Genomic DNA, 72,089 nt, shown 5'->3' with positions numbered 1-72,089 from the left:
CAAGCAGAATGCAATCTCACCTAAAGCAGTTATGGGTGGTTGCAGAACTAGGTTTCTGCAGCCAGAGGGATACTACACAGTGCTACTCGTGTGTTTTCTTATATTTTATATTGAACTATGAATTCGCATACATAAAAGACTTCATGTTTATGCTTTACTTCACATATTTGCGCTTATTACATAAACATATCAGAGAACAATATAACATGTATTATTTCACATAAATAAGTAAAAAGCATGTATATTAGTACATATGAACACATATTATGAATATAAATACGCAAGACTTCGCCAAAACTTCTTCCTCTTTATTAAGATAGATTTTTCAGTACATATAATTCCTTCGACCTACGCACCTAGCTGTAGGTGGTTTATGCACTCAGCTGCAGACTCTCCCAAGGCCTCCACACACTCAGTTGCAGAGCCTCTCCCCAAAACACAGACTAAAGACAAAAAGTATGATCAATTCATATATGTCTTTCCTTTTCGACAAATCATTATATCTCCTTATATATATTCCATTACTATAAAACCATGGTTCACATACTATGGATTCGATAAAACAATAAGCTAAAACCCCGATACACGTTACAAAATGAGGGCCTTTGACCCACCCCAAAGCCCCTAGACATTACGCGGTGAATAGAACTTTGTGAACTCCGTGCGCTCCCATCCTCAAAATGTGGAGTCTTTGACCAAAACTGGGCCCAGTTGGGCTACGCCCAACAAAAATCTAGGAAGGAAATCACACATGCAAATCGATACCTGTAAAGAATCCTATTGTAGTTGCTTGATCTATCTCTTCCTTGCTTGCTCCTTCCTTCCTCTTGCCTTCTTTGCCTATCTTGATCTAATACCAAAATGCTCCAAGAAAACTCTAACTGTCCAAGAGTGAGAGAGAGAGAGAGAGAATGATGCAGGGTTACCCCCGCCTACACCCACAGTATGCATATAAATGCATAAATACATTGTCCCAGGAATTTAACTCACAAAGGAGTCAAATCTTCAACCATCAAATGGTTAAGGCCTCTTTATTCGTTCCTTTATATCAGAACTCAATCACCCCGCCTAAGCCTCCTATCGGAATTTTATCAACCTTCAATCCTTCTTATAAGACCTTGATTAAAGCCTTTCATTAATCCTTCCTATCGGGACCTTTAAACCTTCATAACCCCTTTAATGTCGCATATATGTAACCTTCCCCTTTAATGCATTGGTTACATATGTTTTATCGCATGAAATACTCTATCGGCACTCTTTTCCTTTATACACCTTTTACAAAGGAAAACTATGCAAACATACTCTTTTCCACCTCTGTACGGCTTCTGCACATTTCCTGAGGCTACCTCTATCGCAATCGCTATCGGCTCTTCCGCAGGTCATACATACATGTATGCCTCACCACTTCTTCGACTCCGATATGCGACTATTGGAATAGTTAACATATGTTCTAGCCTTAAAAGGCTCAACACAACACTTTCATGAATACAAAGGAAAACCCCGCCCGAACCCTTTGTTTGGACTTCAAAAACAATTCACTCGGATCTATATATCCATCGGGTTCGCTCTTCGCTCCAACCCTTTCCGCAACTCTGATCTCCAAACCCTCTGATTGTCGATCAATGCTTTATCGCTATCGGCGCATCGGCATTCCAATAACCACTAGCCCTTAACTCCTCCGATTGTGAATTAGCGATCAAATCGCGACCGTCGATTTGGTTCGCGATCCGACGGTTGTGATTAACTCACGCGATCGCATTTTGCTCAACCTCAAGGCTAGACCCCTTCCACTTCCATGCGCCGATCCGATATCCTTACGGACCCAATATGGATATAGGCCACTCTTTATAGGATTTCAAGTCTGGATTTCAAATCTGACTATGTTTTATGCTGATTCTTAGTGTAAGTTGGGTTTTCCACTTGTGGGACTTAAACTGTGTAATAAACTCCTCGGATGCGATCTTTCACTTTGCTCCTCAGCAACATCATCTAGACTGTTGATCTTCCAAATCCAACGGCTGCTGAGCACTGACACTTTACTCCTTCGCTCCTCCTTTTTACTTAGTTTTTACGCTAAGTCTTTAGTTCTTCTGTGGTTTTTCTCTTCTTCAAAGGTTTTGGCCTTTCTGCTGTTTTACTGTGCGATTCCTCCTAAGCTTGACTTTAATCCCTCTAATGGATTCAACAACCCATTATGGTCCTCTGAATTGCTCTTCTCTTGCGTAGTTCTTCAAAACTCCGCCTTCTGCTTCCGCTGCTCAGCTACCTCTGAGCTTTACTCTTCTGCAAAATCTCACTTCGCTATTTCACCCCAGAGCTTCCCTCTATTTCCTCAATTGGATTCAAGGATCCATTCATGATTCCTCTTAATCATTCTGTTCCTCTGCGTCCTTCAGAATTCTGTCTGCAACCTGTTACAAAGCCTACGAATTCACAAGTAGTTCATTCATGAAATACTCTTCAACACACTGACATAGTCAGGAATAAACATCTATATATATAAATATAAATAGTCAATTACATATCCGAGACTCTGTGTCTTGCACAGGCCTGTTCTTCAATATCATGGCCTCCTTGTGCTCTGCCTGTAGGCTTACATTTATGCCAGAAAGTTCTGTTGAACTAATCTTGGTTCAACTCCTAAATCCTCTGAACGGAATCCTAAATCCTCTGTCCACTTATACTTCAATTAATTCCTAAAAGCTCTCTCTCGTCCCTTGAATCATGAAACTGTTTTAAGAGTCCTGATTGACTTCTAACTCTTGTCATTTATTCACCACTCATGTTCTCATTTATTTGAGAGCATTTACAACTTCCTCTCACTATCTAATTAATTTCTATTTTATGCACTCAAAAGCCTAATATTACATCAATTTATCACTTAGGAATCCAACTTCCTAAAAATACATGACCCCCTATGTCTACTTAATTACAATGATTTTCCTTGGGCTGAATGCTCCTGCATCAGACTCCCAAAGTAGAAAATATTCATGATCTCCTGATCATGTGTCTTCTGATCTTTGTCTTCTTGGATCCCATACTTTGTTTTGTAACTATCCAAATGCTTTGCTCCTTTGCTGTTGCTGTACTTCTGCTGTCTTTTGCTCCATCTTCTTCTTCTTGTCAATCAGGTTCAAACTCTGATTGATCATGCTTCCTGCTGCTACCATTTTCCTCCATTTGGACTGCTTCATCATCAGTTGCCACATCTCTTCAATCTCTGTCTCCAGTACATCTTTGGACTGGTCCATATTCTTGCTTCTTACTTCTTCCTCTTTCTCTTTGCTTCAGGTTGTTGTTGCTGTCCACTAGTTCTTCAATCTGCTATTCTTCTTCTTGTTCTGTTATTCTTGCTGCCTCCCTATCATCCTTACCCTCTTGCACTGGATCATGATTTTCCAACATTCTTTCCAACAATTGCATATCATTGTTCCATGGATTGAATTCATCCACAAAATCTTCTTCTTTCATCTTTATTTGGTTGCTCATCTGTGCCAAATCTCCTCCAGCATCTGCAACTAAACCTGCACTCACAAAACACTTGTTAAAATCAAAGACATAAGGCTTTTGTGCCTGATCTTCCTTTGGAAACAATTCAGTTTGTTGCTCTATTTCTTTCTCCTCTGTCAACACATTAGTATGCTATGTTGAATTTTGAAAAGAACTCATGAGACTGTCAACTAGTCTCTCTTCCACATCATCTTCTCTAATGATGTCTTCTTGTTTTTGTCCACCGTAGTGAACTCCTTCCTTTGCAGTGTCAATCTGTTGAACTTTCATATTGTTATAAACATATTTGGGCACTGCAACCCCAAATACATATGTCCATAAAACCAAGGGCTTCCAAGTCCCTAAAAGTGTTGTTTCATACCCTAAAGGAGCAAGGTCAGCTGATTACATCATCTCCCAGAAGTTCTCCATGAAAAAGTACTCAGAACTGGTAAAAAATGGACCATACTGACTGCTCAGTGCTAAGGGTGCGATGCATCTCACCTGCCACATGCAAAAAGTGTGATGCATACTGGAAAGCCCTTCTGTAGGGTGTGATGAGCGAGAGCAGACAAATGGTAGAAACAGTTTGCTAGGTGGAGACCCTGAGAATCTTCTAGAAGTTGCTCATTTGACACTTGTCTCTCTAAATTCGCCCAGGGATGAGTAAGAGATCATGAAATCTCCAAGTGGAACCAAGAACTATCAGAGAGATGACACTAATCAAAATCCCAGAAGCTGACTCACCCCCCTGCAAACATCTATATATGGATCCCTCATCCCAGAGATCCAAAGGCTGGAATCTTGTATTTTGTAAGGAAGTGTTGTTGGTTTCTTTGTGCAACATTGTATTGTTGGGTGATCTAAGCTTTTCATGAGGTGAAGAGGGCTTTCATGCTGGGAGGATGGCGTTGGGTCAGACCAATGGGTTGTAATCCTCTCTTCTACTACTTCTATCAATAAAGTTATTTGAGTTTTCCTCCATATTCTTGTATATCTTTGAATCTTGTATTGATATATGCATTTGTATGGTTAATATACATCTGATCCTATATTTTTATGGTTATAGATCTCTATTCTTTGATGGTATTATGCTGCTTTGACTCTACAGGTGCTCTTTGAAGCGGGACAAGTAAGGAAGGAGTGGCGAAGTTCTGTCAAAGGGGAAAGGAAACAAGCAAGGAGCCAAGTGAAAGACTGAGGTTGGTACTCTCTGCTTCTTTCTCATCTATCTCTCATAAAGGAAAACACAAGTGACTTTAGTTTGTTTGTTTCTAAGATAGCTACCCATCTTAGTGGGACTAGCAGCTCTGAATGGACACTAGTTTTCCCGATAACAAAATGGCGACTCCGCTGGGGAGCGAATAGTTTGATTGCTTGTTTATATTTGTTTGCTTTATAAACTACGGAGCCTGAAGTTAAGCCAGCTAGCCTTTGAACTGCATTTGCTATGCAAGTGCAAAGTAGATCAATGTTGCTTTAGTCCATCTCCAGGTTTTGTTTATAAACTAAACAACTGACTTGCAAACATCCTAAGTGCCCTGGTGGTAGCTCAAGTAACCTCATTAGATCAACCCCTATACTTTGTGTTTATTGCCTATCATTAGCTCAACCTAAATCCCTGAACTAAGCTGTAAACTGTGACCAAATACCAAGTGAAAGTCTTGTCCCTGGATCATCGCACTGTCTCCTTTTGACATTCTAGATGCATCGCACCTCCCGTGTGCAGTAGGTGGGATGCATCCCTGTTTCCCTGTGTTACAGGTGCGATGATAAGATAATATTGTTTCTGCCTCCAGATTTTGGTTTTTCTTCATTGTCTTCAGCTTTATTTAGGAGTTTCACTGTCTGTGATTAGTATACCACTGTTGAAACTCCCTTCCTTTGCATTATTCAGCCTCCATTGTACAAAGAATTGTGAATGTTTTTATGTATTTTTCGCCATTTACAGTTCTCCTTTACAAAAAAGTAGCTTAATCGAACTGTCGTCTTTTGATTTGAAAGTGTCGCAAGTGTCGTTTTCAGTCAAAGAAAAGAATCCTACTATTTTGATGGTCGATTACACTGTTACTCTTGTATTTGATTTGAATTAATAGTATTTCAAGTGTCGAAAGTAGTTTTCAAATTGAAGTTGAAAGTGTCGCTCTTAGCCTTCCTTTCGTTTTTTAAATTCGAAATCGCAAAGAGTCGTCTTAGCCTTCCTTTTGTTTTTTGAATTCAAAATTGCAAAGTAGTCTTCCTTTCATTTTTTGAATTCGAAATCGCAAAGTGTCATCTTAGTCTTCCTTTCGTTTTTTGAATTTGAAATCGCAAAGTGTCATCTTGTCTTCCTTTCGTCTTTTGAAGAGAAAATTGTTAGTATTGTCGCTTTGAGAGAAAATATAGTTCAGATTTGTACTTAGCATTCTTTTTGTCACTCACGCATTAAGAAAGCGGACAACAAATACATGCATATGCATTTGCGTTTAGACTGCTTGTTGATTTTGATTTAGGACAGTGCATCTAGTGTGTGCTCTTTGCTCTATGTTGAAAGAATTTCGCTTCTCTTTCCTTAGTAGCTAGGATTTTCATTGTGAAAAGAAGAGTAAACGATTGTTTATCATCTTAGATTGCATATTTAGGAATTGTATATCTACATCACGCGATGAACCTTAAAGGAAAAACTCTTAAGAAATATCAACTGTAAGATAAATTTAATGAACATAAAAACGCTTTGGAACCTAATGCACAACATTTAGAAGTCTAGGCTAGAGACGTATTCCGGCATCGTAAAGCCTGGTAACTATCGCTTTCATCGTATGTTGGGTGATTCCTCCTCTTTGAGACGACAAGTGCTAGTACGGACTTGTGCTCCCACGTACCATCGAGTATATATTGGGAGACCACAATAGGCTATATCCTTTATCCTTAGGAAGCCATGTCTACTGCCCTATTGATCGCAATGCATTGAACACAACATTCGTGAAGATTGACTATCGTACTGTAAAAAGTATTCTGCAGTTTTGCGATTGGTTTGGTAATCCCTCTATCTAGATTTCCGGAGTAGTCTCTTTCATTCCTTTTCAGACTCCTTAAAGGAAAAGGTCCATCTGAGCACTTGTCACTTCAGGCTCATTAAAAATCGAAGGCGACTAGAGTCATCTTTAGCTTTTTCTCGACTCTTAAAAATTGAAAAAGCAAGTTGTGTCAAAGCGTCATAAAATTTATTTTATTCGGAATAACATCACTATTCCCTCGTTGATCTTAGGTTGAGAAAATGGAGTCCACCAATCAAGGATTTCCCCTTAAGGGAAATCCTAGTCCTTTCTCCTCTTGGGGAGATGTTGGTGCACCTCATATGGCCACATTGTCCCTTCCAGGACTGACAATTGGCCTGCCAGTATGGCTCTTCTTGACCTTTGTCGTTCAAAGCACCGTGATTCTTGAGCAATCAAACCAGCAACTAGATGATACTAAAGTTACCCCCCAATCTTCTACTTCATTTGTTTCTCCCTCTCCTTCTTCTTCTTCACTTGGTGAAGCTAGTAAAACTAAAAACCAAGTAACTGAGAAGAAGAAGAAAGGGAAGGAGAAGAAGAAGAAGAAACCAACGACAAAAGGGGGAAACCAAGCATCGTCTAGTGAAAATCCACACACTGCACCATCCAAACCTAAATCTCCATGTGTCATTTTCAAAGGGGACCACTATCATCGAGATTGTCCTTGCATCCTACAGATCTTAAGGGATTGGTCTCCCCGCTTGCACAATCCGGTGTCGCCAACCTCTGACGATCATGTTGAGAGTACATCGTTGACTAGTGAAAACGAAGTCAATGGACAAAAAGGAAGATCTAAAATTCCTTGTAGATTGTACGAAGGGGATCATGCCATCCACAGTTGTCCCTTCCTAGATGAAGCTAAAAGAGTCTTGGATAACTGTCCTGCTTCACCGCTACGGCTTCCTCCTGGATACAAGAAACTCTTGCCGAGTCCATCACTAGTTGAAAATCCGACTAACACACCTTTGTGGTCAGTCGAAGCATCTATCATTGAAGATAAACCCTCTGAGTCCACACCGGACCAAAGTCAACAGGTCGAGACGACAGTTGACCCAGTCTTGTCTTCAGAAGGTCTACCTTCAGATGATACAGTCACCAAAGAGAATGAGAATGACACCGTTCAAATTATTTTCATAAACACAGACTCCGATGAACATGGGGGAAATCTACCCGTTCCTTTACCGCAGGAAGGAAGTTCGTCGGAGATGTATCTGGCTGTTTATTTGGTCCCACCTCCAAGCAACCTAGTCGTTTCCTTCGATTGGAATCTACTAGGTAGACCCCGTCTACCATCTAATGTACCATTCTGAATCATAGTACAAGCTTACAGAATGGTCATGGTCAGTACTATCATAGATGAAGGGGCTTCTGTGAGTATCCTTTCCTCAACTACTTGGAAAGTGCTTGGTTCGCCATCGCTTCTGCCTGAGATGCGAAATTTGACAGGCTTCGACAAAGGAACCAGTCGACCGTTAGGGATCCTTCCAAATTTGCCTATAACTTTGAGAAGGAAAACCGTTTATATGAACGTAATGGTAGTCCAAGGACCTTTAGATTACAATCTACTCCTTAGACGTGACTGCATTTATAACATAGGAGCTATTGTTTCCTCATTCTTTCGAGTGATGTGTTTTTCGCATGAAGGCAGAATGGTCCAGCTCGTAGACCAACTTTCATTCCTCGGTTCACACATAGCTAATAGTCAAGTGCCATCCCTAACTGGTCTTTTTGTGCAAGGAATGTCTCATCAATCTCCAGTCAATCCACCTGATGAACGCGAGTGATTCGGTGATTGTGACTGAAACCCAGGGGGCATGCACCCTGGTCTGCTTCGGCAGGAAAACTTCAGGTATAGGGTAGGTTTCCGCGGAGGATATATGACTAGTCTGACACACCCGTCCGTTTAGGAAAATGGGATTAGACTGGAATAAGATACCTCTGTCAGAAGGTATGCCTTTCCCAACAGAGCAAGTGTTTTGTCTGCAAATTGAAGGGTAACCTGGAAACTCTACTTCGCTATACCTGGGGGCATGCAAACCTTTTGTACGCAAGTGAAAAGTGACCAGCGTAACTCTAACCCCATAGTTTTGCTGACTTCAACTGCTTAAGTTAGGTGATTGGTCTGATCGACCATTCACCTTTGCAGGGGCCAAATGGCACCAACAAAGTAAAGGAAGAGTTTTCCTACCTAACCCCAGTAGTTAATTAACCCCTAGGACAGTAGTTGGTCGTTCCTAGCTTGCATGCAAAAGGCTCCGGAGCAAAGTTTCGAATGGGGCAAGCTCCCTAAAAAATGAACCTATCGATGAGACATCCTTATTATACGACTGGCACGAGCAGTTTTACACGAAGTTCAAGCTCGTTAAAAAATAAACCTAGCAATGAGCATATGTTCCACCAGAGTTTAAGCTCATTAAAAAATGAACCCACCTTCGGTAAATAACCATTGCGATCGCATAATTATCAACTTTTAAACCTTGGTCGTGTTCTTACCATCACCTCCACTCTTTTTTAGCCGATCATACGCCTCCATTTGATTGTTTACCCCTTTTGAGGAACAGCTGCGACGAGTGATCCTATTAGCCACTTTCTCTACACTGTCGTGATTGAAAAAGTTCCAAACCTTATCTGGAACCAGCTGCTATCCAAAAACATCACTCGTTCCTCAAAAAACGAGTCTCCTTTAAGATCTTTTCATCTGCCTCATAAAATATGAAAAGATTGCTGAGCAATTGGCCTCTCCAGCTCGTCAAAGCAATTGGAAGTGTCATCCCTCCTCTAGGTTTTAATCTTTTTGGGCCTGAGGGATTATTGCACAAAAAGATCGAGCGTTTGTCTTGTTCGGCTCGTTAAAACTATCGAAAAGTCATCCCTTTGGCATTGTTTTATACTTTTTCGGACTTAAGGGATTATATTACGAAAAAGGAATATTGGAGTTTCCTTTCCGTCTCTTTTCAGACTCTCTAAAATTGAAAAGGACTGAGTTATCCTTGTCGTTAAACTCGTTAAAACAATAGCGACAAACTTGTCCATGCAGACAAGAGCGAGTCTCACTGTCGCTAGGCTCGTTAAAACATAGCGACAGGTTTGCCCGAAGGGCAAATTATAGAACAAGCATATGTTATCCTCCTCAATCTTGACAAAAATAAAGAGGTACTGGTCAGAAATGACTGGGGAAAATTGGGAAAAAAACTTGAAGAAACTTTATTGGTAGCAGGTCGCTCTTGAACATGACACTTTCACTCCATCGCCATGATCGAGTCTGGTTAGGTTATTCTGTTCACCGGTCATATCACCATTGGTCCACCGTACCATCCACTTTTGGGGTTAACGCTACCAATCCATTTCAATGTCGCCGATATGTTCAAGAGAAGTCGCTCAGAGAATTCACCAACCCAGCTAGTGTCTCATCCATTGCAATACCTTCACGCGTCATTCTTTCATGATCGCCACCCTGAACCTTGTATCATCAGATTGTTTTCACCTCCACAAAATCATTTGCTCCATTTCGTGTCGTAGATGTGGGATTCATGAAGGCCCTCCTACAACGGGTCACTTCTTGTCGACATCAACTCATTATCCAAGAAGTCGACTTAGGAACAACCCTTTCAGTACTTTGAAGCTTGCATGCCTCAATGGCAAGTTTCTCACTTCTGGCAACAGGTTTACATCAATGGCCTTCGACCGAAAGATTTGCATGGTGTTCGACATCGACTCATGTATTCACACCACGTGAATTGTATTGTAGTACGTTGAGGGTCATCATCATCATCGGTGATTCCTCTCGCGCCTGTTAACAGCTTACGTCATTGGCTGGTAATCAGGCGATGTCTTTCCATGTTCGACATCAGAACATCTTTTCACATGGAACAACTTGTACTTCGGGCGAAGATTAAATGAGTTTTGAAGACCCCAAATCTAGTTTCATCCATCCGGGCTGCGATATATTCAAGAAAATAAAGACATCAAATGTACATCATTGTTGCGCAGATAATCATCCAAACCAAAGGATGATGGCTCCACCAAAATCGTCAGTCTACCACACAAACGGTTGTCTGTCCTATGTACATGAAAATGAATTTATAAAGCTGAGCATGGGAATGCCTGCCTCAACTAGATCATGAAAAAATTATGAAGATAATGTATTGTATTGTATCTTATTACAGGTCACATTCCAATTCGAAAAACCTCGGATCCTCATGATAAAGCATTTCACCCGACATAAAAAAGATTGACGACCTCATGCTTTAGGGGGTAACTGTTATAGACATATTTGGGCACTGTAACCCCAAACACATATTTACATAAAACCAAGGGCTTCCAAGTCCCTAAAAGTGTTGTTTCATACCCTAAAGGAGCAAGGTCAGCTTATTACATTGTCTCCCATAAGTTCTCCATGAAAAACTACTCAGAACTGGTCAAAACTAGACCATACAGATTGCTCAGTGCTAAGGGTGCGATGCATCTCACCTGCCACATGCAAAAAGTGTGATGCATACTGGAAAGCCCTTGTGTAGGGTGCGATAAGCAAGAGCAGACAAATGGCAGAAACAGTTTGCTAGGTGGTGACCCTGAGAATCTTCTAGAAGCTGCTCATTTGACACTTGCCTCTCTGAATTCGCCTAGGGATGAGTAAGAGATCATGAAATCTCCAAGTGGAACCAAGAACTATCAGAGAGATGACACTAATCAAAATCCCAGAAGCTGACTCACCCCCCTGCAAACATCTATATATGGATCCCTCATCCTAGAGATCCAAAGGCTGGAATCTTGTATTTTGTAAGGAAGTGTTGTTGGTTTCTCTGTGCAACATTGTATTGTTGGGTGATCTAAGCTTTTCATGAGGTGAAGAGGGCTTTCATGCTGGGAGGATGGCGCTGGGTCAGACCAATGGGTTGTAATCCTCTCTTCTACTACTTCTATCAATAAAGCTATTTGAGTTTTCCTCCATATTCTTGTATATCTTTGAATCTTGTATTGATATATGCATTTGTATGGTTAATATACATCTGATCCTATATTGTTTATGGTTATAGATCTCTATGCTTTGATGGTATTATGTTGCTTTGACTCTACAGGTGCTCTTTGAAGCGGGACAAGTAAGGAAGGAGTGGCGAAGTTCTGTCAAAGGGGAAAGGAAACAAGCAAGGAGCCAAGCAAAAGACTGAGGTTGGTACTCTCTGCTTCTTTCTCATCTATCTCTCATAAAGGAAAACACAAGTGACTTTAGTTTGTTTGTTTCTAAGATAGCTACCGGTCTTAGTGGGACTAGTAGCTCTGAATGGACACTAGTTTTCCCGATAACACATATCCACCTCCTTTTTCTTATGATTGTCATTTATGACAATGTTTTTGTTTTCCTTTTTCAACAATCTCTCTTGAACATCTATTCTCTATTTTTCCAACTCCCTTCTTTGAGAATCTAATTTTCTATATAACTCAATAATTTCAATTGCAGTAGCATTTGGAAATTTCACATAATTTTCCATACCTTCCTTTGTTATTGATAAATAATCAGATGTCCTTTTTTCCTTTGCTAAGTCTTTTGCATAGACTTCTTCTTCCTTAACATCTTTCAGTAGATGTCCTTCTCTTTTTTTGACTACCTCAACAGCTTCCATGGCTATTTCCACTGTGCCTATCATCATGGTGAATTGATGATCCTTTACTATGTTTTCAGCTAACATAGTCTCTTCTTCAAGTTTGCCTTTAATCTCTTGTTGTTTACCTTCTCCAAGAGCTACCCTTGTCTCACCATCTACATTAATATTCTCCTGCATTTGTTCTTCATCAAATCATTAATCAAACTCATTTGATTACCTTTCTGAGACAATATTCCTTCATTCTTCATTAGAGTAAGATCCTAATTCCTCATCTCTATGACAGCTTCTATAGACTCATCCATAAGCTTTTTCTTCTGTATGCAGCCAAATTCTTCTTCTTCTGAGAAGTTTTCTTTGTCACCTTCTACTTCTAGATCATCATCTACTATGAAGATATCTTCAAAAGGTTTTTTTTCTCTTGCAATACCTGCCATCATACACAAACTATCAGTTTTAAGAACATAAGACCCTGTGGTCTCACTGGATGCTTCAACCATCATATCTCCTTGTTGTTCCAAGTTCTCTTTATGACTCAGAAATTCTTCGGTAGTCTCCTCTTCAATCTCTTCAAGCCCTTCACTTGGTTGCTTGATATCTTTCTCCAACTATATATGAGACCTATCTATCTCATCTTCTTCCAGAACAGAATTTAGATTCTGCTTGTCTTCTTCCTTATTTATGACAATATCAACAAATTGTCTTTATTTACATGTTTCACCTGCAAACATACACAAATTGTCAGATTTAAAACCATGTGATCCTTTGGCCTCACTCGAAGTTTCAGTCTTCAAGTCTTCATCTTCACTCTCTCCCAGAATTTCTCCCTATTCTGGTTCACAAGTGGACTCTTCCATTTCTAACTCAACTTCCTTGAGTTTTTCCATCAGCCACCTTACTTGATTTTTCTGTAGCCTTCTTTGCAACTTATGCCAATTCATTGGCTTCTTCCTCAAGACCCAACCTAGTCTCTGGCTTTCTTCTAATATCCTCCTTAATGCATCGAGTTGTTCTTTTAACTCTACAATCTCTTTGTCAATTTCCTCTTGACTCATCCTCTTGCCATCTGCTTTGGCATTCTTCTTCTCATATCTTCTATTGTGGCTTCTCTTTGAACCTCTGCTATGACTATCAGTAGTCATATTCTTCTCCTCTTCCTTCATGAGCTCCTCACTCATCTGTAATAAGCCTCTGCAACAGCTAGTCCTCCTCGCTACAATCTTACCTCACTAAGCTCTCCTCACTCAGTCTTTTGGTAAACACGGTCCTCTGTCTGGAACCTCTCCTTGAGCAACACCTTTGCTCCTTCTAGGCTTCTGCAATCTCTCACTCTCTCTCTTGATAACACTTCAGCTGTCCTCTTTGTCCAATCTCTAGTTGGATTTTTGTCAGGTTCACTGCCACTTTTCTTCAGAGTGTTTTCCTTACTCTGTCTTCAAGAACACATCTGGTTTTCCCCTCACGGCTTCTCTTGCTGTCACCTGTGCATTAGTATAAAAACACACATTCTCAATTTAAAACAGAACATATTACCTCACCTTCAAGATCTCAGCATGATCTTGTTTCACCATTCCACATGTACTTTGAATGGATTTCCTCTGTCTCTTGCATCTGCAAGTTTTGCTACACAACACCTCTGTGTGCCTTCCTTTTGTCAGATAAGAATTTGATCCTTCCTTGCATGCATAAACACATTAACACATAACTCTACTTTTAATTCTTTCACATAGAATTTCTCTGTTCTATTTAACCCCAACGGTTTTAATTACAACCTGGCTCTGATACCAAATGATGTAGGGTTACCCCTGCCTACACCCACAGTATGCATATAAATGCATAAATACATTGTTCCAAGAATTTAACTCACAAAGGAGTCAAATCTTTAACCATAAAATGGTTAAGGCCTCTTTATCCATTCCTTTATATCGGAACTCAATCACCCCGCCTAAACCTCATACCGGAACCTTATCAACCCTCGAGCCTTCTTATAAGACTTTGATTAAAGCCTTTCATTATTCCTTCCTATTAGGACCTTTAAACCTTCATAACCCCTTTAATGCCACATATATGTAACCTTCCCCTTTAATGCATTGGTTACATATGTTTTATCGCATGAAATACTCTATCGACACTCTTTTCCTTTATACACCTTTTACAAAATAAAAATACATAAACATACCCTTTTCTGCCTCTGTACAACTTCTGCACATTTCCTAAGGCTACCTCTATCGCAATCGCTATCGGCTCTTCCGCAGGTCATACATACATGTATGCCTCACCAATTCTCCGACTCTGATATGCGACTATCAGAATAGTTAACATATGTTCTAGCCTTAAAAGGCTCGACACAACACTTTCACGAATACAAAGGAAAACCCCGCCCGAACCCTTTGTTTGGACTTCAAAAACAATTCACCCGGATCTATATATCCGTCGGGTCCGCTCTTCGCTCCAACCCTTTCCGCAGCTTCGATCTCCGAACCCTCCGATCGCTGATCAGCGCTTTATCGCTATCGGCGCATCGACATTCCAATAACCACTAGCCTTTAACTCCTCCGATTATGAATTAGCGATCAAATCGCGACCGTCAATCTGGTTCACGATCCGACGGTTGTGATTAACTCGCGCGATCACATTTCGCTCAACCTCAAGGCCAGACCCCTTCCACTTCCATGCCCCGATCCGATATCCTTAGGGACCCGATATGGATATAGGCCACTCTTTATAGGATTTCAAGTCCGACTATGTTTTATGTCGATTCTTAGTGTAAGTTGGGTTTTCCACTTGTGGGACTTAAACTGTGTAATAAACTCCTCTAATGCGATCTTTCGCTTTGCTCCTCAACAACATCATCTGGACCGTTGATCTTCCAAATCCAACAGTTGTTGAGCACTGTCACTTTACTCCTTCACTTCTCCTTTTTACTTAGTTTTTACGCTAAGTCTTCAGTTCTTCTGTGGTTTTGCTCTTCTTCAAAGGTTTCGACCTTTCTGCTGTTTTACTGTGCGATTCCTCCTGAGCTTGACTTTAATCCCTCTAATGGATTCAACGACCCATTATGGTCCTCCGAATCACTCTTCTCTTGCGTAGTTCTTTAGAACTCCACCTTCTGCTTCCGCTGCTCAGCTACCTCTGAGCTTTACTCTTCTGTGAAATCTCACTTCGCTATTTCACCCCAGAGCTTCCCTCTGTTTCCTCAATTGGATTCAAGGATCCATTCATGATTCCTCTGAATCATTCTGTTCCTTTGCATCCTTCAGAATTCTGTCTGCAACCTGTTACAGAGCCTACAAATTCACAAGTAGTTCATTCATGAAATACTCTTCAACACACTGACATAGTCAGGAATAAACATATATATATATATATATAAATAGTCAATTACATATCCGAGACTCTATGTCTCGCACAGGCCTGTTCTTCAATATCGTGGCCTTCTTGTGCTCTGCCCGTAGGCTTACATTTATGCCAGAAAGTTCTGTTGAACTAATCCTGGTTCGACTCCTAAATCCTCTGAACTGACTCCTAAATCCTCTGTCCACTTCTACTTCAATTAATTCCTAAAAGCTCTCTCTCGTCCCTCGAATCATGAAACTGTTTTAAGAGTCTTGATTGACTTCTAACTCTTGTCATTTATTCACCACTCATGTTCTCATTTATTTGAGAGCATTTACAACTTCCTCTCACTATCTAATTAATTTCTATTTTATGCACTCAAAAGCCTAATATTACATCAATTTATCACTTAGGAATCCAACTTCCTAAAAATACATGACCCCCTATGTCTACTTAATTACAATGATTTTCCTTGGACTGAATGCTCTTGCATCAGAGAATAATGAGAGAGCTCCAAAACTAAACTGACAACAGTCCATGAACTGATCCTCATAAGCCTTTTTATTAATGAGGCCTCTATTTTCTTCGTTTTCCATTATTTTCCTTCATTTTCCTCCTCACATGCAACCTGTGACCTTTCACCTTTTTTTTCTCCTAATTTCCATTATTTTCATAAATAAATGTGCCAAAAATGCCATTTTGTCTTTCCAAAGCCTTAGCCATTGCCTTTGCCATTTTCCTTTAGCCATAATAACCGAAATTAACACCCACTGGGATGTTTTTCCCACCATTCAGCTTAGAATACATGTCCCATGACCGTGGCCTTATATATTTTAACATGGATTTTTTAACCAGGGTTGTTACAAATTTGAGGCATCATATGACATTTTTTTGGGGGTAAAACTTTTCCACTTAAGTGTTGCAAATTTTTAAGCTATTATACAAACATAGACCTTTCCAACGATGCAATAATTTTGGATTTTAAACATTAGTGGTTTATATTTTCTGAGTTAGTAACCGGATAACCCACAGTAATACCCATAATCTATCAACGTTTCAAATCCCAACAGGGATCCATCATCAGGACTCCCTGTTGGGATTTGAAACGTTGACAGATTATGGGTATTATTGTGGGTTCTCCGGTTACTAACTCAGAAGATGCAATAATTTCCTTAATCGAAGTTCGTATGCAAAAGTTATGCTAATTGAAATTTAACCTTCCTGCTTTGAACAACATAATAAGAGAGGATGCTATGTTAGCCCCAATTATTCATGGAAAAAGGGCTAGCCACATGATCACGATGAAGAAGTTGTTAGGAGAATCCATATTGTAACTCTAGTTAAGAGTTGAAGGAGTCAAATGTAACCATTGTTAGGCTATCCGGTTGTGTTATGACCAGACCACTAGGAGGAAAGGGGTTTCCACTATATTAGAGTGCATTTCGTTCCATAGGCTATCCGGTTGTGTTATGACCAAACCACTAGGAGGAAAGGGGTTTCCACTATATTAGAGTGCATTTCGTTCCATAGATTAGTACAATAGCCAAGAGTGGATATGAACAAAGAAACATAGAGGATTTGTGCATTGTAGTAGCCCACGAGCCGTAGGCCTCACTTGTTTGTACTGACATCCATTTTCCATTTAGAGGAAGAGAGTAGAGCAACCTCACCTTCCAATTGGATCATTTCCTGAAAGGGTTTCCCAGGGTATATCTTGTGTTCTTATGGTTGTGATTAATCATATTTTTGCTTGTTTTATATTTTCCAAATTTTACATATTGCATGCATGAAAATGTAACTTAATAAATCTAGAAGTTTAAGGAAAAATAATTTGAATATTATAGATTCCATATTTTTAAGTACAATTTTATTAGATCTATTGTGATAAATTGTCTAGTGGAATATCCATGACAATTTATAGATCAGGGGACGGGCCTTGTTATGGGTTAAGTTGGTTCATTAAGGGATAATCCAAAATATGATGATCTAATCTTAGACATCAAAAACACATGTAAGGGAGGTCAATATACTGCATTGCATGGTATACACTTTTATCACCGAGCTTGATGTAGATAAATTTAGAGCATTTGCCAAATTGAATTTGATTTTCACCATGTGTTGGAGCCTAGGGTTAAAGGACTTACTTGACTAAAGACAAATCAACTTAATCCCTATTTGGGTTGCTATGTGTTCTAGAATGGCTATAGTTATAATGGGGGCCTAGAGAATTGCACCAATATTGGATAGTTCAATTGAGCACCCTTACTTATAAAGAAGCCTTCTAACAAGGAAGAAAATACAACTAGAGCATGTCATAAAACCTCCATGACATAGAAATTTTGGACAAATGGGGAAAAGAAAAAAGCATTTGGTAAGGCTTTGGGTTTGTAGGTCAATAATGAGGCTTCCAACCTTTTCCCACCTAATTATGTATAACAACTTATAGAGTGACACTCACTATATAATACCCTAGCAAAATTTCTTCTTTATATGCTTTGTATGCAAAATAATAATGATCAACAAGATATCAACAATAATCTTAGGTCAGGGCAAAGTATCTCATGATAAACCTTAGGTACAAATGTTTGGGGTGCCTTGGGTGGTAACATTTTTGTTGTCATTCTCAACCTTGGCATTAAATACAATGACTATTGCATAGGGTCAAGATAGTCATGAAGTTAACTACAATGACCATGGCATGATCAAGGGTTGGGAGAACCATCATAAGCCTCCCAACAATGTTATGACGTGGGCCGTGAGACTTAATATGAGAAAAGGACATCAAATCCCAAACCTCACACCACATCCAAAACCCTTGCTTCAATGGATATCTAGATATTAAAGCTAATTCAACCAATCATAAATATCATTATGCTTTTTATAATCAACAACAATCACATTAAGATACTTATGTTATACACAACAAATACCAATTATAAGGTTTTTGGAAAAAATAATAATTTAGAAAATTCATATTTAACTCAAAATATCACCCACCTCTTGTATCTTAGTGCTTTTATTTACCCTTTTAACAATCCATTTATAAGTGTAAAAACAACTCTCTTTCTCGTTGAAATTCTCCCCCAAATTCCCAATAGAATTTTTGTGGAAAAACTCCATTTTAAACCTAACACTTTTAAGCCTATTTTAAATCTCGCTCAATTCACCAAAATATTTTAAAAAGACAAAAAAGAGAAATAAAAATTTACTAAAAACAATTTTTATTTTTATTTTTAATTTTTTTAATCAACTTATTCTCATTTTATTTATTAACCTAATTCAATAAATAAAAAAAATTAGTAATTGAAATTCAAACCTAACACAAATAAACCTTGATTTAATTGATTTAATGATTTAATAATTGAGATGCAGTTCTTATTACACCGATAACCCAAATTCAAACCCAACTTGCATATACACATAAACCTTTGATTTAATAATTTAATAATCGAGATGGAGTTTCTATAGACCATGTTAACATTAATTCAAAAAAAATTACGAATTTACAATTAAATAATAATTATAATGCGAATAAAGATGTGATATGACAGTTTACTTAAAGTCTTACGAACAATTATTTCCCACCGAAGCACAAAGACTCTGATCCCTTGGATACGGAATCCAACGGCGAAGATGGCCCCAGCAGATGACCGTTAATGCCGCAGCAAATTCAAATGCAAAGGAAGGTAATCCCTTCGGTTTCTCGCCTCTGTTTCTCATCATTGTGATGTTCAAACATTCAGATTTCAATTCGATCGAAAATCCTCAGATCGTCATCAGAGCGCTGTGATTCACTATTATTCCTGCAGAAACTGGTGCAATCGGAGATCCTGAGGTTTGATCCCGGTTCGTGGATTGGGCACAGCTTGCCCCATCTGGGCATGATCAGAGTTAGGGTTTTATGAAGTGTTGAGAGGGGTTTCCTGAAATATGCAGGACGGATACGGGCCTTTCAGGAGTTCATTGGTGTTCAGGAGCCCTGAGGTTAACAATGGAGGTTTTGGGCGCGGGATGAATCCAAGTTTGAGGTCGAGGTCGCCTCGGGCGAGTTCTGTCTATAAAATGACTAAGGAAAATGGCTGCTCTGCAATTAGGTGGAAGAAAGGGGAGCTTATTGGCTCTGGGGCTTACGGGAGGGTTTATATGGGCATGAATTTGGACTCTGGGGAGCTTTTGGCCGTCAAGCAGGTGAGTTTTAGATAATTTTGCAAAGGGATTTTATTGGCAGGACATAGTTTTTGGCAGAGTTATTGGGCTTTTGTTTGAAAACCCCATCATTGAATTGAGTTTTTGATGGGTTTTGGTGAGAACCTGGTTTTTAATTGCGGTTTTAAAGGTTTAGGGCGATTCCAACTCTCATTTGGGTTAAATTCATTTTTTGGGGTAAAACCCTATCACGCAGGTCTTGATTGCGGCCAACAATGGATCAAAGGAGAAGGCTCAGGTAAGTAAGCGCAATTATCCTCTGTTTTGGTGCCCTGCATACATCTAGCAAAGAGAAAATGGTGGTTGAAAGGTCAGGATTTTGTGCAGAAAGAAATACATTTTATAGTAATGGCAAGGCAACAGCCAAAATTCTGTAGTTGAATTTGGGTGTCTGTGTATACCCATTGAACTTGTGTAATTTGTTTTTGATTTTGGGCTGGTAAAGTTCAATGTCCAAAAATAATTCTGCTTATTGGGCTACCACATTCTCACTGGCCTGGGAAGCCCGCAGCCTTTTTATCACTACTGATTGGCCTGTGTGGCTTTGTGGGAGTAAGTGATATGTATTCCTTGATGGGTTGTTGCTTGACGTATCCTTCCTCCATGCATGGTGCAAGTCAGCGCCTCTTATAATGTCAGATTTCGTAGCATAGTGATTACATGGCTCATGAAACTATTTACTACTTATTTGCACCAAATTGGGCTCTCTATGGACTTTATATGTGGAATTGACACTCTCTGCAAATTGGACTTGTGTATTTGCAATTGTCATCTTCGACAAATCAAGTTAGTGGTTGCTGGTTGTGGATAACAAATAGGCAAAATTCACTTTAAAAGCTGCTTACAGACTGTTTCTTTGAATTGTTATATTCGTTGGATTGCTGAGCATGAAAGTGCCATTTTGGACTAACATTTACTGATGGGCAACGTGTTAGGGCGATTCACAACTTTGCCCTTGCAGCTTGAATTAAAGATCGCTGATCCTAGAACAATAAATCCCCCAAAAGAGTTCGATCATATCCAATTTGGTAATGGATTTCAATATGCAATTCCAATTGTTATTGTGTTTAACACCGTTACTCCTTAGCTTATGTTCCTGGTGGATTGGATCCATCTTTTCTGTCAGATTCAGACTGTTTTACAACGACTGGAAAATTATAGGAACCAAGAGGTTGGAAATCTAATTTTTTTCTTCATCTATTGCTTTCCTGCTTTGGCAGATACCGTTCACTTTATACGTCAGTCATCTGTCATAGGCAAAATCATTTTGAGCCACCATATTAATTTTACATTGAATTATATTCTGTGTTCAATTTTTGCATAGGCTGTCATTATTTCGACTCCATTCATTTGTCCATCATATATGCCATGTAGTCTTATGTACATAGCAGTTGTGACTTGGGGATTAGATTGAGGACTTGGTCCCATTAGCAGGCTTGGCTGCAGTCGTGTTGGGATTTAGCATCCCAAGCAACTGAAAGTCTAAAAGAAGACGTTGGGGAGGGAGCCTGACTCTTGTAAGCATGTATCTTTACTGATTAGGACACTTCTTAGCAGCTTGAATAAAATGGAGCTAGCTTTTAGATGCTTTAGTCAAATCTTTTGTAAACTGTGGAAGATCCATATATAGTTATAATTTCTTACATGTACAACATTTCCTATAAATTTTTGGGAATTTGAAATGCCTTTCACCAATAGCCATGAACAATTACTCAGTAGTTCCTGCTAAAAGAAATCAATAAGTTCTGATTCTTATGATTATGATATCAGTAATAAAATATTAAGCAGAAGTAGCCAAAATTCTTGTTTCTGTATTTTATTTCTTGCCTTGGTTCCTACTTTAATTCTTATATGTTCATCCCTGAGATAGTGAGATGTCCAATGCTATTATTAAGTGTTTGATTTCAACAAAATTAAACTGTTATTAATTAGAAAAGTTCCACTTGACGTTACTGGATAAAATTTGTTTTGTCAATGGTTTTAGCTGTGTATGTTGTATCCCTGTATCGGATGTCTATGATTTTCTCCTGTTAAGCAAACAATTGTGGTCAGTGGGGATGGATGTAATTCCACGAGTAGTGATCAGTAACTTGTTAAGGCCACCCATAATTGCTCTTGCAAACATTCCATGTCAATGGTTTCTTGCTTCTTGTTTACTGTAATTCACCTGCTGTTTGTGTTCCTTTAGAGTATGTTGTATTGGAACAGTAAGTAATCTGTTACTGTTAGACATGAGGTCTATCTGTTGCATTGTGATGTAAGGATGTTGCTTAAACTTGTAATTAATACGAGGATATAATCCGTATTTTAGGCCCATATCAGAGAGCTCGAGGAGGAGGTTAAATTGCTTCGCAACTTATCCCATCCGAACATAGTGGTATGAGGTCTCCTGAAATTTTTATTATTCAATTTTTTAAGTATATCACTTTTTGTTATTGTTTTTGTGATGCCTCTTGACACTGTTCTTGCAGCGATATCTAGGAACAGCTAGAGAAGAAGAAGCTTTGAATATCCTTCTGGAATTTGTTCCTGGTGGATCTATTTCATCTCTTCTTGGCAAATTTGGTTCTTTCACAGAACCGGTGAGAGTGTGTATCTGGGAAGCATATCTTTTAATTGGAAGCATTGTTTACTCCTGATATTTTACTCATTTAAATATTTTGATTAGGTTATTAGAATGTACACAAAACAACTTCTCCAGGGGCTCGAGTATCTCCATAAGAATGGTATCATGCATAGAGATATCAAGGTAATTCATTCAGTGCTCAGTCATTTCAATTTTGATACTCATAAACTGAAACATGTAAGTGAAATAGTTCTTTCGACAGCACCTAGATTAGCATTCTATCTTGACTGTGAGTTTAGTGCCTGATGGGTAATTATTCTATAAGAGGGAACTTGGGAGTGGCAAGGGTTTATTGGACATCATTTGCTTACCCGAATTGCCACTCATTGTTTGCTTGCTTGGGTTGATTTTTTGTATGATTTTAGCTTTTGGCCATCTTTGTATACAGTGGAATATGATAATTATAAAATGAAACTCTTGATTTTTGTGGATGCTGTGTGATGATATGATACTGGCAAAATTTACTCTTGTTTAAGACATACAACAATATTTAAGGCGAAGTGATTTGAATTTCATAAATGTGACAATGTAGAGTGATAACATGGTTTTTGAGTTGCAGGGGGCAAATATTCTTGTGGACAACAAGGGCTGTATTAAGTTAGCAGACTTTGGTGCATCCAAGCAAGTGGTTGAGCTGGTATTGAACCACATAAAACTTCTTTATGCCCAATTTTCTGCCCTTGCATTAGTTATGAATTTTATTGACATTGCTTCTCAATGTGCAGGCAACGGTTTCTGAGGCAAAGTCAATGAAGGGGACACCATATTGGATGGCACCTGAAGTCATTCGTCAAACTGGACATGGCTTGTATGTCTTGTATCTCCTTTACAGTATGACATAGGCTTTTGATATGGTTTTTTATAATTTTTTGGGTAAATCTCCAAGTGAAAATAAGACTTAGTAATCTGTTTTCATGGATAATAGTGTCAGAGTCAAGTCATGTATGTCAGTTGAATGGCTTCTTTTTATGTAATTGATGCTAGATTTTGTTTTTTTCAAATAGGGTAATAACACATAAAGTAAGATTACTATTTAGCACAATTTTGAGAAAACCTTAACCCTAACCCTAGATACCTAGAATTTAGTGAGAAAAGATTGATCAGCACCTCCTAGACTATTGCCTTGATCTAAATGGGCAATGGAGTTTCTAGGGCAGAATTGAATGAAGATGACCTTGATGAAGAGGGTGAGAGGGCAATAGCCTCTTGTTACAAACCCTAATGGCTTACTTAGATGGGAGTTTTCAAGTTTAGGAGATGCACACATCAAAGATCTCTCTTATTAAAGGAAAACGATTTTTCATAGCATAAGGAATCAATATTTCAAGATAAATGTTGCAATTTAAACATGGCACATGTAAAAACCTTAATTCACACGAGATAGCATGCAAAGTTTAAAAGATGCACAATAAAATTAGAAAGTTTCTACAAGAATCTCTTCAATCTATCCCAAAGAAACTTGCTTAGGCAAAAACCCTTATCCAAAGACACAATATGCACCATGAAATCACGTTGCGTTGAAGTAGAAGAGAAGACAAAAGCTAGTGCGCACTACTAGAGAAGAAGAAGTGTGATGAATGATGATGATGAAAATGGGAAGTGATTGCCCTCTATTTATGTGAGGGTAACCAAGTCACTTTTTATAATTTTACAAGCAAAGCCCAAAAATAGGTTTACTTGAGTGTTCAACTAGGTCAAAGGTCACAAGATGGCCTTGAAATAACATCAAAACATAACAAAATGCCAAAAATAACCCACAATTGTGGGAGAAAAATCTAAAATAATCTTGGCCATGATGTCATCCTCCAAAATGTTGATTTTTCAAGAGCAATAGATATAAATGCTAATTTCCATATTGATAATTACTTCTAATGATGTAGATATTCTTTTAGCACTTCCAATTTATCATTAGGCAATTACACTTAAGAAATTCAACTATATGGCATAAATGCATAAGGACAGTAGAGATCACAATGCACAAAGAGAACACAAGATTTACCCTGGGAAAACCCACTTGAAAGAAATTTTTCAGTTCAAAAAGAGATACACCTAATATTGCTAGTCAACTATGAGGTCAAATTCACCATCAATGCTATGGTCAAACTTGGTCAAACAACACTTTTGTCAAGTCAATCTTCTGCTGTCCAACTTCGGTCCTCTGCGATCTTTCTAGGCCGAATTTCGGCCTCCCAGAATGTGTTCTAGAAACTCACCCCTATTGCCCAGAATATTTTGCGCAAAATTTTAGCCATATTGCCCAAAAGTTCGATATGTTGCCCAGAAGCTGCCCAAAAAAGTCACGCATGCAAAGTCAAGGAGATAAAGAGAGATGCTCGAGATGAATTTGTCCTACTTCATCCTTCTTCTTTGCTAGGATGCCCAAAATATCTCTTATCTTTTGTGAGGTTGAATGGTGCCTTGTGGAGGAGGTTGAGCGCTCTATATATAGTGTTCGATCTATTCGAATTGTTGTCTCTTCACTGGGGCCAACTTGACTTGAAGGAGGGCCAACTTGACAAAATTGGAGCCAAAAGTTCAGAATTCAAATTTCGAAATTTTCTCTTTTGATATTGACATGAACATGCCTTACATTAATTCTTTCAAGGGCTAAACAAAGAAAATGACATGAAGAACATGTCTTACAATTTCATTATATATTTCAAGGGCTAAAATATAAATTATGAAATTGACCATAGCTACACAATTCAACAAAAAATAGGCAATAATGCATCAGGTAAGTGAGGCAATGGTCCAATAGTGCTCCTCACTCCAAGAAAATCTCAAAGTGCATGTGTGCATCTCCAAAAGGCACCTCCTCCACCATGACATCATCTAAAAGGAGGCCTACTTCACACTTCCCATGCATGTTGGGTTGATGTGGCAACTCATAGGGCAAGAATTGGAAGTAAAGAGGAATGTGCTAGCCCACTCAAGTCATGTTAGTGAGAACCATCCTCATTTGGAGGGCCAACTTGACGAAATTGGAGCCAAAAGTTCAGAATTCAAATTTCGAAATTTTCTCTTTTGATATTGACATGAACATGCCTTACATTAATTCTTTCAAGGGCTAAACAAAGAAAATGACATGAAGAACATGTCTTACAATTTCATTATATATTTCAAGGGCTAAAATATAAATTATGAAATTGACCATAGCTACACAATTCAACAAAAAATAGGCAATAATGCATCAGGTAAGTGAGGCAATGGTCCAATAGTGCTCCTCACTCCAAGAAAATCTCAAAGTGCATGTGTGCATCTCCAAAAAGGCACCTCCTCCACCATGACATCATCTAAAAGGAGGCCTACTTCACACTTCCCATGCATGTTGGGTTGATGTGGCAACTCATAGGGCAAGAATTGGAAGTAAAGAGGAATGTGCTAGCCCACCCAAGTCATGTTAGTGAGAACCATCCTCATTTGGGCTTCAAAACATGGCATCGTCCATTGAACAGGGTTAAGGTTAGCTTGGGGCGCCCTGGGTCCATATGGGCACATCATCAAGTAGTCCATCGCATGAGCTTTAAAGCTCAACATTTTAGCATTTGGAGGCTCATCAAGAGGTGTAGAAGCATGTGGAAGCTGCTCAAGGCCCAACAATCATCTTTGGAGGGGCGATGTTGGGGCCACAAAATCATGCAGGCTCTCAAAATGGGGCAAAAAATCCCTTAGAAGGTGCTAAAGAGGAGTCAAGCTATCCCACAAAGGTTCTCTGCTACATATGTGCTACCACTTGAACAAAACCTCCGAAGATCAAGTGAGGTCAACTTAATTAGGAACATAAAACCATTAAAGCATTCATATTGAACCATATCTAATGCTAGGGGCAGTGAAATACTTCACACTTGACAAACCTTCAAATGTGTAACTAGATCAGGACCTGTAAACATGTTACCTCACTTATGATAGGGGATGATTAGGTAAAAAACCCTATGATGTGTTTCTAGCCCCCAAGGGGAATGATATGTTCCAAGCTGACTCATCAATCCATAGGTGTCTGTGATATGGTAGTCATGGAGTGGGAGAGACTTCAAGGAAGATGCCACTGCCATGAGACTAGCTAATGGGGGTAAGGCCCTTAGGAATTTTTGACATCTAGCACTTGGGGTTTTGTTTCTCTCATTCTGTCAATGAATTGGACAAAATGCATGCAACATTTTGACAAGTCTTGTCATCGTTGTGGCATCTAGAAGCCCCACGTGCCATTTGACCAAATTTTACCTCTTGGTTTTGCATCGTGCCTTCACTGTTTGGAAAAAATTCAATGTGGCATGTCATCTCCTCATTATTCTAAGCACTTCATGACCAAATTGACCTTTTGAATTTTGGGACCCCTTGCATTGGGAAATGTAAACTGCCTCAGGAAATGTGAAACTATTGATTTTGTGACACTTCCACGTTGAGAACTATGTGAGGAGTATTGCACCAAAGCCAAGGCCACAGTTAGACTTTATGACTGATAATGATGTGGTAAGATTTGGGTTGGATAGACCCATACATTGGTGATTGCCCTACATAACCAAGGTTCCTCTAAATAAACCATGAGCCCCCCCGAGATCCACCCACAATCTCGTGATCCTACACAAGACAAAGACACGAAGGAGACTTAGCCCAAAAGGATAGACCCTGGCCAACCATCACAAGGCCTAGGATACCTAAATACAAAGTATCACATGGTTTTTACAAATATTTTGACTTGTGACTTTGGGCTTACAACGGTGATGAATGCAATATGAAAATATACGTACCCCTGCTGACATGAGGGGTTACAAGTTTTCATCAAATGATCCTTCTCATTTGGATAAGCATATGAGAAGGCATTTAATTTGAATTTTAGAAGATGGTACTTAATTGTTTTAGTATCCCTGATCTCATGTGAATGGTGCACTTAGGAGTCATGGAGATAAATAATGGTTCTATGTTCAATGTTTTGAAGTCCTTCCACAAGTTCTATGGTTTTTCATAGGTTGGATGGTATTGGAGCTTGTACCACTGTTGACATTCCAATTCACTGTTTGATCCATCTATAAAAATATGTGTGCAATAAAATTTATAAAACCATGTATGTATATGATAAATTTTATAAAATATTAATTTCCACATCTATTGGAAACTACATGATACATCTAAATCTGGTCTAAATCTGGGGAATACCTAGGCGGGTGTGTCGTGGAGTTGATCCTTAGTGGTAAATGTTGATTAACTTCCTCTCTTGAGTCTCAAGTCCTCATCAAATGATCCTTCTCATTTTGAAGTCCTTTCCATTCGACAAGTTCTATGGTTTTTGTCTAGGTTGAATGGTATTGGAGCTTGTACCGCTATTGGGACCTTGTTTTGGTACTGGTATGATGGTTTCTAAGGCTTGCTCACATCCTAGTTCACTATTTGATCCATCTGTTAGAATATGTATGCAATAAAATTAATAAAACCATGTATGTATATGATAAATTGTATAAAAATATTAATTTTTTTCATAATATTATGTATAACACTTCAAGCCTATGCATAATTTTAATGTTTCCCTACACTTTCCTTCATTTATATTATTGTTCTCACTCAATCCATTGCATTAGGTACATCTATAGAGAAGATACAATTACATTTTATAAATTTAATCTCAAATTTCAAAGAATCAAGATCAAGATTCTAACTATAAAATTGAGGTATCCATGCATAGGAATCTAAACAACTACCAAGGCCCTTTATATATAAATTTGATGTTCAATTTCATATATAACACATGTTTTATAATATACATGCAAGCAAGATGTCAAACACTAAGTTCAAAGTATTTTATTTTCTAGTATGTAGACACAGCCTAGGGCCTAAACTACTACTAGGTAAGACAAGGGCTAGGATTAATACAAGCTAATAGGATGTTTCCCCTCTACCCTAACATGGTAGTTGGTTCTAAAGGCCTACTTGAGGATCCATCCATCTGTGTGCTATGACCCTTCTCAATAAAATAGTGCCAACCCCTACTATTAGAGGTGGTGCAATCCCTAGTTTACTCAAGTTCTCCTCTTCTTAGGGTTGACTAGAAGTGGGGCTTCCATCAAAAGTTTAGCTTGATCCCACAGAAACACTCTCTCAAATCTTCCTCAAATGCAACCTCCTTTGGGTTATCCCTTCCTGTTAATTTTAGATAACAATGCTATGTTCTATGCTTTAGAGCAATTTAATTCAATTTTTCTTATTAGCCAAATATCAATTTCTAGATTAGCAATCACATTAACATTGATAGTAAATGCAAATAGAACATAAACAAGAAGCAGAAGACAAGCCAAGACAAGAGGACACAATATTTGGTGGATGCCAAGGAAAAACCCCAGTGTGGGGAAAACCCTTTGATCAAACCTTCTTATTGTTCTTCAAAAGTTCAACAGAGAGAGAGAGTACATACAAAATTTACATGCCCAATCACTCTCAAAACAATCCAGCCAAACAACACTCAACAGGATGCCCTTGCCAGAAAGTCAATGCTGGTCAAACCAGCAGAAAATCTCTTCCAAATGAGCTCGGCCAAACCCAGTCAACTCAACCTCCAAAGATAGTCAAAGTCAACCCAAAATAGTTCGAAAATCTCAGTCAAATTTGGTCAACACAGATTCAACATTGCGGTCAAAGATTCTACCGTCAACGTAGGTCAACCTGCCCCAATTGCCTCGGTTTTCGTGCCATGAGATGCGACCTCAAGAGATCAGAATAATTGCCTGAAAATCGCTGTCAAAATAGGTGAGTTGACCCTCGGTCAATGCCCCTGCAAATAGCCCAAAGTAGTCTTGCGATTTCTGCCTGAAATTTTCGGTCAACCCAAGTCATTGTGAGAAGAAGAAGAGCTGCTCCTTTGCTGTACGAACCAATGAGGAGAGGAGAGAAAAAGATGCGTTGAGTGATGATGTCCAAATGAGGAGAATGTCTCTTATTTATACAATTCGATGAGGGGTGGAGACACATCTATTGGGGCTACATGAGCCTACATTAGACTTCTGGCCGACCTTGACAATTTGCACATGTGTGAGAATTAAATTCAAAATCTCACTTCTGCTCATCCAAACAAGATGATCTTTAGATCAATCTTGCACCTCTCGGAAAGAGGAATCCAATAAAAATATCATCTCCATCATATGAGCTGTCCAAGGTGGAGTTTGGCCCTAGTTGCCAATTTTAACACTTCCTCTCAACTAGGGAGAAATCCACCTGCCAAATAATCTGTCAATTTGTACCATATCTGTCATCCTTGCTCTGCTCTGCTGAACCATGAAGAAATAATGAAGAAGAAATGATTGAGAATGAGTCACAAGACCTTGCCACTCTCCATTGACCTGAAGTCGGTCTCAATTGATCCCAGATCAATATCAAACATCGTAGCATAGGGAGTATGACAGTACACGATGCGTCCATCGGTAGTGCTATGGTCCCTATCCTCATTTCCCAACTTGTTGGCTAGATGAGAGGTACTTCCCATGAATCCCAGACTGCATGGGTAGGATGTGTCGGTAGGAGAAGGTGAGCCACTCATTTTGCTCATATGCCATAAGAGAAGGTGAACCACTCATCCTATGCATATATCAACCATCATGGGGTATCACAGGGGAAGGTGAACCACTCACCCTGTACACAACGCACCAATAAGGGAAGGTGAACCACTCACCCTATGGTCGCTCATAGCTCCAAGAAGTACCCCAAGCCTCCCGGAGCTCGCCGAACTCAATATCCAACTCAAACGAGACCCTTAGAAGAGGGTCTTTCCAGGACTCCAAGTCTCCCATGGAAGGTTAAGAATTTGACCTTCCCCAGGGGCTTTTTAAGAATATCTACGACCTGTTCATCTGTCTCAGTGTGATGGAGCCTTATTGCTCCGTGTTGTACCATATCCCGGATAAAGTGGTACCTAATATCAATATGCTTGGAACGATCATGGAACATGGGATTCTCAGAAAGATGAATCCCACTTTAATTGTCGCAGAAGATCACAGTGGTATCCAACACATGCCCAAACAGCTCACTAAAGAGCTTCCTCAACCAAACAACTTCACAAGTGGCCATACTTGCAGCAATTTAAAGCAACCGATTTTTGCTTCCTGCTCATCCAGGACATCGAAGCACAACCTAGTGAGAAGCAACATCCCGATGTGCTCTTACGATCCACCACACTGCCATCTCAGTCAGCGTCAGAATAACCATGGAGCCTCAAATCCTCGACAATGTATCTCAGTCCATAGGTGATTGCGCCTCGGAGATATCTCAAGATATTCTTGGCAGCAATCCAATGTATGGGATGAGGCTCGACCATAAATTGACTTAATTTATTCACTGCAAAGCATATGTTCGGACGGGAGTTCACCAAGAACATCAGGGCCCTTACGAGTTGACAATACTCAGAAGGATTTCCCAAATCGGGCCCAACAACACTTCCACATTATGTCTTGAAGTTGAGTTCCATCGATCTAGTCATAGACTTACAATCCACTATCCCACATCTTTCAAGTAGCTTCACAATGTATTTTCCTTGAGAAGGGAAAATCTCCTCTGGCTTTTGCTAGACCTCCAAGCCTAGGAAGTAGTGCATCAATCCTAGGTTCTTCATCTCGAATTTAGAAGCCAACTCCCTCTTGCATTGATAAATCAGAGGGTTTACTCTTGTCAGAAAGAGATCGCCCACATGAATTACCAAGATGAGAGGTCTATCATTTTCAACCTTGAAGTAAAGGTTCGGATCAACTTCACTTCTTGTAAAACCCAGCTTCATCAGATAATTGTCGATCCTCTCATACCAAGCCCGGGGAGCTTGCTTCAACCCATAGAAGGCTTTCTTCAACCTGCATACATGTCTCTCTCGATCTTGAACTTTGAACCCCATAGGTTGCTCCACATAGACTTCCTCGTTAAGTAAGCCCATGCAAGAAGGTAGTCTTGACATCCATTTAATGTAAATTTCATCCTTGAGAGGCAATAAGGGCAATGATCGAACAGATGGTGGTATATCGGGCAACTGGTGCAAATATCTCATCATAGTCCACACCTTCCTTTTGAGAGAAGCCTCAAGCAACAAACCTGGCCTTGAACTTTTTGGCACTTCCATCAACGCCATGCTTGATCATGTAGAGCCATTTCAAGGTGACAACATATTTGTCCTTGGGTCTAGGGACCACATCCCAGACATCATTCTTCATAATTGACTCATACTTTTCGTTCATAGCATCCTTCTAAACTTGGTGATTCACAGCTTCTTCGAATGTGCAAGGCTCAGTTTGAACAATGGTGCTCATGGCAGATAAGTACCCTTGGTACCTATTCGACTTCTTACTTTGCTGAAATGTCCTCCTTCGGCATCTTCGAGAGTGGAGGGGCAAATGGGCACCAAATTCAGAAATTCCACTTGGGTTGGAAAGTAGACAGGCAGGGCTTTCCAACAAGCACACTTGGGCTCAATTTGGACTTCAGGAAGTGCCTCAAACTCAGCCTCAAAGTGGCGCGACGCACAGAGAAATTGGCGCGGCGCACAAAGGATTTTTGCTCAATTTTTCACCTTCCAGCTCAGAAATTCGGCCAGTTTGACTAGTTTTGCTTTGTGATGTAATTTTTGATCTATCTTGATGTAATTGGATAAACATGATGTAATTTTGGCACTTATTTACTTGTTCTAGAGGATTCATTCACTAAAAAGTGAAAATTTAATGAATGAATCAGTTTCCTACCTTATAGAGGCAAGTTGTTTTGATTGCCTAGATTTTAGTGCTTTGTTTAGAATTGGTTGAAACAACTCCTAGAATGATGAGCTCGACCCCTAGAGGCAAGGAAATAGGTTTGGCTTGCCTATATTATGTAATTTCTAAGTCATTTTCAGGGTTGGACACTTGGGATTGCTTTGGCATATCATTGTACATTCTATCTCTGCATTTTTGGTTAAGGAAAGACTAGGGTTTTGCAGCACTGTTTGGGATCCATGTGGCTTTATGTTTTGATGGTGTGCTTCTTTAAGTAATTGTAAGTTCATTAGTGTTATGTGTATCATTTTCCTCTCTTTTCTTCTGAATTTGAACAAATGAGTGATTAAAGTGGAATCCATTAACTGTTATGCTCTGCTTTTGAATTTGTTTAAATTTCCATGTTTTCATCTGTTTAGTAGAATTCTTGAAACCTCTTGCTCTCCTAGCTCCTCACCAGTCTGATCTATTCATTCACTCAATTTAAAGCATCAAAACGATTGCCTTCCTTGCCCCAATCAGAACTCTGCAGAAACTGTACCTCATCCCCGAGCCCAATTTGCCTTTCTCTGTTTCCAACACAAAACCCCCAAAAACTCAAATCAAACCCCTGTACTTCATACCTAGCCTAAAATTAGCTTTTATTTCAGTCATCTCGAGCCCCATTGCTTGTCTTTTGTCAAGATCGACCCGGAGAGAGCCCTCTCCTGTCCTCGTAGCGCTAGCTACGAGGTTGATCGTGGTTTGATGTGGACCTAGAACCTTGTCTTTTCAGCCTAAGACAAATCTAGGCTCTAACAGGCACATGAAAAAAACACGGGGCTACAAAAAATTCTAAAATGAGAACATCATGTTTCTTACCGGTGAAAACTTCTTCGGGAGTTTTGGAGTTCAATGCTTGATGAGGGCATCTATTTTGAACATACACGGCAGTGTTGGCAGCTTCTCCCCATAGGAACTTCGGAAGGCCTTGATCATGAAGCATGGCACGAGTGACTTCTATAATGGAACGATTCTTCCTTTCAGCAACACCATTTTGCTCTAGAGTATATGCGGTAGTAGTCTCCCTCTTAATGCCAACTTCTCTACAATAGTCATTGAACTCATTTGATTCATATCCATTATCGGTCCTCAATATTTTGATCTTCTTCCTTGTTTGATTTTCAACCAAGGCTTTAAAAGAATGGAACCATTTGAACACTTCGTCCTTCTTCTTCAAGAAATAAATCCTGCTTTCGTGCGTCTTCTTCTTTGTCCTTCTTTGAAATAGGAAGGTCCCTAACCTTCCCAAAGGTAGCATCTTCATCAAAGGTGACATCATGACTTATTTCCACTTCTCTTTGACCAGGCACATAGATTCTATATGCATTGGAAGTTTCAATGTAGCCCACAAATGTTCCTTTCTTCCCAGATGCATCCAATTTGCGTCTCTTTTCTTTTGGCACATGAAAAAACACGGGGCTACAAAAAATTCTAAAATGAGAACATCATGTTTCTTACCGGTGAAAACTTCTTCGGGAGTTTTGGAGTTCAATGCTTGATGAGGGCATCTATTTTGAACATACACGGCAGTGTTGGCAGCTTCTCCCTATAGGAACTTCGGAAGGCCTTGATCATGAATCATGGCACGAGTGACTTCTATAATGGAACGATTCTTCCTTTCAACAACACCATTTTGATTTTCAACCAAGGCTTTAAAAGAATGGAACCATTTGAACACTTCGTCCTTCTTGTTAGTGTCAGCCTTTGCAGCCTTCCTCCAGTGATCAAACATGCTCTTACAAAGTGATTTTAAGGTGTCAAGGTCAAATTTTGTCATTTCAGTGAGTCTTCAAGCAAAATTTGGTCACTAGGTATTAGGTCTAGGGTTTGCTTTTACTCCTTCCAAAGTTGTCCAAATGTCGGTCCATGTCACCATTCAGATGAGTGTGCCATCATTTAGAGGGTTTTCATCATCATGTCAAGTTCCATTGGGTCATTTTACACCTTGTTCATGCTTCAGTTGCACCTAGGTAAAGTCCATTTCCCTCTCCTAGGGTTTTGGAGGTAATTTCTCTTGGATGGCGAAATCATCAACAAAACTTGTACCCTGATGTTCATACACCTTCCCCTATCCTACACAGAGATCCCCAAAATTCCTCATTTTCACACAAACCCTAGTTTCTTGCTACAACTTGGCAATTTTCTAGGCTAGGCCTGTGTTTTGCCCTTTTGGACCCCTTCCCCTCACTCAATCTCTGAAATTCCACTTTCCCTTACTTCCTAACATCCCTCCCTACTTCCCAAAATTTTCTTAAGAATTTAGAAGCCCCTTATCCCCTTCATTTCGACAAATCCCCTTTTCCACACATCGGAGTAGGTTTTACTCAAATGATGTTTCTGAGCAAGAAAATATGAATTTTGGAAAACTGAGAGAGGTTTTTGTCCACAATAGGCCAAGGAAAAAAAAACCTCCTTCACTTTTTACACAAGTGTCATGGTTTTAGAGAAAAGTCAAAAATACAGTCGCCTTGGGAGAATTGATGCACCTCTGAAGTGACCTTTGGAAAATCAAGTTTTCTCCTAGCTTGGTTGGCCAAATGACTTTCTTGATGAGTCAAATGATAACTAGACACAAAGATATTTCCAATGAGCTATCATGAGCTCAATTTCGAGTTGAGGAAGACCTTCAAAAGTTGACTGCAACATCACTCTGCCTTGAGGCAGTCTCATTCTACACATTTTGACTAGTCTTGGGAGATTTGACTTTTGACAGGGCAAATGAACTCCAAATTGAAAAATTCCAGTTGGGTTGGAAAGTAGACTCAAAGACCTTTCCAACGAGCTATCCTGAACCCAATTTGGACACCGGGAAGGCCTCCAATAGTCATCTGCAAAAAGGCGCGGCACACTCAGGGGTCCGTACCTGTTACAAAGAAAAGGTGCAGTCAGGTCCGCAAGATACATGACCATTAGGTGCGGAACCGCAGGTAATGTGAAGAAAAAGTGCGGACATAGACATTTTTGAGAAAAAACAGGCTTTTTTGCCCAATGCGCCGCACCACTTGGTGCGCGCTTATGATTGGGACATCTTCTGGAGGAAAACTTGATATTTTTGGATTTGTCATGAAAAGTTATGCATGCTCAGGAATGGCCGAGAGATTTCATCAAGTTCTGGGTTGCCTAAAGGGTCAAAAACACCCTAAAAATGACCTCACTGCCCCTATTTTGACACATAGGAAGCAGTCTTGGGAGATTGAAGTTTTGGAGGGGCAAATGGGCACCAAATTCAGAAATTCCACTTGGGTTGGAAAGTAGACAAGCAGGGCTTTCCAACAAGCACACTTGGGCTCAATTTGGACTTTAGGAAGTGCCTCAAACTCAGCCTCAAAGTGGCGTGATGCACAGAGGATTTTTGCTCAATTTTTCACCTTCCAGCTCAAAAATTCGGCCAGTTTGACTAGTTTTGCTTTGTGATGTAATTTTTGATCTATCTTGATGTAATTGGATAAACATGATGTAATTTTGGCACTTATTTACTTGTTCTAGAGGATTCATTCACTAAAAAGTGAAAATTTAATGAATGAATCAGTTTCCTACCTTATAGAGGCAAGTTGTTTTGATTGCCTAGATTTTAATGTTTTGTTTAGAATTGGTTGAAACAACTCCTAGAATGATGAGCTCGACCCCTAGAGGCAAGGAAATAGGTTTGGCTTGCCTATAATATGTAATTTCTAAGTCATTTTCAGGGTTGGACACTTGGGATTGCTTTGGCATATCATTGTACATTCTATCTCTGCATTTTTGGCTAAGGAAAGACTAGGGTTTTGCAGCACTGTTTGGGATCCATGTGGCTTTATGTTTTGATGGTGTGCTTCTCTAAGTAATTGTAAGCTCATTAGTGTTATGTGTATCATTTTCCTCTCTTTTCTTCTGAATTTGGACAAATGAGTGATTAAGGTGGAATCCATTAACTGTTATGCTCTGCCTTTGAATTTGTTTAAATTTCCATGTTTTCATCTGTTTAAGGAGAATTCTTGAGACCTCTTGCTCTCCTTAGCTCCTCACCAGTCCGATCTATTCATTCACTCAATTTAAAGCATCAAAATGATGGCCTTCCTTGCCCCAATTAGAACTCTGCAGAAATTGTGCCTCATCCCCGAGCCCAATTTGCCTTTCCCTGTTTCCAACACAAAACCCCCAAAAACTCAAATCAAACCCCTGTACTTCATACCTAGCCTAAAATTAGCTTTTATTTCAGTCATCTCGAGCCCCATTGCTTGCCTTTTGTTGAGATCGACCCGGAGAGAGTCCTCTCCTATCTTCGTAGGGCTAGCTACGAGGCTAAGCGTGGTTTGATGTGGACCTAGAACCTTGTCTTTTCAGCCTGAGACAAATCTAGACTCTAACAGGCACATGAAAAAACACGGGGCTACAAAAAATTCTAAAATGAGAAACATCATGTTTCTTATCGGTGAAAACTTCTTCGGGAGTTTTGGAGTTCAATGCTTGATGAGGGCATCTATTTTGAACATACATGGCAGTGTTGGCAGCTTCTCCCCATAAGAACTTCGGAAGGCCTTGATTATGAAGCATGGCACGAGTGACTTCTATAATGGAACGATTCTTCCTTTCAGTAACACCATTTTGCCCAAGAGTATATGCGGTAGTAGTCTCCTTCTTAATGCCAACTTCTCTACAATAGTCATTGAACTCATTTGATTCATATCCATTATCGGTCCTCAATATTTTGATCTTCTTCCCTGTTTGATTTTCAACCAAGGCTTTAAAAGAATGGAACCATTTGAACACTTCGTCTTTCTTCTTCAAGAAATAAATCCAAGTTTTGCGAGAGAAGTGATCCACAAAAATAGCATAATACAAATAGCCTCCCAAAGATGTCACGGGCAACATACCAAATAGATCAGAATGAACCAATTGCAAAAGGTCAGTAGTCTTGCTATCACTTGAGGGGAATGGTCCCCTTGTTTGTTTTCCTTTGGCACAACCTTGACAATCACCTTCATGTTCTACTTTAAATTCGGGCATACCTGTCATCATCTTCCTTGCTTCGGGTAGAGCCGTATAATGAAGATGAGAAAACTTTTGGTGCCATAATTCGGATAGAAGAGATGTGCCACGACCCACAAAACATAGCTCCCAGTGGACTTCCTCCAACTTGATATAGGTTGTCAACCCTGAATCCAAGAGTGAATGTTTCTTTGAAATTTATTTTCCAAACACGTACCTCTCCATCAATGAATGCCACCTTGTCCTTTCTTTATGTCCTTCAACTTGTTCTTGAGAAAGAGGACTTGGTTTGAATTGCTAACTTTAAACATGCTAACCAACTTCTCATACATCTCCTTAGATGTGCCCAGATCGGAGATGTAAGCAACTAAATGCTTGTGAACAAAATCCTGATGTTCTTCTTAGCTTTGACTTCACCTTTCTTGTACTTTGTTTTAGTGGCAACTGGTGCATTTGAAGGAGTTTCAACAATCTCTCCCAGCACATAGTCTAGAGCATCTTGCTCTTCCAAAGTCAAGTCAAGAGACATCTTCCATGCATGATAATCAGACTTATCATTGAGCTTGTCATCAGATTTGAAGTAAGATGAGGAGGCCATTGAATCTTGTCCTTGTCCAACAAATCTTAGTGATTTCTTTTCTCACTCTTGCTTGGGCTTTGTCTTCACCTCACCTCTGATACCATGTTAATTTTAGATAACAATGGTATGTTCTATGCTTTAGAGCAATTTACTTCAATTTTTCTTATTAGCCCAATATCAATTTCCAGATTAGCAATCACATTAACATTGATAGTAAATGTAGATAGAACATAAACAATAAGCAAAAGACAAGCCAAGGCAAGAGGACACAATATTTGGCGGATGCTAGGGAAAAACCCCAATGTGGGGAAAACCCTTTGATCAAATCTTCTTATTATTCTTCAAAAGTTCAGTAGAGAGAGAGAGAACATACAAAATTTACTTGCCCAATCACTGTCAAAACAGTCTGGCCAAACAATAGTCAACAGGATGCCCTAACCAGAAAGTCAACGCTGGCCAACAGAAAATCTCCTCCAAATGAGCTCGGTCAAACCCAGTCAACTCGGCCTCCAAAGACAGTAAAATTCAACTCAAAACAGTATGAAAATCTCGGTAAAATTTGGTCAATGCAGAGTCAACACTATAGTCAAAGATTCTGTGGTAAACACAGGTCAACTTCCTCCAATTGCCTCAGTTTTTGTGCTAGGAGATCCAGCCTCAAGAGATCCAGCCTCAAGAGATCGGAATAACTGCTTGAAAACCGCTGTCAAAATAGGTGAGTTGACCCTTGGTCAACACTGGTCAATGCCCCTGCAAATAGCTGAAAACAGTCCTGCGATTGGTCAACCCAAGTCAACGTGAGAAGAAGAAGAGCTGCTCCTTTGCTGTACGAACCAATGAGGAGAGGAGAGAGAAAGATGTGTTGAGTGATGATGTCCAAATGAGGAGAATGTCTCTCTTATTTATACAATTCGATGAGGGGTGGAGACACATCTATTGGGGCTACATGAGCCTACATTAGACTTCTGGCCGACCTTGACAATTTGCACGTGTGAGAATTAAATTCAAAATCTCACTTCTGCTCATCCAAACAAGATGATCTTTAGATCAATCTTGCACCTCTTGGAAAGAGGAATCCAATAAAAATATCATCTCCATCATATGAGCTGTCCATGGTGGAGTTTGGTCCTAGTTGCCAATTTTAACACTTCCCGACCTTCTTTGATGAAAGAATTTTATACCCATCCAATCTTATACCCTAAGGAATAGGAACCTAAACTAGCGAGTGTTTTGATATGCAAGTTTCTTGCAATTTGTCCATTGACACATCCAATGCTTTTACAGAAGATAGACACTTCTCCTTATCAATACCCCAATTATCGCTTTCCAAGGAACCTTTGGACTAACTTCATGCATTTGTCCACAAACCCTTTGATCTAAACCTTCCATTAGGGAAAATTTTAAGGATGAAAATTTATTTTAAAGTTTAGAAACCTTGGTGAATCTCACTAGTACATAATATGCAATTTGTAAAATGTTTGGCAATGTTTTTATACAAATATTCAAATTTCTAATAATTTTATATAGCCTCTATATAAAATTTTGGCGATTTTTAAGGTAAAAACGTTTTATGCTATAAAATTTGGGCGAATAACTTTTAGAAAATATGGAAATTAACGATTTTTTTTTTTGAAAAAGCACGGAAAATTAGGCCACTTGCAAATATTAGCCCCTTAAATTTTCCCTTCTTTCCATCACACCATTTCTATACTTCCTTTGCCATTCTTTACCGTGGACGTTCATTGAGCAGTCATTAGATGAATGCCCAGTGCAATCTCAATTTCAATCTCAATATCCTTTGCCATTCTTTGTTGACATCCAACTCAACTAAATTTTACTTATAGTGCGCACAGGGGATGTTTGGAATTGCTCATCAACATCTAAGAAGCTCTCCAATGATCAATCTATTATCTATGGCCTTGAAAGCATCAACAGATCATGGGCAGTTAGACCTAGATTGAGTGTTTTGTAACCCTTTTATTCTTGGTTCAAACTATGGCATCCTTTTTTCAAGATCAATGTGACTGTACTCTAATACCATTTCAACTGTAAAACCAAAATAGTGTCCTCTTTGGATTTAAAGTGGAAAATTAACCAACCTTTTATTAATGTGTGGAAACTGGGTGAGTATCCTAGCATCTTGGTCTAGGATCCCTCTCTATCATAATGGTAGGTTTTTCTACTAGATGAACTGTCCATAGAAATGATTCATTAGAGTTTCGCTTGTTATCCCCACAACCCGCTCCATTGTGACGTCCACCCCAAATATCAATTCAGGTTTACCTTTTAGTAGCTTAATGGACCTCTTGCCCTTCTCTCCAGCTTTCAACTCTTTCTTGCTCCTTACCACCCTTTATTCCTTCATTGGTTATCCAATTCTCCCTGTCTCCTAGACTCTTGACAGCTTCAGGGGACCTCTAGACCTGGTTATCTTCCTTTGAATGATGGAATCCCCATAACTCCTAAGCATAACTGCTTGGACAAAGGTGCTCTACATTGAAAATGGTGAAATTTTCACTACTCATATCGAAATGTCCTCCAAGTTTTTTCAATTCGATGAATTAGGTGATTTTTAATGAGCTTTCAATATTTTCTTGTCCTTCTGTCATGTGAAGTTACAGCCTCCAAATTGTCTGAGGATGCCAAAAATTGGAAGGAATGGTTAGAGTTGGCCAAAGGAGCCCCCACATCATTGTTTTGGAGCTGTCCTTGGTGTCTTCAACTTCCTGACTAGGTGTCGTTGCTCCATTAACGAAAATAGTAGCCCCTTTTGTAGGATCTATAGGGTAGTCAAGGTCCTCTTCCTTTGGTTTTGTGCTCCAAGCCTCTTTCTTCTCCGTTCTTGATCCTAGCCCCACTTTTGTTCTTTTTGATGACTCTTTCTTGCTTTTTTGCCTAGTCATAATTCCTATTTTATGATTTATTATGTTAGATGTAATGATGTATATGTTATTGGTGCATTGTTATGTATAATATTTCCTCCAGATACATTTCCCTGCTTCCGCGTTCCTCTAACTCAGAAACTTGATGGAACATTGTTTTAGATATTGAATATAATACAACTTACATTTCATCTTGACAATCTAATGTTATTTGGAAAATGATTATACCAGTGAAAGTTGGATTCCTAAGCCATGACATGATTCGATTGTCAGAGGAACTTAGAAGAGGAGCAAGACACAATAATCCAGCCTATATGCACTATATCAAATACCATTAATATATATTGAATTAAACATGGGAAACACTTCATTGAAAATTCCAAACAGAACTAATTGATGAGCAATTTGTATTTTAAACTCCTTACATTCTCTATTTGAAATTATTTGTAACTAGGTTTTAAACCTTAGCATAGTTTAGAAACAGATTTGAGTTTGTCACTTGATACATCTAGCCTCAGGAGTGTTTTGGATTTTATTTTAGCAAGTTCTCTTTTAAAAGACATAATTTAATTTATACTTTGTTTATGTTTCCCAGTTTGTGTGTTTAAATTTTTATCCCTAGTCTTATCCTAGTTCGACTAGACTTAATGAACTGACTATATTTTACAGATTATGAAATTCCTTTATTGCTTAGATAGAACTATAATACCATGTTCTTCAAAGAGGCTTGGACTACTTTCAAGTTCATAAACACTCTTTATTAGTTATTATTGATCAGAATTATATATGAATGGAAAAGTTATGATTTGCCTTTCCATAGGCTTTATTGGAGAATACGATAATATAATATTCATTTTATTTTCCTTTGAAATAATGCGTTTTAACATCATAGTTTTGACTTAAATATACCCCCATTTCCTCTGTTTAAAAATATTCTATAATCCTTTGCTGAAATGATTTCTTTGAAAAAGTGATGGGTAATGTCTGACCAAGTTTTTAATCATTGCTTAGGTCTGCGGATATATGGAGTGTTGGTTGTACTGTTATTGAAATGGCAACAGGCAAACCTCCATGGAGCCAGCAATTTCAAGAGGTTTTTCATAAACTCTTTTTCTCATAGTTGTTTATTGTGCTCGTTTGTTTCTTCTAGATGGAATATAGAAGAAAGAAAAGCATGACAAATTGTTTCAATCGCTGAAATATTATTGGAAATGGGTTTGAGTTGCTGTAATGCTAATTTGTCAAAAAGTTGCATGCAACCTTATGTTTTGTTCAATTTTTTCTTTCTAGATTCAGGATCAAATTTAGTTACATTTATGCTTTAGATATTATATACTTAGAACTCATCTTACAATTTGTACCTTAGTTTACCTTATATATCATATGCCATTGTTTTTTTCGGGTTGGATTCTATATTCTACAATTCCATTTGCTAGTTTATGTATTCTTTTGTCATTTAGAATAAGATTGTGTTTTTTCCTTCTGAATACTTTATTCTGCACCTTGCTTATTTTTTATTTTTGGTATTCTAAGTTCTTATATGTTGGCATGGGTTGTGACTCATATTGCAGGTGGCTGCATTATTTCATATTGGAACAACAAAGTCACACCCACCAATTCCGGATCATATCTCACCAGAGGCAAAAGATTTTCTACTGAAATGTTTGAAGAAGTACGTACAGTGAAATATATAGTTGGTCAAATAATGTATATTAACCTATGTTGCATGAGTTTCTGGAACGTGGGAACGTTGAGAACTTGGGTACGGGTGTCGGGAATGGCTAGAGGTTTCCCCAAAATTTACAGGAAACGGCTAATCGGGAACAGTAATATTATATAATAAAAAAAATTAAAAATATAAAAATAAAAAATATATAATTATATAATAATCAAAATTAATATTAAATCAAAATATTCAAATATTAAAATCAATTTAAATATATAATCTCTCTTATATATAAATATATTCTCTTGGTGTCTCTCTTCCTGAGTCTCTCCCTTTTATATATATAAAATATTAAAATGTCAAGTTCATTATCAGTTCTCTGACACATGACCAGTATTTGAAACAATATGCCTTAAAAGTACAAAGGAACAATTTTACCTATGTTTCTCTAGTAATTCTTATGAGAAAAAGTAAAGCGACTCTAATGGTTAAGCATTGACTGCCACATACAATATGCACACAATCTTCTGCGATACATATACATGAACAAAATAATAAATACTCATCAGCATGACGTCCCAGATATTGCCCTTACATTGACGTGTCGCATGCGTCCTTAACCCATCAAGAGATTGCTCCATTTTCTCAATTAAGGATATCGGTGTTAAGGATGTCTTTGGCCTTTCTTCCTGCGAAGGTTTCAACAAAGCCTCATGTTTTGTGGGCAGTTCAACATATTTGTCTACATGCTTTGTATTCCCCAACCCCAGGGAACGCGGGAACTCCAAAAAAACAGTCTTCAAAGCTCCCGGAACTTTCCCAAGCTCCCATTGCAGCTCCCACAGAAAAGGGAACGTTCCCATACAGTTCCAAAGCTTCCGGGAGCGCAGGAACCACTGGAACGAGTTTTCCACCTCTAGGGAGCGGTTCTTGTGTAACAGAGATATTAACAGACAAATAAATGAGTCAGTTGAAATCTTTAACTTGCCTAAAATGTGCTTTTGAACATGGTGATTCCCCAACCCCAGGGAACGCGGGAACTCCAAAAACAGTCTTCAAAGCTCCCGGAACTTTCCCAAGCTCCCATTGCAGCTCCCACAGAAAAGGGAACGTTCCCATACAGTTCCAAAGCTTCTGGGAGCGCAGGAACCACTGGAACGGGTTTCCCACCTCTAGGGAGCGGTTCCTGTGTAACAGAGATATTAACAGACAAATAAATGAGTCAGTTGAAATCTTTAACTTGCCTAAAATGTGCTTTTGAACATGGTGCTAGCTCTTGAACTTCAATAGAACCTATATTACTTCTTACTGTACGCTCAACCTTTAGATATTACTGAATGTTTTCAACTCTGCTTATTTCCTGCATTTGATGCTATTGTAGAGTGCGCCTATCCACTACACATTGCATTATTCATTAATCATTGACATAAAAGGCAAGTTGGAATTCTGTGCAAGGCAGTCTATACTAGCCAATTAGATTCGGCATTGTTGACGTTTGAGATGGCTATATTGACAGTCATTATAACTGGTATGCACGTGTAGTACATAACAGAAAGATGATTTGAGCTAATGACGGGGTTTGGCAATTAATAGGAGTGTATCTTGCATACCAATTTTATAACAATTTTAACTTACCTTGATTGAAAACTTTTTGGAGTCAAAATTTTCTTGACTTTTGAAAAATTCCTACCATATTTGAAATTTTGAATCTATATCTGAATATGGATTTGTATCTATATAAATGATAAATTTCATTGATGCTGCCACAGTTTATATATCCTTCTCATGGTAATCACTAGTCATCACTTTATTATATAGTGCTCAAGTTGGTTATGGTAGTTCCACTATGTAACCAGTAACGTTGAAACCTCAATGTTACATTGGTCACATATCTAACATATAAAACGACACAAGTACTAACGGATCCTAACAATACTCTAACGAGTGTTTTCAATAATCTATTGTGTCAACTTAACATCTTCTGATATTAGGTGTTTCAAAGATGTGAAGATTGTAGCAGACTATAGAAGATTGTAGCAGACTATAGAAGTGATAAGTAGTTTTTTGTTAATTTCTAAATACCAGGTCTGATCTATTTCACACATCGATTTCTTAATAACCAAAAATTTATTTCAGCAGTAAATTATTTTTTTTAGCTGCTAAAAATAAACACACTGGTATTTTAACTTTTCATTGTAAATTTGCAGTGGAAAATGCTCAAAAAATTCGGTTACAAACTGCACATGATTTTGCCCAATCAAAGCTTTCTTCGCATTAATTTATCTAGAAAATTTTGGGGCCTTGACCCATAGAGAAAATACACAGAAATTACAGCAATTGTTTGAACCTGGAAACGGCCCACTTGTTTTTTGGCCTAGAGAAAAATTGACCTTTGGAAATCAGTTAGTTGCTTGAAGAATGACTTGGCCTTGGCAAATTCTTGGCCTGTGCTTGCAAGTCTCGGCCTCTCCTCACTGCTGGAACTCAGCCTCCACTCTCACAGTTTTGGCCTACTCAGATTTTTGGCGCCCCCCCTCCAAGTCTCGGCCCTCACTCAGATTTTCGGCCAACACAATTTTTCTATTTGGAAAAACTGGCTGCACACTTTTCACTCTCTTCAGTCTTTAGCAAACTTGCAATATCACTCATGCAAGTCTCTTGCTTAATGTCGCACTGTTGTATCTTCATCCTCTCCTTTAGGTTCCCTTCAGAATTTCTCATTGAGCCAAATCCCTAATCTCCAAAGTGATGGTGGCCCCCCACCTTCTTCAAAAGTATCCCCTTTTTTCTGAATTCTCTTTTTCCAAGTCACTAGTATATGTGTTATGAAGATCAAGGGCATAGAAAGGAAAATCGCTTGTTGAACTTCTGCGTTCATTTGGAGGAGGGTGGGTGGTTTCTTGAATTGTTCTGATACTCTTGTTTTTCACCTGTTTCTTGAATGTTCATGGGAAAACAAGGAGATTCTTTTTCATCTCTACAAGTAGGAATATATTCTTTGTAGGAGATTCACCATTGTTTTCTTCTTGAAGTGAGACGGTAAACCTTGTAGTGGGATTTTCTTTGTTGCTGAGTAAATGAGCCATTGTAAGCTCCTATGTGGTTCTATCAAGCTCTCTTCACTGATTTCTTCATTTAGGGAATGGTGACAAACGATTTCTTGGTTTTCTTCTTCTACGATTTTTCCCATTTATTGGACCCTTCTCAATCAAGCCATCCATTCATCATCTTTCTCTGAATGATGTGATAACAATTCAAGAGAAGGAGGGAATGTTGAGCATCTTCATGAAAATCTTCATCTTCACCTACAAAATCATTTTTCAACTCGAATAGCATTTGTTGTGTTGCGATTTGACCTTGAGCCATCGTATTTAGGATCTTTTGATATTCCTTCATCTGTCGTGTCACAAGGGTGATGGGATTTGGAATAGCCTCTACAATTACTTTTTCTTTGAACTTTTGCACACAAGGCTCCACATGCTTTTCATTGACATGACAGGAAATTGAGTGCATCCTCTTTCCACTTTGTTTCTGTAATAAGATCGCTGGAAAGATGCTCACCAAACTGTGATAACCAAGTCGTTAATCTTTTCTTGCTTTCTCCCTTGTATATCAATGAAGAGTCAAGACATAAATGTCATCAACCTCCTCATACTCATATCCACTGTTCCTGAACACTTATGATACATTGCGAGAATGATTTTATTTGTTTGGGTAAAAAACTGCAATACCATTTCCAGGCTTCATATCTTTGCATTGATAACACAAAAACTTTCATTAATTCATCCTTAAAGACAATGTTAGTATCTACGATAAAATTCATAAATATATTCTAAGAAATCCAGAGCTGACCATGGATTTCCATTAAACATAAGGAACTTGCATATACAAATCAATTATGGGTAAATGTGGATATCTCAAAATGCATGATGAATTCAAAGGAATATACATGGTCATCCTTTAAACTGGAATTTGGCGAGCTGACCATGGATTTCCATTAAACATAAGGAACTTGCATATACAAATCAATTATGGGAAAATGTGGATATCTCAAAATGCATGATGAATTCAAAGGAATATACATGGTCATCCTTTAAATTGAAATTTGCTCGCCAATCATAAATATGGACTCACCCATATTTACTTTAATTCCTACCTTGGATAATAGCCCTTTTCTATTGCACCTTTTTATTTTTTGTTGAAGTGGAATCACTAGATGAGATCCTCCAAGTTAGTCCTTAAACAAATATCTCATCAAGTACAAATACAAAATAAAAAGCTTACCAAGGGGTATTATTGTGTACAACTAGGGTTAAATGACCTTCTCCCTGGCAACAGCACCAAATTATGTTAGCTGTGGATGGGAACAATTCACACTTTTGAATATTTCTCTAAAATGTCGTTGCATGCCAGATTATTTGACCTTGTCCCTGGCAATGGGGCCAAAAAATATTATCGATCAGATTAGCAATGGTGCTAAGGTCCAAGCAAACCTTGCCAAATGGAAACACATAGGGGAGAGACTCACTGTCTCTTCGGCCCAAACCCCCACTATTTAGGCCCAACACCTCTTAAACAGCCAATGAAGGAGTCCCTAAATAATTCCCAACAACTCCGGTACAAAATCAGTGCCTTATGTGGAGTCAAATGGGGGGAGGTGTTTAGTTTGTACTTGCTGTCTACTTGTAAAATTTGTCATTGTACTAGTGGAATTCTAAATAGCAAATATCAGTAGCCAAAACTCAATAAACGTATAGTATGCAACCTATGGATTTTGGTTTGGTCTGAAAATCCTAACTAGACAAACAAAGATCTTTCAGTTTAAGTCACTGGTTATATTAGACCATATTCGTATACACCTGCCCATATACCATAATTCAAATGCAAATATGGCCGTATTTGGTCTTTGATAACTATGCCTTGAATTTCTTGTTTAAATTTGGAACTGTGATACTATTCCGTATATGTACTGCTTCATTTTCCTTGGTTGTTGAGTGTTTCCATTTAGTTAGTGCTTATTATGTATGTCTTCATTAAGAGTAAGGAACAAGTTTGGAGAACTTTATCTATTGGCAGGCTTTTCTTAAACCAACTTCTATTTTCATGTTGTGTGCAGAGAACCAAATTTGAGGCCCACTGCAGCTGAATTGCTTCAGGTTTAATATCAGACGAGCAACCTCTAATGTGTTATTCTCCCTCCCCCTCAGTGGGTTACAGTTTGTCATTACTAATGCTCATATTTAATTTTACAGCATCCTTTTGTCGTTGGCAACTACCGTGATCCACATCCTCTTGTTAGGTCCTCTGCTATGAGGGACTACCGAGATGCACATCCTCTTGTTAGATCCTCTACTGTCGGACGCTACCGAGATCCACCTCCTTGTATTGGGGGTAACAGAGATCCACTTCCTCTTGTTAGGTCCTCGGCTCTGGTCAGTAGTGCCAATTGCATTTTATTTAGTTTTTGTGTTTGATAATTAGCAAAGGAGTTTACTATTTTATGTTCAGTTTTCATGCTTTTATGGTGCTGGCATTTCAGGAACGCTCTCTGAATCTTTTACGCCAGTCAACTTCCTACATAAGAAACTCGTAAGTGATTACCATATCATCAAGCCTAACGCAGATGTTGGATGTAAAGTTGATTCTTTTGAGCTGTCTGGGCATTTTTGAAGGAATCTCTAGAAGAGATTTCTGATAAAGCACTTAAGATTTATATTGCGCTTTTACTTGTCGTTAGTTACTTTTGATTGAGTTCTTGTATTTGATTAGTAATTGCTTACTCATATTATACTAAAGCTAGGATCATTGTTTGTACCTTGACCCTTACTTTATTTCAATCAAAGATGCACCCTTCTTTAATGCAGCCTTGATATTAGTAGTATGCTAAATTCAACTAGAAGCATACAAGATATGCCAAATCTTGGGAGCGTGAGGAGCTCACTTGGAAGAGTATTTTCTGTACGGCAGTCAACTTTGAAAAGTATAGAAGCACCAAAGTTGAGAAATGTGATGTCTAATAACTTCCCTTTGGAAGAGGATTTGAATTGTTCTGTACGGCTTGACTCGTTCAAATCAGATTGCTTTACAAAGGTGGGTTCAATTGTCTAAAGTCTCTGTTTTCACTAAACTAACGGGTTTTAAATAATGCTTATAGACATTTGTTAATATTGCTTGCCTGTATGTGTTTGATATAGAGTTTTAATCCTTTATCGGAGCCATTAGATGAAGATGAATGGCAATGCAAATTCAGGGATAGTGAGGATGTAAGGGCTTCACGGGGACTGGGTAATATCATGCTTGAATCAACGACACATAGTGAGGCCCCTGAAAAAAATGAAAAAGACTTTACTTTTCAATGTGGGCGTCCACTGTATGATGATGATGAAGAGGTTACAGAGTCTAAAATAAGAGCCTTTTTGGATGAGAAGGTAAAGTCAAGTTATCGTTTAAGTTTTCAAGTATTTATGTACATTCACTAACATTCTTTATGTTAATATGCTGTCTTAAATTCACCATGACAGGCTTTAGAACTGAAAAAGTTACAAACACCACTATATGAGGAGTTCTACAATACCATGAATGGAGCTCTAGATTTGGAAAACGACATTGGTGGAAGTGACAAAGCCTTGGCCATTGTGAAATGCAAGTCACATAGTAAAGGTTCAAATGGTGCTTCACTTGACATGAGCAAACGTGATAGTGATGCAAGCATAAACTCAGGTAGTCCAGCAGGAGCTGCTTCTAGTGCTAATGTCTATCCACTGAGAGAAGTTTCCTCACCTCGTCTAAATGAATGGAATGGTGGCATCCAGGAAACTCAGCAAGCATCAGCCAGCCCTAGGTACGTTCTCTGATCAATATTGTGGATGTTCATTTGGGTGTGTGACCGTGTGTGTTGCATACACATACAGTTGTTTGTCAGATGGCTTTAGAGTCACTATTTGTATGTCTGTCTGTGTATATGCAGTTTCTAGGAAAGTTTTTTGCATGCTCATTTGTTCGATTTGTTTTACTTTTACTAATTGATTTCATCTGATTTTTAAAATAGTCACTTTGTTTCGTTATAAATATTGTTATCCATCTACTAAAACTTTAAGTTCTTTTTAGTTTGAGTTCTGAGCTTCAGAGAGCCTGGAAAGAAGAGCTATATCAGGAACTTGAGAGAAAGCGAGGTAAGCGTTTTCTTTGAAAGATGTACATACTTCTTTGACATACAAGTTATACCTACTTCTTATTGCACAGTATGTTTTTACAATAATCCAGTATATGACATCCTTTTGATGAATGCTTTACTGCAGAAGAAATGAGGAAGCAGTTAGCAGCAAATAGTGGCAAGACATCATCACCTAAAGGCAAATTGATGCAACGCCATAGGGACCATTTGGCTAGCCCCACTCCCACAAAATGAGTTTCTATGGTCCAAAGAAGTTTCTTGTCAATCAGTCCACCACATTTTGCTGAGCAACGCAAAGTGGTGAAATCAATCAAGAACCTTTCTGTGCAGTTGAAGGAGCCCTTGCACTGCCTGCTGCATATAATGTAATTGTACATGGCTTGCTTATGCTTTTCAGGGAAGAATTTCTTATTTGCGTGTATCAGCAGGTCGTTGTGTATATGATTTATATGTATTAGAAAACTGAGCAGTCACTGGTTATGATGCGTGCTGCATGTATTCACAAGCAGCTTGGTAAAATGGATTTCTTTGGTCACAGGCTAGCATTGTCTTTGTCAATTCTGGACGGCAGAGAAGAGTGGTGATTATGAGTTTTTTTGTAACAAAGTGTGGTCCAAATGATATTTGGCAGAAATAAATGTAATAAAGTTATTCTTAGACGGGAGAAAAAATGTTTAGCTAAGTGGAGCATGGCAATCTTTAGCCAAGTGACGGAAGCAATTTGTGCCCTTTGAGCATTTGGATAGGTTATGGTCGTAGTTTGTAACATAGGTATCAAATCTTGAATCAAGTTGTATGTGGTTTAAGAAGGTATCAAGAATGTTTGCTGTCAATTGTCCGAGTTACTGTCAAAAAATTTAGCTATACTATCATATATTCCGAAATCTGGTTCTGTTTTCAAAATATTGCCGTCAATGGAATTTTTGGTGCTCTTATTGTAGTGTCTATTTCACTAATCTTGATGGTAATTGCTCTCCAAACGCAGGTCAACTTTGACCCTCGTAATTCAACACTTTCGGTTTTTCTTTTCCACTGTTCCTGATCTGTTTTGTTGATCTATCTGGTACCTGCTAGACTTTGCAATGCAAGGGTCATCTAGCTTTGGGCGGCTATACGCATACATAATTTAAGTCGTTCCCTTTTTAGGCCACTATACAGTTTGTTGATGATGGCTCTAAACAGCAAATAAAATTGTCGTTGCCTTTTGAAAAAGGTCATTAAAGGTCATATGGTCAACCCATGATTATTTTTCATTATGATTGAATTTGTTTGAGCGAGCGCTGGAGATTGATATTGAGACTTAATTGATGATTGATGAAATGTGATTTTTACACAGCCGACTTACATGACATTGTGAATATTTATATCATGGTCTTGTCATTCTTAATTGTGATTTACTCAAATCACAAATGCTGTGTTTTTTGTGTTTTAACATTTTGATAATTAGATCTTCATTTATGTTTTTTATATTTATTTGCATTTTTCAAAATTGCGATTTACTCAAGTCACAAATGCTGTGTTTTTTGTGTTTTAACATTTTGATACTTAGATCTTCATTTATGTTTTTTAATATTTATTTGCATTTTTTCAAGGATTTCAAATGGAGTTGTTATTGATGTGTCCTAAAATTTAGGGGGGTGTTTACATGTCCCTTGGATGCATTGCCATGCTCCCATGTCCTGCCATCCCAAAAACTTGATGGAACATTGATATTGATAGATGTCCATACTGATATTATCCATTGCTTTGCTTATCATCCATTGCTTTGCTTATCAGGCCTCAAGCCACGATTCACAAGGTGTGATAGTTCACATGTTTTATTGTTGTCCACCCACTGTTGAATAAACGATCCTTCTTGGGTTTTTAGAATCAAGTCTTAAATTCTTCAGTCTCAAAACTGGCCTCCACTTTTTTTAATATTTGGGCACGAGTCATCCTTTAGAGATTTTATATGTTACATTGGTGCCTGACAAGTATGGAGACTTATGTTTGAGCTGTAATTTTTGTTACATCAAAATAAATAAAAGATTATATAGTTTGCTCTATTGGGAAATTAGTTATTGGCAATTAAACATCTTGTTCTTGCCATTTTTGGCTCTTTGAAAATATATATATTTTCTTGTAAATCTATAAACATTTGCATTCAAGGCATTTCTTTGTAATTGATGAAGGAAAGATGGTGTGACTAATTTGGTTCCAAGGATGAAGTGCATGCATATTTTTTTTTAATTAATAGTTTTATTTAATTTTAAATCGTAATTTTAATTTTCTTTAAATTGGTATTTCTATTCAAAATCTAGATCACTAAATCTAACTTAATGCAAAATCTTTTTCCAAGTTGAATGCAGTATTTGTTTATTGAAAAGTTGCTCAACGATATTGTTGCTTATTACAATGCTTGTACTTGTTTATTGGATCATTCATTTGTACATTCTCACTAATTGGAGAGGATGTAACATATAAAATCTTTAAAGGATGCCTTGTGTCCAAATATTTAAAAAATAAAGTTTGGTAAAGCAATATTCCTCACCCAAAACATTTTAACAACTTTACAATTTTCTACTGGATTGTTGAATGTTCAGGTTTGTGTAAGCAAAACATTCCAGCAACTTTGCATTTCAACATTACATTGTTAACCATAAAGCACACAACAACTGTCATATGGCTAGTTTGATGTAGCAGTTTTTTTGTTGCGAAGTTCTTTTGAAAGGCCAACCACTTAGTACTAGAGAGTGTGACTTCAACATGCTTGGACTGATAATTTACTTTGTTTATCTTTTAAGGATATTGTACTTAATAAGAGATATCTATTTAATAAGTCTAATTCTTATTATATAGCTCTTTAATATGGTAGTCTATATCTGCCTTCACACAAGACTATCTAATATTTCCAAATTGGACCAGTTATATATTTAGATTTAACTTCAACAAACTATTATTTGAAATTCTCTAATAGGTTCCAATAAGGCAAGCTGACTGATAACATGAAGTCATTTAATCTAATTAAAAGTTATTTTTTGATAACCACTTACTTTCATATGTTTGAAAGGGTTTCTTTGTCTATCTTTTCATACAAATGAAGTAAATAATCTAGATGGCCTCTTTTTGTTGAGAATGTAAAAATCAACAGCCTAGCCCAGTCTCACCCTTTCAAATACATCAGTTATTTGGATTCGAGTTAGTATCACTATGATATCCTATTGAGAACATCGTAAAAACTTCCACTGAACCACAATGTGGAGAACATTGGGTTAGGTGTACCATTTAGATACATAGCATTTTGTATATACCATGGAACAAGTATTTTACAAGGTGCATTGTGATCATGGCTTTGATGGCCCATTTTATTGCAAAATGTCCTTGAGGATGTTTATCAAGCCAAACCCCTCCATCTTATGTCAAAAAATTTAGAGGTTGAAAGAACTTAATGATGAACCCTTTTTCTAACTCTTCCCCTAAAGAAAGAGAACAATAATAAATACACAATTTGCAATAGACATTTGGCATTTATGGAGAATGTCCTTTTTCCTAATGTTGGAAATCACTTTCAGTTTTTTGTGAATATAGTATTAAAGAACAATCAATGCACATTAATCCCAATAGCCTTAAATAAATATGTCAAGGAAAAACATTATCAGGGCGCCTTTGATATAAATATGGAGTGTAAAATAAGTTAACAATAGATTGAACATTCAATAACTATTTTCCATCAAGAAATAAGAACTTGGAATTTATTGTTGTATTCAACCAACTTTAGGAACACATCACTAGTCTCATTTGGTGTTGTACTTCTTAGCTAGTCTTACTTGACCATTCAGATAACTCTAGGGTGTACAAAGATGATATAGGATGTAACAACCTTTAAATGGTTCCACTTGATTAGGTGGAACACTTTGGGTTGTAAACTTTTGATGTCGGATGTCAGTGCTTTAACAAACCATTTTTACGCAATGATAGGCTTCCAATGCTCACCATGTTCTTGTGGGCTTTTGTGAATGAATTTATTAAGGCTTGCATTTACTTACTCGATGTGGTTGACATCAAAATATTATTGGCCCATTTGGAATTTTTCATCACTAATTATGTTTTATTAATGGGTTGAAATGTTCCGCCAACAATAAGGGAACCTCCCCAGTGTAGAATCTCATCTAGACTCTACATTGTTTGGTTTAGGAGTTCCATCCGGTATGTAGGCTCGATAGCCATTGGTGTAGAATCACATCTAGACTCTACATTATTTGGTTTAGGAGTTCCATCCGGTATGTAGGCTCGATAGCCCATCACATTGCTTATTGGTTTGCTTTGGACAACCAAACAACAATTGTTACAGAACAAAATAAAACGCTAAAAAATGTGAATGAGTGATTTATAGATTCCAAACATGTGAAACATTACGCATATAACAACGACCAAGTAACATTGACATGAATCTTAAGAGAAGTAGTGTTATCAAAACTTCAAATAAAACCCAGTACTTTATAAAGATAAGTGCATTGATTATAAACAAGTTCCTAACCAACAAACTCATGAAAGAATGGAAAAATGCATAATTCAATACATGATATAGGCCCAAATCAATAAAACAATTTACTCACATAAGCATAAAATAAGCACAACACATACCATTCGATCACCACAAGAGAAATCCTACAATGACTAATGACACATGAGAGAATTGCACACCCTGGGATCAGAGAGATTGAAAAGCTGAAATACTTGTAGCATTATTGTTAATTTTAGGTAACAGCGGTATGTTCTATGCTTTAGAGCAATTTCACTTCAATTTCTTTATTAGCCCAATATCAATATTCAGATTAGCAATCACATCAACATGATAGTAACACTTCATCCTTCTTTTTCAAGAAGTATATCTAGGTCTTGCGAGAATAATCATCTGTAAAGGTGAGATAATATAAGTATCCTCCCAAAGAGTTTAAAGGGATCATACTAGATATGCTGGAGTGGATCAATTGCAATATATATGTGGTCTTGCTATTACTTGAGGGGAATGGTCCCCTTGTAAGTTTTCCTTCTGCACATCCTAGACATACACCTTCATGCTCTACTTTGAACTCGGGCATACTTGTCACCATATGTCTCACATCAGGTAGAGCCTTATAATGAAGATAAGAAAACCTCGGTGCCATAGTTTAGATTGTAGAGATGTGTCGCAAGACATGGCTCCCAATGGAATTCCTCCAACTTGATACAAAGTGTCAACCTTGAACCCAAGAGTAAAAACATCTTTATTTTTTTTTCCAAACACGTACCTTTCCATCGATGAATGCCACCTTGTATCCTTTGTCTTCCATTTCCAAAATGGACACCAGGTTCTTTTTGAGATCAGGTACATATAGTACTTCTTGTAAATGAATAGTGTTACCTTGACTCAATTGAAGGGTAACATTCCCTATTCCCTTCACGAGATAGGTGGCATCATCTCTAAGCATAATCTCCAAGTTTGTCTCCTCTATCAGATTAGAGAGAGCTTCCTTGTATCCGGGGAAGTGCCTTGAGGCACCACTATCAATTAGCCAATTTCCCAAAGTGTCTGGTGGAGAGGTAGTGGAGAGGGCCGATATAAGATAGTACTCCTTTTTCTTATTGTTACAACATTTGATTCTTCATACCTGGAGTTCTTTTCTTTCTTGGAGGGTCAACCATTTCCTTGATGTACCACATTCCTTTTTCCTCTACCATAGGACCTGCCATTCTTTTGATCATTGTTGTTGAAGTTGCCCCTGGAATGATTGTGATCATCATAATGCGATGTGTCCCTTCTATTTGGACACTCCCTTGCATAATGGCCAAACTTATTGCAAACAAAGCACCTGCCCTTCCTTCCTCCCTTAGATCCAGGTTTTCCATTGAAATGATCTTTAGACCTTTCTTATTTCTCCTTTTTGCATGAGCGGAGAATGCAGTGGGGTTGCTTCTATTAGAAGGAATTTCTTGCTCCACCATTCTTGTTTCTTATTGAATGCATCTCAACATCAATTCTTCAAACCTTGGAACTCGATCATTGTTGAGAATAGTGGTTCTAAATATATACCACTTGGGTGGGAGTCCTCTAAGGGTAGTGATAGTAAGTTCCCTGTCAGGAATAACCTCACCAATCGAAAGTAGATCATTTTTGATCTCAGTGATCCTTAAGAAGTAGTATTGAATATCCTCGTCCTTGCCCTTCTTAATATCCTTCAACTTATTTTTGAGAAATAAAATTTGATTAGCATCACTAACCTTGAACACGCTGATCAACCTGTCGTAGATCTCCTTGGAGGTCTTCAAATCAGAGATGTAGGCCACCAGACGCTTGTCAATGGAATCCTTGATAATATTCTTTGCTTTGACTTCATCCCTATTGTTAAGTTTAGGTATGCTCTATGGTTAGAGAAATTTATTTCAATTTTCATAGTTAGCTCAATATATTTTCCAGATTAGCAATCACATCAGCTTTAAAGTAAATTGCAGATAGAACATAAACATAAATCACAGAAGATAAGCCAAGACAAGACGACACAAGATGTGGCGCTAGCCAGGGACAAACCCAATGTGGGGAAACCCTTGATCAATTCTTCTTATATGATCTTCAATAGTTCAATAGAGAGAGAGAGAGAGAGAGAGAGAGAGAGAGAGAGAGAGAGAGTACATTTACAACAAAAGTCAACACTTTGACTTTCTAGATAAGAGAATATATCATATCTACATGAGATCAGTTGAAGACATGCTGCTTCAACTGATTCTCCTAGGTGACTCCTTCACCTATCATTGTGCTGCATCTCGTCCATGTGCTACACCTCACCGTGCTGCACCATGCTACACTCATCATCACAGTGCTAGACCTAATGACCATGTTATGCACTTCATGCTGCTGCTCTTGTCACTGTGCTTTCCAATCACTCGGCTGTTCTCATCACAGATCTGCACTCTATGTTGCACTCATCATCACTGCATTCAGTCATGTAGCTGCATCATACATAGTGCTTCACCCTTTTTATATTATGTTGGATTGCTACCCATCACTGTATGCTGATAGCACTATGGTGTACTAGTTGCTGTTCCATAATATGTCCAACTACACCAACATGCCCAAATAGTCCAATTAGACCATGCTGTCATTTGTTTGCACAACTATTTGTTGCACACCTGGTTAGGGCACTTGCAAAAACCCTAGTTTCATCCCACAGTCAATAAACTAACCCTTTAAGGGTTACGACATACCCTCATAGGTCTCCTCCTCACCCACGGTGCTTGCTTAGGGTGCCGTCCACCCTTGACAGCCCTCACACAACCTCTAGTTGTGTGCTATGGCCTGCGGCCTAGCACAAAAGATTGCTGTAGCAACAGACCTCCAAAAATGTGACAAAATAACTTCCAAAAAACGTGTTTAACCCTTAGGAACGTGGCCTAACAATCAGCTTTCTCGGCCCTCATCACAAAAAACTCTGATCCTGATTATATCACTGTTCCAACCCTAAGACTATCCGCACTTACCTCAGCCACTCGGCCTCCTGTAGCAGACTTCGGATCCCTGTTTTCCCACGCTGTCCAGACTCTAGGTTGCTGCAGCTAGGGTATATCCATATCACCCTTAGGTAGGGTAGCTTAGGGCCTCCTCTAGTTGCTGGTTAGGGCCTTCCCCTTGCTGCGGATTAGGCCTCTTCTAGCTGCAGATTAGGGCTCCCTTTAGCTACAAATTAGGGCTCTTCTAGCTGTGGATTAGGGCCTCTTAGATCTGCGGCCAGATCTCCTACAAGTCTGTGGCTAGGGCTCTCCTAGATGACCCTTCTTTAGGGCTATGTAGAAGGCATCTCCTCTAGACCTCCTCTTCCACAAGAAACCCAAAACAAGTGGAGAGTGAGATCACAAGAGATGAGTGTTAAATGATTTGAATTCCTCCTTTATTTATACTAAAACGTTGAACACAAGTGGGGTTTATTTGGTTGCTGGCCGACCTTGACGAATTGTGCCATAACACTAATAAATTCATATCTCCATGAATACTTATCGGAATCAGATGATCTTTAGATCAATCCTACATCTCTCAATGAGAGGGATCTAAGAAATATTAGCTTTCATAAATAAGATGACCCACATGGAGTTTGTCCCTAGTTGCCAATTTTAACACTCCCTCTCAACTAGGGAGAACTCCATCCGCTGATCCATGACTGTACTATCTCTGCCATCAGTGCCCTGCACTGCTCTGCTTTGCTGAACCATGAAGAAGAAGAATTGATAGAGAATGTCTCATACCATTCTCTATTGACCCGAAGTCATTTTTATCTTACTGACCTGAAGTCAGTTTTATTGATCCCAGATCAATATCACAAGAGAGTGTCTCAAACCACTCATATTGATCCTAGATCAATGGTGGTCATCCTAACATAGGGAGTACGACAAATACAACGATGTGTCCATCGATAGTACTACTATGGTCCCCAACCCCTTTTCCCTACTCATTGATCAGATGAGAGGTACTTCCCATGAGTCCTAGACTGCATGGGTAGGATGCCTCGACAGGAGAACTAATCATCCTGTCCCACAGGAGAACGAATCATCCTGTCCACAGTTGCCATGGGAGAACTAATCATCCCAGCCCACAGGAGAACTAATCATCCTGTTTCATAGTTTCCACGAGAGAACTAATCATCCCGACCCACACGAGAAATAATCATCCCGACCCACAGGAGAACTAATCATCTTGTTCCATAGTTGCCACAAGGTATCACAGGGAAAGGTTGACCCTGTCACCCTATACATAGCGCACCACCAGGGGAGGGTGAGTCGCCCAGTGGTCGTATGTCACTCCAGTAAGTACCCCAAGTCCCCCAGAACTCCCAAAGCTTAGTGCATCAACATGTAGGACCCTTATACGGAGGTCTCTCAATGACTCCAAGTCATTTGGGAAAATCACAGATTTGACCTTTCCCCGAGGCTTTGACAAAGTGTCTATGCCCTCTACATCAGTCTCAATGTGATGGAGCCTCCTTGCTCATCGATTTACCATATCCTAGATAAGGTAGTAACTGATGTCTATCTGCTGGAGCAATCATCAAATACGAGATTCCTCAATAATCGAATCCCCCCTGGTTGTCACAAAGAATCGCAATGGTATTCATCATGTGTACAAACATCTCACTGAAGAGCTTCCACAACCAAGTAGCTTCACACGAGATCATACTCGTAGCTATGTATTCGGTCTTAGCGGTGCTTATAACAACTGACTTCCGCTTCCTATCCATATCATTATATCGAAGTAGAATCCAAAGAGAATCAACACTCATAAGTGCTTTTGAGATCCTCCACACTGCCTGCCTTGTTAGCATTCAAAAAATCATGTAGATTTATATTTCCGACAATGTATCTCAATCCATGAGAGATTGTGCCCCGAAAACATCTCAGAAGATTCTTGGCACCAATCTAGTGAGGCTCAACCAAATATGAGCTCACCATGCTAACTGTAAAACATATATATGGACGGAAGTTCACCAAGAACATCAATGCATATGAGTTTATGGAACTTAGAGGCATTTCCCAAATCTGGTCTGGCATCACCACCATATAACTTCTGAAAGTTAAGATCCTCGAGGTAGTCACGGGCTTGCAGTTTACCATTCCATATCTGGAATCCAACTCCTTCTTACTTCTGCAAGTGAGAGGGTCTGAACCTGTCAGAAATAGGTCATTTCTTAGAAGGTGCCGGTATGAGAGGTCTATCATCCACAACCTTCAAACAATGGTTTGGATTGGCTTCAATTTTAGTGAATCTCAGCTTCATCAGATAGCTATCAATTCTCTCATATTAGGCTTGGGGTGTTTTCATTCAAGCCATAGAGGGTTTTCTTCCACCTGTATACATGGGATTCCCAATCATGAATCTCAAACCCCTCGGGTTGTTCCAAACCTATGGACCTGCTACATGAGGGGAATGGTCCCCTTGTAAGATTTTCCTTCGGTAAATCTCAGACATGTGCCTTCATGGTCTTCTTGAATTTAGGTATCCGAGTCACCATCTGACTCACATCGATTTGGGGCGTCATAAAGTAGATCTTGGGTGTTATAGATGAGATATGTCATGATCCCTAATGGACCATCCTGCAACTTGACACAAATTACCAACCTTGAACCCATGAGTAAAAGCATCTTTGAAAATTTTGTTTTTCAAACACATACCTTTCCATCAATGAATGCCACCCTATAACCTTTGACTTCCATTGCTGAAATGGACACAAGGTTCTTCTTGTGATCAAGTACATAAAAGAGATTCTGTAAATGAATCGAGTTACCCTCATTCAATTGAGGGGTAATATTCCCTTCACCCTTTCCGGGATAGGTGGCATCAGCGCCAAGTATAATCCCACAATTGTTTCCATCTCTACCAAATTAGAGAGAGCACCCTTCTATCTGATGAAGTGCCTTGAAGAACTATAATAGATAAGCTAGATTCCCAAAGAATATGAAGGAGAGGGCTAATACAAGATAACTCTTCTTTATTTTATCAGAAACAACATTTGATTCTTCATAGCTGGGGTTCCTTGCTTTCTCTGAAGAGTCGGCCGTTTTCATGATGATCTGCATTACCTGTCATTCCTCTGATCATTGAAGATGACCCCATAATGATTGTTATCATCATCGAGTGATGTGTCCCTGCCATTCGAACACTCCTTTGCATAATGGCCGAACTTATTGCAACCAAGGAATCTGCCTTTCCTTCCACCCTTAGATCCGATCTTTTCATTGAAGTGATATTTAGGTAGGCCATCAGAAACTTCTACTGCGCCATTCTGATAATATTCTCTGCTTCGACTTCACCTTTGGTGAATTTGAAGAGGGATGAGGAATCCACTGATCCTTGTGTTCTTTCCCAACTGTCTTCGGTGATTGCTCTTTCACTCTTGCTTGGGATTTGTCTTCACCTCAGCTCCGATACCATGTTAAGTTTAGGTATGTTCTATGGTTAGAGCAATTTATTTCAATTTTCATAGTTATCTCAATATCTTTTCCATATTAGCAATCACATCAGCATTAAAGTAAACTGCAGATAGAACATAGACATAAATCGCAGAAGACAAGCCAAGATAAGAGGACACAAGATGTGGCGCTAGACAGGGACAAACCCCAATGTGGGGAAACTCTTGATCAATTATTTTTATATGATTTTAAATATTTCAATAGAGGGAGAGAGAGAGAGAGAGAGAGAGAGAGAGAGAGAGAGAGAGAGAGTACATTTACAACAAAAGTCAACACTTTGAATTTCTAGATAAGAGAATAGATCATATCTACATGAGATTAGTTGAAGACATGCTGCTTCAACTGATTCTCCAAGGTGACTCCTTCACTTATATGTAGAAATTCTGACTGAAATTAACCTCATAATGCAATATAACTAAAGAAAAATACTTTAATCTGCTTCTGCAATCAAACTTGCGGAAGATTAATAGATTTGAGCAAGATCAAGTTGAACACATATAACCAGAAGAAGAATCAATGCACATGAAACGCAGAAGAATACTTAGGGGAAAGCCTCAGATAAAAACCCCACTATCTGTATTATCATACAAGGTGGAAATATATCAGAATAATACAAAGCCTTAGCTCTCACAGCTAACCATCTCTCAGTGCAATCCTCCTGGATGCTCATAGGCAAACAAGGCATCTCACAAACCTTCTCCTCTGCCCTCCAAGCCTCCTATTTCCTTGCAGTTTCTCTAGGTGATCCTCCTATTACCAAGTGTAACACTGGTCACTCACACTGATCTCACACCTTGTAAAACTGCGCAATCCTCAAGGAATCTTTTCCTTCTGCACACATGAGTTTCCTTTATAGGAGAAAACATGCAACTGATAGTACACTGTCCCTGTCTTTAATCTCAACTGGGTCTTTCTCAGAATAAACATGCACGAGTTAATGATGAGAGAATCTTCAATTATCTGGAGTACACTAGTTGGATGCATGCATGCATTAACTGACTGAACTCACAATTAGTTCCTCAAACAATTTGGAACTAATTTAATTGGACTTAACTCAGTAAACTGAGTTAACTAATTACAACTCAAATACAACTCAATCTTATCTTCTTAATTAAGAGATAATCTCCTTAATTTAAGGGATAATTGTTGCATGACTTCAGAAAGAATTCTAACTTGAATTTCTCCAACTAATTATCTCAAGATGAATTAATTAATTATTTTTCAAGCAGCTAGTGAGACTAAATTCGAATTTTAATTCTCAATTTTAATTCAAGGACAAATTAAAATTGGAATATTCTGGATTCTATTTTTATCATTTCTTGTTGCTATTTTTAACACTCCCTCTCAACAAGAAATGAATTCAACTCAATCCCGATCCTGAACCTTTGGAATGTTCTGCATGCAACACTTATCTCTAGTGTTGTTGCTCCAACAACTTCAGAAACAAAAAAAACATCCAACTTGAATCAGTATGATCCATCTGTCATCAAAATCTCTGAATGCTATTGCCTCTGTCAACTGAAAAACTCTGCGCTTCTGTTGACTCAACCTTTCTGCATTGTTGTCAATCCTTCTTTGCGCTCTTCAGTATTTGACTGCTCTAGCCTCTGTCACTTTGATCTCTGACTGCATCAATACCACTAATTCCTCCCGCTACTATGTACTTTGGGCTTCCGTAGCAAGGCACGATCCATGAGATAAAACCTCTCAATGAAACCTGCCCAATTTCAGCCTTCTTGGGACTATCACTTCACATCGCCCTACCTCACACCTGGAGGTATGGATGCATGTGATCCCTTTGCCCACTTGGATCGAAATTCCCCCTTAATGGAGGTATTTGCATGAGTGGATCTCTTCACTCAGTCTCCTCTCTACTTCTCCAATTGTGGCTCTTCCACAATTGTCTGAGACTTCTTCTGGGGCTGCATGTTGAGAGGTAATTTACTCTCCCTCTCAACCACCAAGTCTCTAACATTTTCCTTGCTCCTCAAATCTTTGCATGCATCTTGAACTTCAAGAGAATACAGGGATTAACTTGTGAATAGATTTGTTTCACCTGTCCTGTGGTGATGTGTCTAAGGAAAATCTTTCCCTTACTAAAAACAACATTGTAGCCTTTTTCCTCCAACATCGCGATCGATACCAAATTCTTCTTCAGTCCAGGCACATACTTCACATCTGTCAAGGTGATAAGAGCTCCATGCTCCCTCTGAAAAGCAACCGTGCCCACTCCTGAAACACTATACCTCTCATCGTCACCCATCTGTATGCGCATCTTGAGGTATTTCTCCTGCAAGGTACTGAATAAACTTTTATCGCCGATCATGTGGAATGAGGCTCCACTGTTAAGATACCAACCACAACCCATCATCGACGACACCATGCATGCGATGAGGGTGAAGTCCATTTCAAACTGAGAGGCCAATGCCTCACCTTCAGATCCTTCCGAGGATCCCTTCTTGGACTTCTTCGATGGGCAATTAGTCACATAATGACCAATCTCGCGACAATTAAGGCATCTCACTTTAGACTTGTCAACCTTCTTCCCTCCATGAGAAGAATTCGATTCAGAATGGGACGCCTTCCCCTTCCCTTTCCTTTCCTTAATCTCTAAGGCTAGATTTTCTTCATCATCATCCTTGGATGAAGAACCATCTTGAGTGCTCCTCCTGATCTCCTCCTGCATGAGATCTGACCACAGTCGTTTCCAATTCGGCAGTTTCTCCCTTCCATTCACAGAGTCCTGGTAGCTATTCCATCTCTTTGGAAGGCCAAGGAGAGCGAGGCTCACCATATCATCATCAGCAATAGTTATTCCCACACTGCTAAGCTCATCTCTGCAAGTGGTGAGCTTGTTCAGATATGTGGAAATAGTATCGCAGTTCTCCATCTTGATTCTTCGAAGCTTATCCTTGAGCGCCAATTCCCTCTGGTCGCTACTATTCTGGTAGAGGTCTTTCAATGTCTTCCACATCGAATATGGAGTATTCTTCCCATGGAGACTCGAGACAATATGGTCTCGGTCCCTCAAGGATGATCTGTCTCGCCCTCGCCACACACTTCTTCCACTCAGCAAACTCTTGTGCATTAGTTGAACCTAGCTTTGGGATTTCTTGCTCAATGAAATCCTTCAAGGCGTTGTCTTCTAATATAGCCTCCATGCGATCTTTCCATGCTATGTAATTCGAGCTGCCTTCCAAGGCATATTCGAGTCTCAAGCCATAGAACGCCATTGGCCAACCTTAAAGTATGGGATGAATTCGATTTGCACTTGCAACCACAAACTTCAAACTTCGAATTCTCTTCTCCATACACTGTTCATTACTCTGATAAACTCAGCTCCGATACCATGTAGAAATTATGACTGTAGATTAACCTGATAATGCAATATAACTAAAGCAAAATACTTTAATCTACTGCTACAATCAAACTTGCGGAAGCTTAATAGATTTGAGCAAGATCAAACTGAACACATATAACCAGAAGAAGAATCAATGCACATGAAACACAGAAGAATACTCAGGGGAAAGCCTCAGCTAAAAACCCCACTATCTGTATTATCATACAAGGTGGAAATATATCAGAATAATACAAAGCCTTAGCTCTCACAGCTAGCCAACTCTCAGTACAATCCTCTTGGATGCTCACAGGCAAACAAGGCTTCTCACAAACCTTCTCCTCTGCCCTCCAAGCCTCCTATTTCCTTGCACAGTTTCTATGGGTGATCCTCCTGTTACCAAGTGTAACACTAATCACTCATGCTGATCTCACATCCTGTAAAACTGCGCAATCCTCAAGGAATCTTTTCCTTCTACATGCATGACCTTCCTTTATAGGAGAAAACATACAACTGATAGTACACTGTCCTTGTCTTTAATCTCAACTGGGTATTTCTCAGAATAGACATGCATGAGTTAATGATGAGAGAATCTTCAGTTATCTGGACTACACTAGTTGGATGCATGCATGCATTAACTGACTGAACTCACAATTAATTCCTCAAACAATTTGGAACTAATTTAACCGTACTTAACTCAGTAAACTAAGCTAACTAATTACAACTCAAATACAACTCAAGCTTATCTCCTTAATTAAGGGATAATCTCCTTAATTTAAGGAATAACTGTTGCATGACTTCAGAAAGACTTCTAACTTGAATTTCTCCAACTAATTAAATCAAGATGAATTAATTAATTATTTTTCAAGCAACTGGTGAGACTAAATTCAAATTTTAATTCTCAATTTTAATTTAAGGACAAATTAAAATTGGAATATTCTGGATTCTATTTTTATCATTTCTTGTTGCTATTTTCAATACTATCACTGTGCTGCATCTCGTCCATGTGCTGCACCTCACCATGCTGCACCATGCTACACTCATAATCACAGTGCTGGACCTAATGACCATGTTATGCACTTCATGCTGCTGCTCCTGTCACCGTGCTTCTCCAATCACTAGGCTATTCTCATTACGGATCTACACTCTATGTTGCACTCATCATCACTGCATTCAATCATGTAGCTGCATCATACATAGTGCTACACCCTTTTTATATTATGTTGCATTGCTACCCATCACTCTATGCTGATAACACTATGCTGTACTAGTTGCTGTCCCATAATGTGTCCAGCTACACCAACATGCTCAAATAGTCCAATTAGACCATGCTGTCATTTGTTTGCATAGCTATTTGTTGCACACCGGGTTAGGGCACTTGCAGTAGCCCTAGTTTCATCCCATAGTCAACAAACTAACCCTTTAAGGGCTGTGACATACCCTCATAGGTCTCCTCCTCACCCCCGGTGCTTGCTTAGGGTGCCGTCCACCCTTGACAGCCCTCACACAGCCTCTAGTTGTGTGTTATGGCCTGTGGCCTAGCACAACAGATTGCTGTAGCAACAAACCTTCGAAAATGTGGCAGGATAACTTCCAAACATCAATGTGTTTGACCCTTAGGAACGCGGTCTAATAGTCAACTTTCTCGACCCTCTTCACAACAAACTCAGATCCTGATAATATCACTGTTCCAGCCCTAAGACTATCTGCACTTACCTCAGCCACTCGGTCTCCTGTAGCAGACTTCGGATCCATGTTTTCCCACATTGCCCAGATTCTAGATTGCTGCGACTAGGGTATATCCATATCACCCTTAGGTAGGGCAGCTTAGGGCCTCCTCTAGTTGCTGGTTAGGGCCTTCCCTTTGTTGCGAAATAGGCCTCTTCTAGCTGCGGATTAGGGCTCTTCTAGCTAGAGATTAGGGCCTCTTAGATCTACGACCAGATCTCCTACAAGTTTGTGGTTAGGGCTCTCCTAGATGACCCTTCTTTAGGGTTGCGTAGAAGGCATCTCCTCTAGACCTCCACGTCCACCAAAAATCCAAAACAAGTGGAGAGTGAGATCACAAGAGATGAGTGTTAAATGACTTGAAGTCCTCCTTTATTTATACTAAAACGTTGAGCACAAGTGGGGTTTATTTGGTTGCTGGCCGACCTTGACGAATTGTCCCATAACACTAATAAATTCATATCTCCATGAATACTTATCGGAATCGGATAATCTTTAGATCAATCCTACACCTCTTGATGAGAGGGATCCAAGAAAAATATCAGCTGCCATAAATAAGATGACCCACATGGAGTTTGGCCCTAGTTGCCAATTTTAACACCTATTGTACTTGGTCTTCGCAGCAACCGGTTCATTTGAAGGAGGTTCAGGGATTTTACCTTGCACATAGTCCATCACTTATTTTTCTTCCAAGGTTAATTCAAGATACATCTTCCATCCATTGTAGTTAGATATATCATGGAGCTTGTCTTCAGCCGGGAAGTAGGATGAGGAACCCCTTGAACCTTTTGTCCTTGTCCAACTGTCTTTGGTGATTTCTATTTCACTCTTGCTTGGGCTTTTTCTTCACCTCAGCTCTGGTACTATGTTAATTTATGCAACAATGGTATGTTCTATGCTTTAGAGAAAATTTGCTTCGATTTGTTTATTAGCCCAGTATCAATATTCAGATTAGCAATTACATCAACATGATAGTAAAATGTAGATAGAACATAAACATAAACAGTAGAAGACAAGCCAAGACAAGATGACACAAGATGTGGCATCAGCCAGGGACAAACCCCAATGTGGGTAAACCCTTAATCAAATCTTCTTTTAGTCTTCAATAGTTTAGCAGAGAGAGATAGTACAATTTACAAATATGATAATTTATAAAAGCAACAAAAGAGCCCTAACCAGAAAAGTCAATGCTAGTCAATAGGGCAGATTTGACCCTCAGCAAATCAATCAACTTTAGTCAACTTCGGCCTTGAAGGATGCCAACTTTGAAACAGGAACTATAAGCTCAAAACGGGAACTCTAGCCAAAAACCCCGAAATAACATGAAAAACAGTGCTAAAAACAAAAAGTGTGTATACTGGAACAATGGTTTTTTTTAGAGTCAATTTTGAACATGTTTTAAAATTGGCAGTGAAAACAAATTTTTTGTGCAAAAATTGTGCAAAAAATACCCTGAAAATGAAAAGTGTTGTACTGGAACGATGACTTTTTTTAAGGGTCAATTTTCAACACTTTAGAAAAATGTCAGTAAAACTGAATTTTTATGTGCAAAAAACACCCTCAAAACGAAAAGTGTTGATGTTGGAATAACATTTTTTTAAGATAAATTTTCAACATTTTGAAATAATGGTGTAAAAGATTTTATCATGACTCTGAAAAACATTAAAATTTTAAAAGAATAATGAAAACATAAAATTAAAAATAAAAACAAAAATAAAAACAATGAAAAAAAAACAAAAAAAAGTTGAAAAAAAAAGCATAACATAAATAAAAATGTATATTAAAAACAAAACATAAAATTAAAAAAAAAATCATAAAAATGTTAAAAAAAAAACCTATAAAAAATAAGAATTAAAAAATTAAAAAATATAAAGAAATAAATAATAAGAAAAACATATTTAATAAAAAAATAACATTTTTTTAATTTAGTAAACCACAAAAAATTTGGAAGATATATATATATATATATAAAATTAAGTAATAAAAAATAAGAAATTTTTAAAAAGCATAAACAAAAAAAAAGAAAAAAGAAAAAAAAAATTAAAAACAAACTAGATTAAAAAAATAGAAAATTGACAAAAAAGATTAAAAAACTACTAAAATTAAGATTAAAAACATTTAACAAAACCCAAAAAATAAAAATACGCTGAAATTAAAAAAAAATCCCAAAAACAATTAAAATTTTAAAAAATATACATTTTCAAATTTAAAATAAAAAATAAAAGACATTTAAAAAAAAAAAATATTTTGATTTAAAAAAAACATTTCAAATTTTATATTACAAATTAAAAATTAAAAATTTGGATTTGACATTGATTTAAAATTTCAATTTAAAAAAAATAAAATTATAAAAACATTTAAAATTAAAAAAAGTTAAATATAATTTTGATTTTTTTAAAAATAACATTTAAAATATTTAAAAAAATATATATTTTACAAATATATATACTAGCAATTGTCCCAAAAGGTACAAAGAGAGGCCGATAGGATTATTAAAAGGAAGAAACCTCTATAGATAGGCAAGCATATATAAAGCTCAGTAGTGACGAAGGCACTAACCACGATGACCATCGTGTACCAGCAGATTTGATATTAAAAGAACAAAACCAAAACCAAACTATTGATATTTAAATAAAAAGTAAATTACAGTGTTTTACATGGTAATTGAAAAGCGGCGAAATTTGTGATTTGCAAATATTAAAACAAATCACTTACATTGGTGGTTGACACTACAACTAAAACATTAACTAATTGTAAGATGCTTTTCATAAAATTCATTTAATAAAAATAATTTATTTAATTATAGAAATTAAAATTATTAAAATTTTGAAACTCATTTTGAAAAGGAAACTTCGCCTCGTCTATAGATGAACCAAAAAATAGTCTTGTGCAATTGGATGAGAAAGGGTTCATAGAAGTCTATTTAAAGAGAGCGAAATAAGGGACAAAAAGCCCACTCAGTTGATTCCAAAATCCCAACAAAAAAACATAACAAAAACATAAAAGATAAACCCAATCAACTCCAAAAATGTGAATTTGCAGTCTTGCATCTCAAAATTGCAAGGCAGACGTGTACTGAAAAAAATACACGTAAGTAATTGCTCTTTGCTATATCTTCTTGAAATGCACTTCTAAGTACTAAAATGATATGTTAGAATACCGCAGTCCTAGAATATCAAGCATCAAGATATTAATATAGTAAGTTTAATTTGATCTGCATATGCTAATACCCATCCAACATTAACAATTTCGAATTTAAAACAATTAGTTTTATCGAATCTGCTTAGACAACTTGAGGACACGCTTGTCAATTAGTTTCAAAACTCTGGCACGTTCAATTAACAAAACATGGTCTGTGTCAATGGAGACCTGGTTGGATGGTAAAGCAGGGAGTGTTTAAGATACCCACCAGGATTCGAATATCCCACGTTTCAAGCAAGTCTAAAGGTTCTAAGTTTTTGCCCTGTCTTGGGTATATTTTCCAACTCGACATTAAGTCAAAAATTGTTGGAATGGCCAAATTGACTTGTTAAATATATATAGACTAAGTCTCCGGGTTGTAGAAACATATTATTTTGGAGAACCCCAATCTATCATTGTCCAAGGAAGGTTGGGTCATTTGACAAAAATGGTACTAAGTCCTGATACTCTGTAATGTTGGGCCTATTCTTTATGCAACAATATGCATATGTCTTGAAAATCGCATGAGTTGCAAGAAGTCTTCCTTTCACTTTACATCCAATCCATTGTGCACATCAAGGGTAATAGAGGCCTCCAAATGTTAACATTGATGATGCAACCCAAGTTTGGATTTGCGCTTTCCAGCATACAGAGGAAGCCAACTATCCATTGACAACATAAATCTCTTTACCATTAACTGGGTCTACATGGTTAAACTTGTACGACGCCACTGGTATTGGAATAGATTTATGATAGACAAATACCTCATTTGACTTTGAACCAATAGCAACAGAAAGCTCCACAAGGCTCCTTTCATATCTATGCCCAGAATATGTCAGAACAGGGTTGCAAAGTACACTTCTTGTGCTTGTTGTCGGGTTCCAAGGCTTGATTGTGCCATCAATTGAAACTGAGGTAGTTTTCCTATGATGTGCAAGCAATATATTTACAGGATCTTGCCATTGATGAGACACAACAATAGTTAAAAGTTGAGGACTACAAGTAACTAAGTTTTCATGTTGAAGTGTTTGGAAGCTCCCTATATGGCCTTTCTGCTCAAAACATGCAAGAAACATGTAGAAAGAAAAATTCAAGTTATCTCCACATTCCCACGTAATACCATAGCCTCAAGATCACAATATCTTTCAATAACTGAATATGCTTGATAACTTCTTTTGGAAAATTGAAAATGCTTTCAATTTCCAAATAAATACCTCGAATGCGAGCCTTCAATTGATGTTGGTCAGAGTAAATGTGGCTATTTGAATTCAAGCCCTTTGATATGAAAGGTAATTATGTTGGCTTATTCTGCACTACGTCAAACGAGCCAGCCACAGGATCCCGAGTTCCATGAACTATAATTCCTTTGGTACGCGTATTGATAAAATGTGAATTGCCATTAATATCATGGAGACTGGGAGCATCACCATGCCAGTCTTGTAACTGTTTTTGGTGAGCAACAAACCAGACATGGTAATCATGGTATTAGGCAAGGCACCTCACCTTTGTAAGCATCTCTCTTTCATGCTTAATTTACATTTGTTTAGAAGGATGTTGGTGATCTAACTCATTGTATGGATCATTCACTAGGCCACGTATTCCATGCCTAAAAATTGCTTCCTTTGCATGTTCCAGGTCCTACTTAATTGAAGGAATTTTTTATTTCAAACTTTATCAGATAAGGATTGTCATTTAACCATTGCTTCCCCTGCTCTGGTTCTTTGGCACCTGAACCTTGTTTTCCATGGAACAAAGAGCAATTGGCTAGTCTCTAGCATGGTTCACGGGAGCATCAATCCACTCACTTTTCTTTCCTGACATCTACATAATACGATGCATTGGGGACTAAATTCCAGCTGCAGATGATATTTGATAATATTCTTTATTACCTTTTTTCTGAAGGGAATTTTTCGTCAGCAATCCTTCTTGATGTGCTACTGTTACATTTTTATTTAGTTGAATCTCCACATTACCACACATTGCAAGAACCCTAGTAAATTCATTAAAGATATCATAACCTACAGCTATGATTTGCTGTATGTGCTTTTGTGAAGATGGACATTGCAGTGCATAGGCCAATAATCATTGGGGTTGTAAGTATGCAGTTTTTCTTTATTCAACATTTAACTGTTAAGTTCGAACAATTTTAAGATGTAAACGTTAATGCTGATCAAATCAGTAACCTGATTTTCTGGTTAAAAGCTTTGATCAGATGCAAAAGTTTGTAAGTAGTTTGGTCTTATGAGAGATTTTTTGGTCATGATGATGTGGAAGGTTCGAGACCTGCATAGGCCAATGACCATTGGGGTCGTAAGTATGCAGTGTTGAACTAAATTGTAATAAAAATTAACAAAAACAAAGATAATATTCAAATCATGATAAAAAATAAATATAAAATGTAATATAAATGACAGTTTTAATAAGAAAGTATTACCATTATAAAAAAAAATTAAATGTAATATAAATGGCAATTTTAAGAAGAAAACATTATCATTATAAAAAATTGCTTGATAGATAGGACTGGAAGTTAAATTTACATACCCATTATAACTTGTATATATATACTGATTGTAACCTGTATATTTGATGAGTAGAGTGCAGGTCAAATTTATGAACTGGTTGCAACTTCTATATTTTGCTAAGATTTATATGAGAGCTTTTAACCTTTGTCATTGTCAGCGGAGTTGAGAGATTTTGGAAATGAAGCGCTTTCTGACCTGGCTCTCCCTTCTAAGCTTTTTCAAAACCCCTCAACTATATGGTACCACATTCATGCCATCGACATTGTTAATTACCTTATCTGTGAGTGCTTTTAATCCTGGATTGCAAGAGATAAGTCTATTAATTTGGATTGCAGACATACTGCTGAATTATATATGAGCTAACAGAATTAAGATTTTTGTGGGAACAGTTGTTAGAGTGTAGATTTTTCAGACAATTTTCTACAATATTCATCTTTCAAAAAAGTATCCTTTATTCTGTATTCCTATTTAGACTAAATAACAGAGTCACCCTACAAAGTTTCAGCATTAACAACCTTCTCCACACCTCTCGTGGACGATGTAGCAACAATATCCCTTCATTATTCTGTATCCATATTTAAAGAAAAACAGAGTCACCTTACAAAGTTTCAGCATTGACCATTCTCCATACAACTGTTAGATGATATGACAGCAACATCCCTTCTACTTTTTTGTATCATATGACCATTCTCCATACAACTGTTAGATGATATGACAACAACATCCCTTCCACTTTTTTGTATCATTTAAATGATTTTTAATGCAGGGAGGCTAGTGAAGGTATAATAATGTTTCAAAGCCATTGGTCAAATATTGTGAATGATGGATGAAGATAAGACCTCTATAAACCACATCTGTTGGGACATGAACAAGGCCAAGGATGCCATTTCAGTAACATATAGAGGAAAGGAAGAGTAATGCATGTGGGATTGTTGATTACAGGTAGCAACTTCAATTACAGAAGCCATTGCATGTAGTTTAGGCTTTGTCAATGCTGTGAATTTTATTATAGGTGCAACAAAATATATATTGAA

General features: G+C 38.2%; 1 protein-coding gene across 2 annotated transcripts; it reads left to right on the top strand.

Moving 5' to 3' along the window:
* The first annotated feature begins 19,049 nt into the window (after window positions 1–19,049).
* LOC149242419 (mitogen-activated protein kinase kinase kinase NPK1-like) lies at window positions 19,050–49,907 on the top strand. Of its 2 annotated transcripts, XM_089374240.1 has the most exons (18): window positions 19,050–19,149; window positions 19,273–19,651; window positions 19,866–19,907; window positions 21,981–22,046; window positions 22,141–22,251; window positions 22,338–22,418; window positions 22,855–22,932; window positions 23,021–23,103; window positions 41,489–41,570; window positions 42,049–42,149; window positions 47,260–47,299; window positions 47,396–47,575; window positions 47,683–47,732; window positions 48,008–48,233; window positions 48,338–48,571; window positions 48,665–48,984; window positions 49,251–49,315; window positions 49,442–49,907. In XM_089374240.1, exons 2-18 carry the CDS (start codon window positions 19,394–19,396, stop codon window positions 49,549–49,551), a joined length of 2,127 nt encoding a protein of 708 aa, XP_089230366.1. In that variant the 5' UTR covers window positions 19,050–19,149; window positions 19,273–19,393; the 3' UTR covers window positions 49,552–49,907. The 2 variants fall into 2 exon arrangements, with proteins under 2 accessions (XP_089230366.1, XP_089230365.1); XM_089374239.1 differs by lacking the exon at window positions 19,050–19,149 and having other exon boundaries at window positions 19,156–19,651.
* Window positions 49,908–72,089: the final 22,182 nt, after the last annotated feature.

The sequence above is a fragment of the Pinus tabuliformis genome, chromosome 8, assembly GCF_031772625.1.
Source record: "Pinus tabuliformis cultivar Carrire ecotype Pingquan chromosome 8, CPIR1, whole genome shotgun sequence".
In the NCBI taxonomy this organism is placed as follows: Eukaryota; Viridiplantae; Streptophyta; class Pinopsida; order Pinales; family Pinaceae; genus Pinus; species Pinus tabuliformis.
The sequence above is the reverse complement of the archived record's forward strand: the minus strand, read 5'-3'. Positions and strand labels throughout refer to the sequence as shown.

Excerpts from the sequence above, each read along its gene's own strand:
- LOC149242419 (XM_089374240.1), top strand. The coding sequence starts at position 19,394 with ATGCAGGACGGATACGGGCCTTTCAGGAGTTCATTGGTGTTCAGGAGC. Across the intron at positions 41,571-42,048 it reads GGAGCCAGCAATTTCAAGAG|GTGGCTGCATTATTTCATAT; the intron begins GTTTTTCATAAA and ends CTCATATTGCAG. Across the intron at positions 49,316-49,441 it reads GGAACTTGAGAGAAAGCGAG|AAGAAATGAGGAAGCAGTTA; the intron begins GTAAGCGTTTTC and ends GCTTTACTGCAG.